The 72089-nt window shown below is 50.6% G+C and overlaps 1 protein-coding gene across 1 annotated transcript; it reads left to right on the forward strand.

Moving 5' to 3' along the window:
* Window positions 1-9494: 9494 nt before the first annotated feature.
* Window positions 9495-57976, forward strand: LOC306982600 (uncharacterized protein; the record flags this gene model as incomplete). Its single annotated transcript, XM_079583068.1, has 5 exons — window positions 9495-9583; window positions 16430-16821; window positions 18460-18973; window positions 55297-55764; window positions 57682-57976. Exons 1-5 carry the CDS (start codon window positions 9546-9548, stop codon window positions 57974-57976), a joined length of 1707 nt encoding a protein of 568 aa, XP_079439194.1. The 5' UTR covers window positions 9495-9545.
* Between the last annotated feature and the right edge of the window lie 14113 nt (window positions 57977-72089).

Here is a 72089-nt window from a genome sequence, read left to right on the forward strand (position 1 = left end):
GAGCTTTATCTGCGTCTGTAAAGGCTTTGGGGCCGTTTGCAGCAGCGTTAGCATCGTTAGCATCGTTAGCATCACAGGGGTCCTCCGCGCGAACCGACTCCGCCTGATCAGAAACACGTTTATTTATGTAGATTTGTAATTCTCTTTATTGGGGATGTTTTATTACGATATGAAGAGGTGAAAATAACAATGTGCTCGTTTATATCGTTTATAATCTAAATCTAAACATGTAAATCTCATTAAACCGTCACGTGACTCTTGTGTTGGTTCATGTTTCAGCTAAAATCAAAGCTTTAATGCGGTGTTTCTGAACAGGCAGCTGCCCGGACCCCGCGAGGACCCCAGTGTTGTTGTTGTTAGCATCGTTAGCTCCGGCGCTAACAGGCTAACAGGCTAACAGGCTAACAGGCTAACGGACAGAGCGCTGTTTCCTGAAGCTCAAAGATGAAACATGTCGCTGCGCCGGAGCGACTCACAGTGAGTTCATTCACTCTGTTTATTCACCCGAGACACAAAAACAATAATAATAATAATAATAATAATAATAATAATAATAATAATAATAATAATAATATAATAACACGTGAATCTGAGCCTGATGTAAATGTTGATCCTCTTTAACCACGTGCAGCTTTGTTTACCTGTAGAAACGACGTCATCAGCTTTTAAACCATGACTTTGGTTCTTGTTAAATCAATAAATGAATAAAAACTGATTTAAATGTAGGAGTTATTTCAACACAGTAGAAACAGCACCGATATATAAACTATAAGAGCTCGAGCTTCAGGTCCCGGGTTCGATTCCTGGGCCTTTCTGTGGAGTTCTCCCACTAAAACATGTACAATAGACTTCCCTCAGTGGGACCTTCCTGCTTAAATACATGTTATTCGTGATAATATAATGTTCAGTTTCTGAGATGAGAGAAACCGCCTGAAACATCTCCTCTTCTCAGAGTCTCCTCACGCTCCCTCTGGCCGACATTCTGTAAACGTTTAGATTTGGGTAAAGCTGAACTGGAGAAAATGCTCTTGGTTAAAGGACCAGGCCGGTGTTTTTCCACACTGAGATATGTTCTTACCTGAGCTGAGACGAGTTCTTTAGGACCTGTCTGATCTTCAGTCACGTAAACACAGCGCAGTAATCTTCACTTTACTGCGCGGACGCTGAACTACTCCTGGTATTATTACGCCTTACAATATAGTTCCCCCTTTTATCCGCTTAGAAAATCCACATTGTTTAATTGTGTGTAATTATACTTTGTAGTGGAACACTTCACGTAACCATATTTAAATAGGGGAAACGTGGAAGAGCTTGGTAGCTTCTATCTTGACCTGTTTTGGAGCTATAGAGGAGAGAGGGAGAGGCTAAATGCTAACGCCGTCTGCGCTGTGTTTACGTGACTGAAGATCAGACAGGTCCTAAAGAACTCGTCACAGCTCAGGTAAGAACATATCTCAGTGTGGAAAAACGCTGGCCTGTTCCTTTAAGGCTGTGGTTTCTTTTACAGAGAGGAGGGTTTCAGCGTCAAACAGGAGGAGCTGCAGGAGCTGCAGGAGCTGCAGGAGGAGCAGGAGCTGCAGGAGGAGCAGGAGCTGCAGGAGGAGCAGGAGCTGCAGGAGGAGCAGGAGCTGCAGGAGGAGCAGGAGCTGCAGGAGGAGCAGGAGCTGCAGGAGGAGCAGGAGGAGCAGGAGCTGCAGGAGGAGCAGGAGGAGCAGGAGGAGCAGGAGCTGCAGGAGGAGCAGGAGGAGCAGGAGCTGCAGGAGGAGCAGGAGCTGCAGGAGGAGCAGGAGCCGCTCTGTGTGAAAGCTGAAGCTGAAGCAGATGAAGCTCCCGCACAGCCTGAAGCAGAGGTGGGCGGCGCCTGCTCCGTCTGTGTGAAAGGCTTTAAAAACGTGAGTCACCTGAACCAGCACCAGGTGATCCACCACAGCCTGAAGCCTCACCGCTGCTGTCAGTGTGGGCGGAGCTTCAGCCGCGGGAAGACTCTGAGGGACCACCTGAGGACGCACTCGCAGGGCCCGCCCCCCTCGTCCCCCTCGCAGGGCCCGCCCCCCTCGTCCCCCTCGCAGGCCCCACCCCCCTCGCAGGCCCCGCCCTCCTCGCAGGGCCCGCCCCCCTCGTCCCCCTCGCAGGCACCGCCCCCCTTGCAGGGCTCGCAGGGCCCGTCCCCCTCGCAGGGCCCGTCCCCCTCGCAGGCCCCGCCCCCCTCGCAGGCCCCGCCCCCCTCGCCCCCCGGCCACTCAGGCCACAGCCCGGACCGTAAGCCCCACCTCTGCTCCGTCTGTGGGAAGCGTTTCCAGCGGGGGGCGGAGCTGCGCAGCCACGCCCTCACTCACGTTCCTCTGCCCCGTGTGTCACCGCGCCTTCAGAGGCCACGCCCTCCGGCACCTGCGCACGCACACGGGCGAGAAGCCTTTCAGCTGCTCCGTGTGCAAGAGCCGCTTCATCTCCAAGGGCGGGTTACAGAAACACGTGAGGACGCACACGGGAGAGCGGCCACACGCGTGTGGGCTGTGTGACAAGCGCTTCAGCGAGAGGCCGCTGCTGCGAGCGCACGAGCTGCTGCACCGCGGCCAGAGGCCCTTCCCCTGCAAACTGTGCACCAAGAGCTACACGGACAGAGGCTCGCTGAGGAAGCACCGGAGGAAGCACCACCGGGAGGAAACGCCTGAGGAAGCACCACCGGGAGGACACGCCTGAGGAAGCACCACCGGGAGGAAACGCCTGAGGAAGCACCACCGGGAGGAAACGCCTGAGGAAGCACCACCGGGAGGACACGCCTGAGGAAGCACCACCGGGAGGAAACGCCTGAGGAAGCACCACCGGGAGGAAACGCCTGAGGAAGCACCACCGGGAGGAAACGCCTGAGGAAGCACCACCGGGAGGACACGCCTGAGGAAGCACCACCGGGAGGACACGCCTGAGGAAGCACCACCGGGAGGAAACGCCTGAGGAAGCACCACCGGGAGGACACGCCTGAGGAAGCACCACCGGGAGGAAACACCTGAGGAAGCACCACCGGGAGGACACGCCGGGGGAAACACCTGAGGAAGCACCTGAGGAAGCACCGGAGGAAGCACCGGAGGAAGCACCACCGGGAGGAAACGCCTGAGGAAACACCTGAGGAAGCACCGGAGGAAGCACCGGAGGAAGCACCACCGGGAGGAAGCACCACCGGGAGGAAGCACCGGAGGACACGCCGGGGGACACGCCTGAGGAAGCACCACCGGGAGGAAGCACCGGGGGGGCCGCAAATTGAGTCTGCAGTAAACACTACACCCTTAAACTGAAACGGGGCCACAGTCACAGATCGGGCTCGAGTAGAAGAACGACCATGTTTGGTTTGGTCGTCAAAGCTCAAAGTGATATTTAAAGGGGGGGTATTCTGCGAAATAGACTTTTTCCAGCTTTCCATCCTGTTATTCTGTCACTCCCTCATTAAAAACATGGCTGAAGTGTTGCCTTGGCACATTCACGTATTTCTGAGTAATCTGTAAAAACTCTGATGGCGGCCATTTTAGGGATAGGTTTGCCTGAGTCCTCCTAGGAACGCCCCCACCTCCTGGAGACGCCTCCGAGCTTTGGTCACCAGCCGAGTAACCAACCACTGCTCCTCAGCAGAACCCCCTCCCCACTGATGCCACAGACAGCGTGTGGAGGGGGCGTGTCTAAAGGCTCAGAGGTTCTTAAAGAGACAGAGGCCTATTTCAAGACATTCACTACAGCCATTTTGAGAGAGACATTTTATACAAGGCAGTTATTCTAATTTACTGCATTTACAGACCGACAGAAGGTTTGTCATCATTGTAGTGAGATATAGACTGGTGCTATGGGACTGACAAAAGCAGAACACCCCCTCTTTAAAGCAGAACACCCCCTCTTTAAAGCAGAACACCCCCTCTTTAAAGCAGAACACCCCCTCTTTAAAGCAGAACACCCCCTCTTTAAAGCAGAACACCCCCTCTTTAAAGCAGAACACCCCCTCTTTAAAGCAGAACACCCCCTCTTTAAAGCAGAACACCCCCTCTTTAAAGCAGAACACGCCCTCTTTAAAGCAGAACACCCCCTCTTTAAAGCAGAACACCCCCTCTTTAAGGCAGAACACCCCCTCTTTAAAGCAGAACACCCCCTCTTTAAGGCAGAACACCCCCTCTTTAAAGCAGAACACCCCCTCTTTAAAGCAGAACACCCCCTCTTTAAAGCAGAACACCCCCTCTTTAAAGCAGAACACCCCCTCTTTAAAGCAGAACACCCCCTCTTTAAGGCAGAACACGCCCTCTTTAAAGCAGAACACCCCCTCTTTAAAGCAGAACACCCCCTCTTTAAAGCAGAACACCCCCTCTTTAAAGCAGAACACCCCCTCTTTAAAGCAGAACACCCCCTCTTTAAAGCAGAACACCCCCTCTTTAAAGCAGAACACCCCCTCTTTAAAGCAGAACACCCCCTCTTTAAAGCAGAACACCCCCTCTTTAAAGCAGAACACCCCCTCTTTAAAGCAGAACACCCCCTCTTTAAAGCAGAACACCCCCTCTTTAAAGCAGAACACCCCCTCTTTAAGGCAGAACACCCCCTCTTTAAAGCAGAACACCCCCTCTTTAAAGCAGAACACCCCCTCTTTAAGGCAGAACACGCCCTCTTTAAAGCAGAACACCCCCTCTTTAAAGCAGAACACCCCCTCTTTAAAGCAGAACACCCCCTCTTTAAAGCAGAACACCCCCTCTTTAAAGCAGGACACCCCCTCTTTAAAGCAGAACACCCCCTCTTTAAAGCAGAACACCCCCTCTTTAAGGCAGAACACCCCCTCTTTAAAGCAGAACACCCCCTCTTTAAAGCAGAACACCCCCTCTTTAAGGCAGAACACGCCCTCTTTAAAGCAGAACACCCCCTCTTTAAGGCAGAACACGCCCTCTTTAAAGCAGAACACCCCCTCTTTAAAGCAGAACACCCCCTCTTTAAAGCAGAACACCCCCTCTTTAAAGCAGAACACCCCCTCTTTAGAGCAGAACACCCCCTCTTTAAAGCAGAACACCCCCTCTTTAAAGCAGAACACCCCCTCTTTAAAGCAGAACACCCCCTCTTTAAAGCAGAACACCCCCTCTTTAAGGCAGAACACCCCCTCTTTAAAGCAGAACACCCCCTCTTTAAAGCAGAACACGCCCTCTTTAAAGCAGAACACCCCCTCTTTAAAGCAGAACACCCCCTCTTTAAGGCAGAACACCCCCTCTTTAAAGCAGAACACCCCCTCTTTAAGGCAGAACACCCCCTCTTTAAAGCAGAACACCCCCTCTTTAAAGCAGAACACCCCCTCTTTAAAGCAGAACACCCCCTCTTTAAAGCAGAACACCCCCTCTTTAAAGAACTGAGTGCCCAAAATGCTATAATGTCAGAATGAATCATCACATCCTTCACCTCCTGGTTTTCACGTGTGAGATGTTCCTGATGTTTCTCTGAGGGTCTGGGTGTTTCTCTGGGTGTTTCTCTGAGGGCCTGGGTGTTTCTCTGAGGGTCTGGGTGTTTCTCTGAGGGGTGTTTCTCTGAGGGCCTGGGTGTTTCTCTGAGGGTCTGGGTGTTTCTCTGAGGGGTGTTTCTCTGAGGGTCTGGGTGTTTCTCTGAGGGTCTGGGTGTTTCTCTGAGGGCCTGGGTGTTTCTCTGAGGGTCTGGGTGTTTCTCTGAGGGCCTGGGTGTTTCTCTGAGGGTCTGGGTGTTTCTCTGAGGGGTGTTTCTCTGAGGGCCTGGGTGTTTCTCTGAGGGCCTGGGTGTTTCTCTGAGGGTCTGGTGTTTCTCTGAGGGTCTGGGTGTTTCTCTGAGGGTCTGGGTGTTTCTCTGAGGGCCTGGGTGTTTCTCTGAGGGCCTGGGTGTTTCTCTGAGGGCCTGGTGTTTCTCTGAGGGTCTGGGTGTTTCTCTGAGGGTCTGGGTGTTTCTCTGAGGGCCTGGGTGTTTCTCTGAGGGTCTGGGTGTTTCTCTGAGGGTCTGGGTGTTTCTCTGAGGGTCTGGGTGTTTCTCTGAGGGCCTGGGTGTTTCTCTGGGTGTTTCTCTGAGGGCCTGGGTGTTTCTCTGAGGGTCTGGGTGTTTCTCTGAGGGCCTGGGTGTTTCTCTGAGGGTCTGGGTGTTTCTCTGAGGGCCTGGGTGTTTCTCTGAGGGTCTGGGTGTTTCTCTGAGGGTCTGGGTGTTTCTCTGAGGGCCTGGGTGTTTCTCTGGGTGTTTCTCTGAGGGCCTGGGTGTTTCTCTGAGGGTCTGGGTGTTTCTCTGAGGGCCTGGGTGTTTCTCTGAGGGTCTGGGTGTTTCTCTGAGGGTCTGGGTGTTTCTCTGAGGGTCTGGGTGTTTCTCTGAGGGTCTGGGTGTTTCTCTGAGGGCCTGGGTGTTTCTCTGAGGGGTGTTTCTCTGAGGGCCTGGTGTTTCTCTGGGTGTTTCTCTGAGGGGTGTTTCTCTGAGGGCCTGGGTGTTTCTCTGAGGGCCTGGTGTTTCTCTGGGTGTTTCTCTGAGGGCCTGGTGTTTCTCTGAGAGCCTGGTGTTTCTCTGAGGGCCTGGGTGTTTCTCTGAGGGCCTGGGTGTTTCTCTGGGTGTTTCTCTGAGGGGTGTTTCTCTGAGGGCCTGGGTGTTTCTCTGAGGGCCTGGGTGTTTCTCTGGGTGTTTCTCTGAGGGGTGTTTCTCTGAGGGCCTGGTGTTTCTCTGGGTGTTTCTCTGAGGGTCTGGGTGTTTCTCTGAGAGCCTGGTGTTTCTCTGGGTGTTTCTCTGAGGGTCTGGGTGTTTCTCTGAGAGCCTGGTGTTTCTCTGGGTGTTTCTCTGAGGGGTGTTTCTCTGAGGGCCTGGTGTTTCTCTGGGTGTTTCTCTGAGGGCCTGGGTGTTTCTCTGAGAGCCTGGTGTTTCTCTGAGGGCCTGGGTGTTTCTCTGAGGGCCTGGGTGTTTCTCTGGGTGTTTCTCTGAGGGTCTGGGTGTTTCTCTGAGAGCCTGGTGTTTCTCTGGGTGTTTCTCTGAGGGCCTGGGTGTTTCTCTGAGGGCCTGGGTGTTTCTCTGAGGGCCTGGGTGTTTCTCTGGGTGTTTCTCTGAGGGCCTGGGTGTTTCTCTGGGTGTTTCTCTGAGGGCCTGGGTGTTTCTCTGGGTGTTTCTCTGGGTGTTTCTCTGAGGGCCTGGGTGTTTCTCTGGGTGTTTCTCTGAGGGCCTGGGTGTTTCTCTGGGTGTTTCTCTGAGGGCCTGGGTGTTTCTCTGGGTGTTTCTCTGAGGGTCTGGGTGTTTCTCTGAGGGGTGTTTCTCTGAGGGTCTGGGTGTTTCTCTGAGGGGTGTTTCTCTGAGGGCCTGGGTGTTTCTCTGAGGGTCTGGGTGTTTCTCTGAGGGGTGTTTCTCTGAGGGTCTGGGTGTTTCTCTGAGGGGTGTTTCTCTGAGGGCCTGGGTGTTTCTCTGAGGGTCTGGGTGTTTCTCTGAGGGCCTGGGTGTTTCTCTGAGGGTCTGGTGTTTCTCTGAGGGCCTGGGTGTTTCTCTGAGGGTCTGGGTGTTTCTCTGAGGGGTGTTTCTCTGAGGGTCTGGGTGTTTCTCTGAGGGTCTGGGTGTTTCTCTGAGGGCCTGGGTGTTTCTCTGAGGGTCTGGTGTTTCTCTGAGGGTCTGGGTGTTTCTCTGAGGGTCTGGTGTTTCTCTGAGGGTCTGGGTGTTTCTCTGAGGGTCTGGGTGTTTCTCTGGGTGTTTCTCTGAGGGCCTGGGTGTTTCTCTGGGTGTTTCTCTGAGGGCCTGGGTGTTTCTCTGGGGGTCTGGGTGTTTCTCTGAGGGTCTGGGTGTTTCTCTGAGGGTCTGGGTGTTTCTCTGAGGGTCTGGGTGTTTCTCTGAGGGGTGTTTCTCTGAGGGCCTGGGTGTTTCTCTGAGGGCCTGGGTGTTTCTCTGAGGGCCTGGGTGTTTCTCTGAGGGCCTGGGTGTTTCTCTGAGGGTCTGGGTGTTTCTCTGAGGGTCTGGTGTTTCTCTGAGGGTCTGGGTGTTTCTCTGAGGGTCTGGTGTTTCTCTGAGGGCCTGGGTGTTTCTCTGAGGGTCTGGTGTTTCTCTGAGGGTCTGGGTGTTTCTCTGAGGGCCTGGGTGTTTCTCTGAGGGTCTGGGTGTTTCTCTGAGGGTCTGGGTGTTTCTCTGAGGGTCTGGGTGTTTCTCTGAGGGGTGTTTCTCTGAGGGCCTGGGTGTTTCTCTGAGGGTCTGGGTGTTTCTCTGAGGGTCTGGATTTCCTCCTGGCGTTTGTGACGGGGTTAAAGCATCAGATCAAACCTCTCTCTTAGATTGAGGTAAAGCAGAAACTGTATTAAAGGGATTAAAGTGTGATGTTGTCACGGCTCTGCATGTTTGAACATGAGGCTCCGTGAGACGACGACTGTCCCGGGGACTTTCTGACGCCTGCTTTACTGTTGTCCCGTCTGCATGACTTTGGTCTAATGAGGAAAGTCCTGCCGTTTCTACATGACCTTCAAAATAAAGGTCAGAAAAACCTCATTTATGATCGACTTTTACTCATTACTCGAGTAGTTCTTTGTTATTTGGGTCAGTGCTTTTACTCGAGTAAACAGAAGTATTTAGTATTTCAACACGTGAAGAAGAACAGACTCTGACACAAGAGAAGAAGAACAGACTCTGACACAAGAGAAGAAGAACAGACTCTGACACAAGAGAAGAAGAACATACAATAATCCTCATGTAAACTTCTTTATCAGCACTTTCTCATCAGCCTCGTCCATGTTTTTTATTACAATTGAATAAAAACTGTTTTTTTACCGACTGAATAAACTTTACTCCGTGTTTAAAACAAAGAAACTGAAGCTCCTTTAACTGTTTAATGTGTAAAGTCATTAAAGTCTCTTCTCACGGTTTGTTCTGTGGTTTCTGTGATAAATACAGATGTTTGAGTCACAGTGAGTGACGGGTGAATCAGCCAATCACAGTGAAGCATGACAGAAACATCACTGTGATCTGAAACACTGCCTGATTATAGAGAAGCTTCAGGAGGTGACGTCACTCAGTACAGACGAAGACTCGAGAACCTTCACTGAACAGCGAGTCCACACAGACGTCTCCAGATGTTTCAGTCTGATATTTCTGACTTCCTGCTGGGCTTTTGCTTTTGAACATGGCAGAAGCAGAAACGGCTTCCGTATAACTACGAGATCATCCATTTAGGAAATAAATACATTTGGAAAACAGATTTTAATGACTACAACACTCCTTTGTATTTATTTATCTAATTCATATAATTCATTTGTTAATTTTAATCAAGTGTTTATTATTATCATTATTATTATTATTATTATTATTATTATTTATTTATTTATCTTTTTCCCCCCACTAATTTATTCATCTTTATGTATGTATTTATGTATTTATTTATTCATCTGAGTCCGTGAGTCCGTTTAGACTGCAGTCTGCCCCCTGGCGGCGGAGTTTAACACAGGCAGCTGTGAGGACACCTCAGTGCAGAGGACCCCGTGTGATGCTAATGAAGCTAACGGCGGCTAACCGAAGCTAAAGCAGCTAAAGCTAACAACAACAACAACACACGGAGCTCCGTCCCGAGGCTTCAGTGGAACATGGCGGAGCTGAAGCGGGAGATTCCGGAGCCTCTCAGGTCAGACTCAGGGTTTATTCAGGGTTTGTTTAAGGGTTTATTTAAGGGTTTGTTTTAGGGTTTGTTTAGGGGTTTATTCAGGGTTTGTTTAGGGGTTTGTTTTAGGGTTTATTCTGCTTCAGGCTCGTGAGGATGAAGCTGAGGATGTGTTAAAATCCTGTTAAAATCTCTCCAGTCGAATCTTAATGACATTATTCAAATGTTCAGCCGGTGAAAAGAACATCGTGTCTCTGATACATAATAACAACATAATAATAACATGATAATGAGACACAGAACAGAGAAACTGATGAAATATGAAATATAATATTCACATACTATATCATGAACTATAATAAAAAAAACATAATCTCATCCAACCAAGAACCACTTCTCACTGGACTTTGTTTACAAACTGTTCCAGACTCATTATAGTTTAGTTTCTTATAGTAAGACAGAAGGTTTAGTTTTACCTGCTTGACTAGTTTCGATCACTTCCTGTGATCTTCCTCAGAAGCGCCCCCTGGTGGTGGAGGTGTCGTGTCGTAGCAGCTTACATGGGTTCTGTTTCGTATGGGCTTTGCCCTCTACGGGCTTCGCTATTGGTTATAACCCGAGGCATCGCCTCGCGCCTGAGAGATTAAAACATCTACCCGCTCCAATCATACCAAGGTGATGGCACACCCACCTGGGGTATATAAACCCCCTCTGCCCACCGCTCATCTCCTTTTTTAACTCAGCGTTTGAGAGAGCAAGTTCTTATTAGAACTCACTTCTACGAGCACGTTCTTCTCAGAACGATACTTCGACTTACTTCAGGATCTTCTTGCCGCTTCTCCGCTCTAAGATGTCTTCACCTGCCGGTGTCGAGCTCCGTAGATGCGGCAAGTGTCCCTCCATCCTCCTCCCTGAAGACCAGCACGAGCTGTGCTTCCGCTGCCTCGGTTGGCGCCATACAGCGGAGGATGCTGACTGCCGGGCGTGCTTGGCGCTCTCCAGGGAAGAGCGCGAAAGCCGCTGCGGCTTCATGGGTCCAGGTTCACCGGGACGGCCAGCTCAGGACGCTGTGCCGTCGGATCAGGATCTGGCGCCTTCAACAGGCCCCGGGAGGAAGGATTGGAGTGAATATGATGAGGAAGATGATTGCCGCTGTTACGAGGAAGACGCTAACTCCATCTTCTCCGAGACGCCGTCAGAGGGTCAGGGGGATCGTTATCCTTTGGATTATCTCCCTGCGTTGTTTGCGTCTGCCGCGGACCGTATGCAGATTCCACTGCCCCCGTCTCAGTCTGCTGCTCCGGTGGAGGATTTCACGGAAGGCTTGGCTAGTCGTTCCCGCCGAAAACCTCGCCCTGTCGTGGTGTGCCCGGCTATGCCGCCTATCATGCACTTTGCTCAGCGCAAATGGGTTCATCCGCTCACGGCGAAACATCCTGCGCTGGGGTACGGGCCGTATTCCACGGTGCAGGATTGGACGTGGCGGTCCGGGGTCCCGCCGATTGATGACGGGGTCAGGATGTCCCTCCTTCCGTCCTCATCCCCTTGGCTGGGGGGTAAATCGTTGCTTCCCTCTGACAAGGACAAGCTAACGATGGCTGTCTTGGACCGCTGCTATGCTAACGCCGCTCAGGTAGTGGCGTTAGCATAGCAACATGGCTTTTCTGGCGGGCTCGCTGGATAAGCTCGTCCACGGGCGCACTGAGCTGGCCCTGGAGGAGCTTGAGGAGGTTCAGACTACAGTGGCGGCCTTCCTCCGCATGTCCCAGGCGTTCGCCATTGACGGTGGCCGGTCAATGGCAGCGGCTCAGGTGGGATCTCGTCACTTGTGGCTGGGGCTTTCCTCGTTGAAGGAGCAGGATAAGCGACAGCTACTGGATCTCCCTGTTTCCACGGCCTCGCTGTTTGGGCCCGACATCCAGGCGATGGTCGAGCGCCTCGATGCTGCTTCCAAAGCTTCCCAGCAGCTGGGTCCTCATCTCCGTCCCCAGTGGGACCGCCAGCGCTCTGAACAACGGCGGAGGTCTCAACGGCGCGAGCGCCACTTTCAGCCTCCGTCACCTCCGCGGAGACGCGACGCTCCGGGCTCATCCCAGACGACTCAGGCGCGCTCTCCGAGGCGGGACCAGCGGAGGGACCGTGGACCTGGACCAGCGCGTGGACGTCCGGGCGCTGTCACCAAGGGGGGGAAGCAGGGGCGGTTTGCTTTCAATAAAGGCCATGCTTCGGCCCGTTACATTGTAAAAGAGCATGCTTCGCCTCTTATTCCCAGCGGAGACGCGCTGAGAGCGTCTACTGGTTGTATGTCTTCTACACCTTTTGCTGCTTTTCGCAGCGCGCCACGTAAACGTATTCTCCTACCAGACCGTACGGAGGATGCGTCACGGCGGCCGGCACCTATGACCCATCCGCGGGGCGGCGGTGCGGCCTCGGTTAAAGAGTACAGCGCTTCACGGTCTGCCTCGAAACCCCCTATTGGCAATAGGCGGGACGGCTCCCGGGCTGTGCGGGGAGATGAGACGGGTCAGTCTAAGAGGCATAGGTCTTCTCTAGGCTGCACGCTTTCCTTGCCCGCAGCGGCGCCGTTGTCCGGGGACCCGGGTTTGGGACCCCCGCGGCCCTTTTCGGCAGGGCCCCCCGCGTCCTCCCCCGCAGGCCGGGGTGGAGGTGGGCGGGCCCGCTCCGTTTCTACTCTCCGGGCCGGTGAGGCCCGTGACAGAGTTTTACCACGAGTGGAGAAGCCTGGGGCTTCTCTCCACTCCCTGGTTAGACAGGACGCCTCGCAGGGGCTACGTGTTGCAGTTCGCTCGAAGACCGCCGCCTTTCAACGGGATCCTCAGGACGAGGCTCCAGGGTCAGGCGGAGGCCGCGGTCATCGAAGAGGAAGTAGTCTCGCTGCTGCGGCGCGGGGCTATAGCAGAGGTGGCTTCAGACGCGGTGGGAAAGGGATTGTACTCCCCATATTTCCTAGTCCCCAAGAAGAGCGGAGGTGTGCGTCCGATTTTGGACCTGCGCGTCCTGAACCACTGTATCGCGGAACGGCCTTTTCACATGCTGACAGTCAGGCAGCTCCTGGAGTGCGTCAGACCAGGCGACTGGATGACATCTGTGGACCTCACAGACGCATACTTCCATGTTCCTATTGTGTCGGAACACAGGAAGTTTCTGCGCTTTGCAGTGGGGGAGAAGTGCTACGAATATCACCGCCTCCCCTTCGGTTATTCACTGGCCCCGCGCACGTTCTCCAAGTGTGTGGAGGCAGCACTGGAGCCGCTCCGTCGTCAGGGTATCCGAGTTCTTACTTACATCGACGACTGGCTCATCCTGGCCTCCTCTCGGCAGGAGGCGCAGACTCACACAATGGCTCTGTTGGAACACATCTCGACTGGGCTTTGTGGTCAACCTGGAGAAGAGTGTGCTGTACCCCATCCAGCGTGTGACGTATCTGGGCCTACAGCTGGACTCCAGGAGCATGCGCGCCTCCCTCTCGGCCGCGAGGATGGAGGCGCTGTGGACGCTGGGGAGGGCGGTCTTGGACGAGCTACGGGTACCGTCCCAGTCCATTCGCTCCCTATTGGGCATGATGGCTGCCGCTCACCCTGTGGTTCAGTTGGGTCTACTCCACATGAGGGGCCTCCAGCGGTGGTTTGGTCGCCTCAGGCTGCACCCAGTGCGGGACAGGAGGAAGGTTGTGGTAGTCCCTCCGTCCGCGCGGAACGATGTGGAATACTGGCTGGCTCCAGACCGTCTCTTCCTGGGGGTTCGGCTGGGGTGCGTTCCTCATTACACAGAGGTGTTCACGGACGCGTCTCTGACCGGTTGGGGCGGAGTACTTGGACGGTGCTCCACCGGGGGGACGTGGGAGTCACCTTTGGGGCATAACAATCTCTTGGAGATGGAGAGATGCAGAGAACGCACAGTGCCCACTTTGGTTCTCGCTCAGGTGGGCAGACGCCCCTCCACTCGGGGTGGACGCCTTGGCCCATCGGCCGTGGCCCACGGGTCTCTTGTATGCGTTTCCGCCGGTTCGCCTCATACCTCCTCTGCTGCACAGGGTGAGGACGGAGGGGTTGGTCATTCTGATTGTGGCCCCAGACAGTCCGAGCGCCAGGTGGTACCCGGACCTGGTGGGGATGGTGGTGGACGGCCCCTGGCCTCTACCGGACAGAGTGGACACGTTGGTTCAGGTGGAGGGGGCTCTGCACTCCCGCCCAGTGTTGGGACACAGGCTCTTGGTTTGGAAGCTGAGAGGGGGAAGTTGTTGCGTTTAGGCCTTCCCTCTCCGGTGGTGGCCACCATTCAGGGTGCGCGTGCGCCGTCCACAACGCGAGCATACAGCGCTCGCTGGCGGCTCTTCGAGGAATGGTGTTCAGACAGGGCACTTGATCCCACTTCTTGCCCAATACGGGGAATATTGGAATTCCTGCAGTTCCTCTTGGATAGAGGGCGTGCTGCCGCCACTCTGGGGGTGTTTGCGGCAGCCATTACGACCGGCCACGTGGGGTTTGGCCACCTCACGGCGAGGAGCCATCCCCTGGTCAAGCGTTTTTTGCGCGGTGCACGGAGGCTGAGACCGCCTGTGCGATGTACTTCGCCCTCATGGGACCTTCAGGTGGTTTTGGAGGGTTTGTCTGGCCCTCCTTTTGAGCCCCTGGACAGGTCAGACCTTAGTTGTCTATCGTTTAAGACGGCGCTTCTCTTGGCTCTGGTCTCTGCCAAGAGGGCGGGGGACCTGACTGCGTTGTCGGTGCATCCTTCCTGCATGTCCTTCAGTGAGGATGGGGGCCTGCTGGAGATGTGGCCTAATCCGGCTTTTCAGCCCAAGATCGTCACTTCTTCTTTCAGGTCTAGGGTTATCAGGATTAGGCCCTTCTCCCCCCCCCCCACATGCGTCTGTGGAGGATGAGAGGCGGCACCTGCTGTGCCCGATTCGGGCCCTGCGTTGCTATTTGGACCGTTCAGCGACGTTCAGGCGATCGGACCAGGTATTTGTGGGTTTTGGAGCCAAGTGCAAGGGTGCCCCACTTTCCACCCAACGGTTGGCTCATTGGGTCTGTCATGCCATTCGTATGGCATACGAGGCTCGAGGCCGTCCTGTTCCTAGCGTCGTCAGGGCCCACTCTACACGAGGGGTGGCTGCCTCTACGGCGTTGTTCAGAGGGGTGTCGGAAGAGGATGTTTGCCTGGCGGCTTCTTGGTCATCCTCGTCAACCTTCGCCCGCTCGTACTTAATGGACGTCGCTTCTGGGTCGCTCGCTCATTCGGTTTTGAGCGGTGGCCGTGTTTAGTGTGTAGTTTGCTGCCCAGTACAGGTGCTCTTGGGAGAGGCTGCCTGTTGGGCGTGGAGGTGCGGGCGCTCTTGGGAGAGGCGGCCTGTGCACCTTCACCATCTTCTTGTCGGTTGTGAGTACGTGTGTGCTCTTGGGAGAGGCGGCACACGTACTCTGCGTTGTTGTGGTGGCATAGGCGCTCTTGGGAGAGGCAGCCGTTATGCTTCCTTCTATATATAGGGCTTTAGGTGCCTTGGTGCTCTGGAGGAGCAGCTCGAGGCCCTTGCTCTTATTGCCCATGGGTGCGTCTAGTTAGTGACACTGACTTCATGACGTTGTCCTGGGTGCGCTCCAATCATGGGCCGTTTGTGCCTGCTGGGAGTACATTCATCCCTACGACCTTCGCGCAGGTTTTTAACCAATAGCGAAGCCCGTAGAGGGCGAAGCCTGTAGAGGGCGAAGCCCATACGAAACAGAAATGACAGTTACTAAACGTAACTATAGTTCTGTGAGTATGGGCGTAGCCCTCTACCTGCACGCCCAGCAGGCCCATCCTGTCTCCTATGGCTGAGTTTCAAAGGAGATGAGCGGTGGGCAGAGGGGGTTTATATACCCCAGGTGGGTGTGCCATCACCTTGGTATGATTGGAGCGGGTAGATGTTTTAATCTCTCAGGCGCGAGGCGATGCCTCGGGTTATAACCAATAGCGAAGCCCGTAGAGGGCTACGCCCATACTCACAGAACTATAGTTACGTTTAGTAACTGTCATTTTTCCAGTCAGTAGGGAGAGCTTGCGCCCCCTACTGACTGGCGCCTTCTCCAGGACGGTCCCAGGTGTGTGATAAGGTGTAGCTCCCTCGTCCCGGTTCATAGATGTTGATGTTTCCTGATCTCGATGCTTATCTGATCTGATGGAAAATATATGTAAGCTGCTACGACACGACACCTCCACCACCAGGGGGCGCTTCTGAGGAAGATCACAGGAAGTGATCGAAACTAGTCAAGCAGGTAAAACTAAACCTTTCTGTCTTACTATAAGAAACTAAACCATAATAGCCTTAACCTAAGACAGTATGAACCTTCTACAAAGAGTTCCAGACCCAGGACACTCTGAGGGTCATGTCTCTGTGTCCTGGTCTCTCTGAGGGACATGTCTCTGTGCCTCATTATCAGCTGTCAGGACCTGGTTCTATCACGTGAGAACAGTTATTTGGAAATCGCCAAAGCAGACACTGGAGATAGAAGTCGTCTCAAAGATAAGGCTTTTATTGCCATTGTTCCAGTTACAAAGCAGGAGAACCAGCTGGTGCTTCAGAGAAAGAGAAGAAGTGAAGTCCAGACCTCTGTTCACAGTCTCTTTTATCCTAGTCTTGCACTTCTCTGCACAGAGAGGGTGAGGCCTATCAGTGAGTCAGTTGTTTGTGTCTATGTGTTTGTATATTATCTGTACTTCTTGTTATGTTCAGAGTGATTACGGTGTGGACCATCAGCTGATCTCAGAGACATGGTCTTCTTGTTCTGTCGCGTGTGAGCACAGCCTGAGTCAGAGGTTCAGGTTTCGTTATAATCCTCACTCAGCTGTGACTCTGTTTCTGTTCAGGTCCGGTGTTAAAGACGAGCCCGAGTCGCCGTCCATCAAAGACGAGCCGGAGTTTCATTTCCACCTGGTCACGGTGAAAACAGAGGACGAGGAGGACGAGCGAGAGCCGGAGGAGAGACATGCAGCAGCAGGAGCGAGCCGACCTTCCAGCTGCTCAGGTCCACACTCACACAGAGAGCGAGAGCCGGAGGAGAGACATGCAGCAGCGGGAGCGAGCCGACCCTTCAGCTGCTCAGGTCCACACTCACACAGAGAGCGAGAGCCGGAGGAGAGACATGCAGCAGCGGGAGCGAGCCGACCTTCCAGCTGCTCAGGTCCACACTCACACAGAGAGCGAGAGCCGGAGGAGAGACATGCAGCAGCGGGAGCGAGCCGACCCTTCAGCTGCTCAGGTCCACTCACACACAGAGAGCGAGAGCCGGAGGAGAGACATGCAGCAGCGGGAGCGAGCCGACCCTTCAGCTGCTCAGGTCCACTCACACACAGAGAGCGAGAGCCGGAGGAGAGACATGCAGCAGCGGGAGCGGATCCACTCACACACAGAGAGGATCCGGCCGACCACAGGTGGGGACGTCACGAGTTTATGAAGGGAGACTTTTCAGGCTCACGTTCACAGAAAAGCTGCAAAAATGACCTGAAAGTTCATGAAGTTGATACAAATGTTTTATAGTTTGTTTTTCCCACAAGCGTTCGACTTAAAACATCCTAAAGGATAAAATAGCTTCATTCCATTTCTTGAAGTAAAATCAGGTGTAGCTCCTTTAAAGAGACTAGAGGCAAGTTGGCCATTTTATACTCACTGCTGCCACCTCAGGTCATACGTGTAACTGGATTTCAGAGGCAGATGTGGTGAACAGGTCTGAGCTCAGTCGACACACGAGGACATGGAGGAACATGCGGGGGGGGGGGGGGGGGGGGGTACTTCGTCTTAAAGGGGGGTATTCTGCAAACTGGACTTTTTCCAGCTTTCTATCCTGTTATTCTGTCACTCCCTCATTAAAAACATGGCTGAAGTGTTGCCTTGGCACATTCACGTATTTCTGAGTAATCTGTACAAACTCTGATGGCGGCCATTTTAGGGATAGGTTTTTGTCACATTTTTGTAGAATTTTTGTCATTTTTTTGTCATTTTTTTGTCATTTTTTTGTCATTTTTTTGTCTATTTTTGTCATTTTTTGTCACTTTTTTGTCACTTTTTTGTTGATTTTTTGTTGATTTTTTGTTGAATTTTTGTCATTTTTTTTGTTGATTTTTTGTCATTTTTTTGTCATTTTTTTGTCACATTTTTGTTGAATTTTTGGCTGATGGCGGCCATTTTAGGGATAGGTTTGCCTGAGTCCTCCTAGGAACGCCCCCACCTCCTGGAGACGCCTCCGAGCTTTGGTCACCAGCCGAGTAACCAACCACTGCTCCTCAGCAGAACCCCCTCCCCACTGATGCCACAGACAGCGTGTGGAGGGGGCGTGTCTAAAGGCTCAGAGGTTCTTAAAGAGACAGAGGCCTATTTCAAGACATTCACTACAGCCATTTTGAGAGAGACATTTTATACAAGGCAGTTATTCTAATTTACTGCATTTACAGACCAACAGAAGGTTTGTCATCATTGTAGTGTGATATAGACTGGTGCTATGGGACTGACAAAAGCAGAACACCCCCTCTTTAAAGCAGAACACCCCCTCTTTAAAGCAGAACACGCCCTCTTTAAAGCAGAACACCCCCTCTTTAAAGCAGAACACCCCCTCTTTAAAGCAGAACACGCCCTCTTTAAAGCAGAACACCCCCTCTTTAAAGCAGAACACCCCCTCTTTAAAGCAGAACACCCCCTCTTTAAAGGTGTATTGGTTTATTTGGGTCAGAGCGTGTAAATGAACACGCCACACCAGATTTCAGCCTTGGGTTCATTTCCATCCGTCGTCCTCCATGTGCACTCTCAAACACACTGTCATTCCTCCTGCCCTGTTGTACATGTTTTAGTGTTGATGACGGCTCTAACCTTGTCATCCTTGACCACAGGCCTTTCAGCTGCTCAGGTCCACACTCAGACAGAGAGGATCAGACTGACGGCCCTGGGGCTCCTCCCCCTGACGGCCCTGAGGCTCCTCCCCCTGGCGGCCCTGAGGCTCCTCCCCCTGACCACAGGCCTTTCAGCTGCTCCGCCTGTGGGAAGTGGTTCCGCTGTAACGCAGACCTGCAGCGCCACCTGCCTGTGCACACGGGCGCTCGTCCTCACGGCTGCTCCGTCTGCGAGCGCAGCTTCAAACACAAGTCCGACCTGAGCCGCCACTGCCGCCTGGTGCACGGCTCGCCTGCGCAGACGCCCGACTGCGCAGACGCCTTCAGCTGCTCCGTCTGCGACAAGACGTTCAAGCAGCGCTCGGACCTGACGCGGCACCAGCGCGGGAAACACCACCTGTGCCCCGTCTGCGAGCGAGGCTTCAAGAGGAAGCTGAGGCTGAAGGAACATCTGCAGCTGCACGTGGAGGACGGAGACATGGACCAGGAGGAGCTGAGGAGGACGGTCAACGCGGAGACCAACGCCAAGAGGTTAGAGACCAGAGACCAAGAGGTTAGAGACCAACGCCAAGAGGTTAGAGACCAGAGACCAAGAGGTTAGAGACCAACGCCAAGAGGTTAGAGACCAGAGACCAAGAGGTTAGAGACCAACGCCAAGAGGTTAGACCAACACCAAGAGGTTAGAGACAAACACCAAGAGGTTAGACCAACGCCAAGAGGTTAGAGACCAACACCAAGAGGTTAGAGACCAACACCAAGAGGTTAGAGACCAGAGACCAAGAGGTTAGAGACCAACGCCAAGAGGTTAGACCAACACCAAGAGGTTAGAGACCAACACCAAGAGGTTAGAGACCAACACCAAGAGGTTAGAGACCAACACCAAGAGGTTAGAGACCAACACCAAGAGGTTAGACCAACACCAAGAGGTTAGAGACAAACACCAAGAGGTTAGACCAACGCCAAGAGGTTAGAGACAAACACCAAGAGGTTAGAGACCAACACCAAGAGGTTAGAGACCAACGCCAAGAGGTTAGAGACCAACACCAAGAGGTTAGAGACAAACACCAAGAGGTTAGACCAACGCCAAGAGGTTAGAGACAAACACCAAGAGGTTAGAGACAAACACCAAGAGGTTAGAGACCAACGCCAAGAGGTTAGAGACCAACACCAAGAGGTTAGAGACCAACACCAAGAGGTTAGACCAACACCAAGAGGTTAGAGACAAACACCAAGAGGTTAGACCAACGCCAAGAGGTTAGACCAACACCAAGAGGTTAGAGACAAACACCAAGAGGTTAGACCAACACCAAGAGGTTAGACCAACACCAAGAGGTTAGAGACAAACACCAAGAGGTTAGAGACCAACGCCAAGAGGTTAGACCAACACCAAGAGGTTAGACCAACACCAAGAGGTTAGACCAACACCAAGAGGTTAGACCAACACCAAGAGGTTAGAGACCAACGCCAAGAGGTTAGAGACCAACACCAAGAGGTTAGAGACGAACGCCAAGAGGTTAGACCAACACCAAGAGGTTAGACCAACACCAAGAGGTTAGAGACCAACACCAAGAGGTTAGAGACCAACGCCAAGAGGTTAGAGACCAACACCCAGAGGTTAGAGACCAGAGACCAAGAGGTTAGACCAACACCAAGAGGTTAGAGACCAACGCCGAGAGGTTAGAGACGAACGCCAAGAGGTTAGACCAACAGCAAGAGGTTAGACCAACACCAAGAGGTTAGAGACCAACACCAAGAGGTTAGAGACCAACACCAAGAGGTTAGAGACCAACACCAAGAGGTTAGACCAACACCAAGAGGTTAGAGACCGACACCAAGAGGTTAGACCAACACCAAGAGGTTAGACCAACACCAAGAGGTTAGACCAACACCAAGAGGTTAGACCAACACCAAGAGGTTAGACCAACACCAAGAGGTTAGAGACCAACACCAAGAGGTTAGAGACCAACACCAAGAGGTTAGACCAACACCAAGAGGTTAGAGACCAACACCAAGAGGTTAGACCAACACCAAGAGGTTAGACCAACACCAAGAGGTTAGAGACCAACACCAAGAGGTTAGAGACCAACACCAAGAGGTTAGAGACCAGAGACCAAGAGGTTAGACCAACACCAAGAGGTTAGACCAACACCAAGAGGTTAGAGACCAACACCAAGAGGTTAGAGACCAACACCAAGAGGTTAGACCAACAGCAAGAGGTTAGACCAACACCAAGAGGTTAGAGACCAACACCAAGAGGTTAGACCAACAGCAAGAGGTTAGACCAACACCAAGAGGTTAGAGACCAACACCAAGAGGTTAGACCAACACCAAGAGGTTAGAGACCAACGCCAAGAGGTTAGAGACCAACACCAAGAGGTTAGACCAACAGCAAGAGGTTAGAGACCAACACCAAGAGGTTAGACCAACACCAAGAGGTTAGACCAACACCAAGAGGTTAGACCAACACCAAGAGGTTAGACCAACACCAAGAGGTTAGAGACCAACACCAAGAGGTTAGAGACCAACACCAAGAGGTTAGAGACCAACGCCAAGAGGTTAGACCAACACCAAGAGGTTAGACCAACACCAAGAGGTTAGACCAACACCAAGAGGTTAGAGACCAACGCCAAGAGGTTAGAGACCAACACCCAGAGGTTAGAGACCAACACCAAGAGGTTAGAGACCAACACCAAGAGGTTAGACCAACACCAAGAGGTTAGACCAACACCAAGAGGTTAGACCAACACCAAGAGGTTAGACCAACACCAAGAGGTTAGACCAACACCAAGAGGTTAGAGACCAACACCAAGAGGTTAGACCAACACCAAGAGGTTAGACCAACACCAAGAGGTTAGACCAACACCAAGAGGTTAGACCAACACCAAGAGGTTAGAGACCAACACCAAGAGGTTAGACCAACACCAAGAGGTTAGAGACCAGAGACCAAGAGGTTAGAGACCAACACCAAGAGGTTAGACCAACACCAAGAGGTTAGACCAACACCAAGAGGTTAGACCAACACCAAGAGGTTAGACCAACACCAAGAGGTCAGAGACCAACACCAAGAGGTTAGAGACCAACACCAAGAGGTTAGACCAACGCCAAGAGGTTAGAGACCAACACCAAGAGGTTAGAGACCAACACCAAGAGGTTAGAGACCAACACCAAGAGGTTAGACCAACGCCAAGAGGTTAGACCAACACCAAGAGGTTAGAGACCAACACCAAGAGGTTAGAGACCAACACCAAGAGGTTAGAGACCAACACCAAGAGGTTAGAGACCAACACCAAGAGGTTAGAGACCAACACCAAGAGGTTAGACCAACACCAAGAGGTTAGACCAACGCCAAGAGGTTAGAGACCAACACCAAGAGGTTAGACCAACGCCAAGAGGTTAGAGACCAACACCAAGAGGTTAGAGACCAACACCAAGAGGTTAGAGACCAACACCAAGAGGTTAGAGACCAACACCAAGAGGTTAGAGACCAACACCAAGAGGTTAGACCAACACCAAGAGGTTAGAGACCAACACCAAGAGGTTAGACCAACGCCAAGAGGTTAGAGACCAACACCAAGAGGTTAGACCAACGCCAAGAGGTTAGACCAACACCAAGAGGTTAGAGACCAACACCAAGAGGTTAGAGACCAACACCAAGAGGTTAGAGACCAACACCAAGAGGTTAGAGACCAACACCAAGAGGTTAGAGACCAACACCAAGAGGTTAGAGACCAACACCAAGAGGTTAGACCAACACCAAGAGGTTAGACCAACGCCAAGAGGTTAGAGACCAACACCAAGAGGTTAGACCAACACCAAGAGGTTAGAGACCAACACCAAGAGGTTAGACCAACGCCAAGAGGTTAGACCAACACCAAGAGGTTAGAGACCAACACCAAGAGGTTAGAGACCAACACCAAGAGGTTAGAGACCAACACCAAGAGGTTAGACCAACACCAAGAGGTTAGACCAACACCAAGAGGTTAGAGACCAACACCAAGAGGTTAGAGACCAACACCAAGAGGTTAGACCAACACCAAGAGGTTAGACCAACACCAAGAGGTCAGAGACCAACACCAAGAGGTTAGACCAACACCAAGAGGTTAGACCAACACCAAGAGGTTAGAGACCAACACCAAGAGGTTAGACCAACACCAAGAGGTTAGACTAACACCAAGAGGTTAGACCAACACCAAGAGGTTAGACCAACACCAAGAGGTTAGAGACCAACACCAAGAGGTTAGAGACCAACACCAAGAGGTTAGACCAACACCAAGAGGTTAGAGACCAACACCAAGAGGTTAGAGACCAACACCAAGAGGTTAGACCAACACCAAGAGGTTAGACCAACACCAAGAGGTTAGAGACCAACACCAAGAGGTTAGACCAACACCAAGAGGTTAGACTAACACCAAGAGGTTAGACCAACACCAAGAGGTTAGACCAACACCAAGAGGTTAGAGACCAACACCAAGAGGTTAGAGACCAACACCAAGAGGTTAGACCAACACCAAGAGGTTAGACCAACACCAAGAGGTTAGACCAACACCAAGAGGTTAGACCAACACCAAGAGGTTAGAGACCAACACCAAGAGGTTAGAGACCAACACCAAGAGGTTAGACCAACACCAAGAGGTTAGACCAACACCAAGAGGTTAGAGACCAACACCAAGAGGTTAGACCAACACCAAGAGGTTAGACCAACACCAAGAGGTTAGACCAACACCAAGAGGTTAGAGACCAACACCAAGAGGTTAGACCAACACCAAGAGGTTAGAGACCAACACCAAGAGGTTAGAGACCAACACCAAGAGGTTAGAGACCAACACCAAGAGGTTAGAGACCAACGCCAAGAGGTTAGAGACCAACGCCAAGAGGTTAGACCAACACCAAGAGGTTAGACCAACACCCAGAGGTTAGAGACCAACACCAAGAGGTTAGACCAACACCAAGAGGGTAGAGACCAACACCAAGAGGTTAGAGACCAACACCAAGAGGTTAGACCAACACCAAGAGGTTAGAGACCAACACCAAGAGGTTAGAGACCAACGCCAAGAGGTTAGACCAACACCAAGAGGTTAGAGACCAACACCAAGAGGTTAGACCAACACCAAGAGGTTAGAGACCAACACCAAGAGGTTAGAGACCAACACCAAGAGGTTAGACCAACACCAAGAGGTTAGAGACCAACACCAAGAGGTTAGAGACCAACGCCAAGAGGTTAGACCAACACCAAGAGGTTAGACCAACACCAAGAGGTTAGACCAACACCAAGAGGTTAGAGACCAACACCAAGAGGTTAGACCAACACCAAGAGGTTAGACCAACACCAAGAGGTTAGACCAACACCAAGAGGTTAGAGACCAACACCAAGAGGTTAGAGACCAACACCAAGAGGTTAGACCAACACCAAGAGGTTAGAGACCAACACCAAGAGGTTAGAGACCAACACCAAGAGATTAGACCAACACCAAGAGGTTAGACCAACACCAAGAGGTTAGAGACCAACACCAAGAGGTTAGAGACCAACGCCAAGAGGTTAGACCAACACCAAGAGGTTAGACCAACACCAAGAGGTTAGACCAACACCAAGAGGTTAGAGACCAACACCAAGAGGTTAGAGACCAACGCCAAGAGGTTAGAGACCAACACCAAGAGGTTAGAGACCAACACCAAGAGGTTAGACCAACACCAAGAGGTTAGAGACCAACACCAAGAGGTTAGACCAACACCAAGAGGTTAGACCAACACCAAGAGGTTAGACCAACACCAAGAGGTTAGACCAACACCAAGAGGTTAGAGACCAACACCAAGAGGTTAGACCAACACCAAGAGGTTAGAGACCAACACCAAGAGGTTAGACCAACACCAAGAGGTTAGACCAACACCAAGAGGTTAGAGACCAACACCAAGAGGTTAGAGACCAACACCAAGAGGTTAGAGACCAACACCAAGAGGTTAGACCAACACCAAGAGGTTAGACCAACACCAAGAGGTTAGAGACCAACACCAAGAGGTTAGAGACCAACACCAAGAGGTTAGAGACCAACACCAAGAGGTTAGAGACCAACACCAAGAGGTTAGACCAACACCAAGAGGTTAGACCAACACCAAGAGGTTAGAGACCAACACCAAGAGGTTAGAGACCAACACCAAGAGGTTAGACCAACACCAAGAGGTTAGAGACCAACACCAAGAGGTTAGACCAACACCAAGAGGTTAGACCAACACCAAGAGGTTAGACCAACACCAAGAGGTTAGAGACCAACACCAAGAGGTTAGACCAACACCAAGAGGTTAGACCAACACCAAGAGGTTAGACCAACGCCAAGAGGTTAGACCAACACCAAGAGGTTAGACCAACACCAAGAGGTTAGACCAACACCAAGAGGTTAGAGACCAACACCAAGAGGTTAGAGACCAGAGACCAAGAGGTTAGAGACCAACACCAAGAGGTTAGACCAACACCAAGAGGTTAGACCAACACCAAGAGGTTAGACCAACACCAAGAGGTTAGACCAACACCAAGAGGTTAGAGACTAACACCAAGAGGTTAGACCAACACCAAGAGGTTAGACCAACACAAAGAGGTTAGACCAACACCAAGAGGTTAGACCAACACCAAGAGGTTAGAGACCAACACCAAGAGGTTAGAGACCAACACCAAGAGGTTAGACCAACACCAAGAGGTTAGAGACCAACGCCAAGAGGTTAGAGACCAACGCCAAGAGGTTAGAGACCAACACCAAGAGGTTAGACCAACACCAAGAGGTTAGAGACCAACACCAAGAGGTTAGAGACCAACACCAAGAGGTTAGACCAACACCAAGAGGTTAGAGACCAACGCCAAGAGGTTAGACCAACACCAAGAGGTTAGAGACCAGAGACTAAGAGGTTAGAGACCAACACCAAGAGGTTAGAGACCAACGCCAAGAGGTTAGAGACCAACACCAAGAGGTTAGAGACCAACGCCAAGAGGTTAGAGACCAACACCAAGAGGTTAGAGACCAACACCAAGAGGTTAGAGACCAGAGACTAAGAGGTTAGAGACCAACACCAAGAGGTTAGAGACCAACGCCAAGAGGTTAGACCAACACCAAGAGGTTAGACCAACACCAAGAGGTTAGACCAACACCAAGAGGTTAGAGACCAACACCAAGAGGTTAGAGACCAACACCAAGAGGTTAGAGACCAACGCCAAGAGGTTAGACCAACACCAAGAGGTTAGAGACCAACACCAAGAGGTTAGAGACCAACACCAAGAGGTTAGAGACCAACGCCAAGAGGTTAGACCAACACCAAGAGGTTAGAGACCAACACCAAGAGGTTAGACCAACACCAAGAGGTTAGAGACCAACGCCAAGAGGTTAGAGACTAACACCAAGAGGTTAGAGACCAACACCAAGAGGTTAGAGACTAACACCAAGAGGTTAGAGACCAACACCAAGAGGTTAGAGACCAACACCAAGAGGTTAGAGACTAACACCAAGAGGTTAGAGACCAACACCAAGAGGTTAGACCAACACCAAGAGGTTAGAGACCAGAGACTAAGAGGTTAGAGACCAACACCAAGAGGTTAGAGACCAACGCCAAGAGGTTAGAGACCAACACCAAGAGGTTAGAGACCAACGCCAAGAGGTTAGAGACTAACACCAAGAGGTTAGAGACCAGAGACTAAGAGGTTAGAGACCAACACCAAGAGGTTAGAGACCAACACCAAGAGGTTAGAGACCAACACCAAGAGGTTAGAGACCAACACCAAGAGGTTAGAGACCAACACCAAGAGGTTAGAGACCAACACCAAGAGGTTAGAGACCAACACCAAGAGGTTAGAGACCAACACCAAGAGGTTAGAGACCAACACCAAGAGGTTAGAGACCAACACCAAGAGGTTAGAGACCAACGCCAAGAGGTTAGAGACCAACACCAAGAGGTTAGAGACCAGAGACTAAGAGGTTAGAGACCAACACCAAGAGGTTAGAGACCAACACCAAGAGGTTAGAGACCAACACCAAGAGGTTAGACCAACACCAAGAGGTTAGACCAACACCAAGAGGTTAGAGACCAACACCAAGAGGTTAGAGACCAACGCCAAGAGGTTAGACCAACACCAAGAGGTTAGAGACTAACACCAAGAGGTTAGAGACCAACACCAAGAGGTTAGAGACCAACACCAAGAGGTTAGACCAACACCAAGAGGTTAGAGACCAACACCAAGAGGTTAGAGACCAACGCCAAGAGGTTAGACCAACACCAAGAGGTTAGAGACTAACACCAAGAGGTTAGAGACCAACACCAAGAGGTTAGAGACCAACACCAAGAGGTTAGACCAACACCAAGAGGTTAGACCAACACCAAGAGGTTAGACCAACGCCAAGAGGTTAGACCAACACCAAGAGGTTAGAGACCAACACCAAGAGGTTAGACCAACACCAAGAGGTTAGACCAACACCAAGAGGTTAGACCAACACCAAGAGGTTAGAGACCAACGCCAAGAGGTTAGACCAACACCAAGAGGTTAGAGACTAACACCAAGAGGTTAGAGACCAACACCAAGAGGTTAGAGACCAACACCAAGAGGTTAGAGACCAACACCAAGAGGTTAGAGACCAACGCCAAGAGGTTAGACCAACACCAAGAGGTTAGAGACCAACACCAAGAGGTTAGACCAACACCAAGAGGTTAGACCAACACCAAGAGGTTAGAGACCAACACCAAGAGGTTAGACCAACACCAAGAGGTTAGACCAACGCCAAGAGGTTAGACCAACACCAAGAGGTTAGACCAACACCAAGAGGTTAGACCAACGCCAAGAGGTTAGAGACCAACACCAAGAGGTTAGACCAACACCAAGAGGTTAGACCAACACCAAGAGGTTAGACCAACACCAAGAGGTTAGAGACCAACACCAAGAGGTTAGAGACCAACACCAAGAGGTTAGACCAACACCAAGACGTTAGACCAACGCCAAGAGGTTAGAGACCAACACCAAGAGGTTAGACCAACACCAAGAGGTTAGAGACCAGAGACCAAGAGGTTAGAGACTAACACCAAGAGGTTAGACCAACACCAAGAGGTTAGAGACCAACACCAAGAGGTTAGAGACCAACACCAAGAGGTTAGAGACTAACACCAAGAGGTTAGAGACCAACGCCAAGAGGTTAGACCAACACCAAGAGGTTAGAGACCAACACCAAGAGGTTAGAGACCAACACCAAGAGGTTAGACCAACACCAAGAGGTTAGAGACCAACACCAAGAGGTTAGAGACCAACACCAAGAGGTTAGACCAACACCAAGAGGTTAGAGACCAACGCCAAGAGGTTAGAGACCAACACCAAGAGGTTAGAGACCAACACCAAGAGGTTAGACCAACACCAAGAGGTTAGAGACCAGAGACTAAGAGGTTAGAGACCAACACCAAGAGGTTAGAGACCAACACCAAGAGGTTAGAGACCAACACCAAGAGGTTAGAGACCAACACCAAGAGGTTAGAGACCAACGCCAAGAGGTTAGAGACCAACACCAAGAGGTTAGAGACCAACACCAAGAGGTTAGACCAACACCAAGAGGTTAGAGACCAGAGACTAAGAGGTTAGAGACCAACACCAAGAGGTTAGAGACCAACACCAAGAGGTTAGAGACCAACACCAAGAGGTTAGAGACTAACACCAAGAGGTTAGAGACCAACGCCAAGAGGTTAGAGACCAACACCAAGAGGTTAGACCAACACCAAGAGGTTAGAGACCAACACCAAGAGGTTAGAGACCAACACCAAGAGGTTAGAGACCAACACCAAGAGGTTAGAGACCAACGCCAAGAGGTTAGACCAACACCAAGAGGTTAGAGACCAACACCAAGAGGTTAGAGACCAACACCAAGAGGTTAGAGACCAACACCAGGAGGTTAGAGACCAACGCCAAGAGGTTAGACCAACACCAAGAGGTTAGAGACCAACACCAAGAGGTTAGACCAACACCAAGAGGTTAGACCAACACCAAGAGGTTAGAGACCAGCACCAAGAGGTTAGAGACCAACACCAAGAGGTTAGAGACCAACACCAAGAGGTTAGACCAACACCAAGAGGTTAGAGACCAACGCCAAGAGGTTAGACCAACACCAAGAGGTTAGAGACCAACACCAAGAGGTTAGACCAACACCAAGAGGTTAGACCAACACCAAGAGGTTAGAGACCAGCACCAAGAGGTTAGAGACCAACACCAAGAGGTTAGACCAACACCAAGAGGTTAGAGACCAACGCCAAGAGGTTAGACCAACACCAAGAGGTTAGAGACCAACACCAAGAGGTTAGACCAACACCAAGAGGTTAGACCAACACCAAGAGGTTAGAGACCAACACCAAGAGGTTAGACCAACACCAAGAGGTTAGAGACCAGAGACCAAGAGGTTAGAGACCAACACCAAGAGGTTAGACCAACAGCAAGAGGTTAGACCAACACCAAGAGGTTAGAGACCAGAGACCAAGAGGTTAGACCAACACCAAGAGGTTAGAGACCAGCACCAAGAGGTTAGACCAACACCAAGAGGTTAGAGACCAGCACCAAGAGGTTAGACCAACACCAAGAGGTTAGAGACCAGAGACCAAGAGGTTAGAGACTAACACCAAGAGGTTAGACCAACACCAAGAGGTTAGAGACCAACACCAAGAGGTTAGACCAACACCAAGAGGTTAGAGACCAGAGACTAAGAGGTTAGAGACCAACACCAAGAGGTTAGAGACCAGAGACCAAGAGGTTAGACCAACACCAAGAGGTTAGACAAACACCAAGAGGTTAGAGACCAACACCAAGAGGTTAGAGACCAACACCAAGAGGTTAGACCAACACCAAGAGGTTAGAGACCAGAGACTAAGAGGTTAGAGACCAACACCAAGAGGTTAGAGACCAACACCAAGAGGTTAGAGACCAACACCAAGAGGTTAGAGACTAACACCAAGAGGTTAGAGACCAACGCCAAGAGGTTAGAGACCAACACCAAGAGGTTAGACCAACACCAAGAGGTTAGAGACCAACACCAAGAGGTTAGAGACCAACACCAGGAGGTTAGAGACCAACGCCAAGAGGTTAGACCAACACCAAGAGGTTAGAGACCAACACCAAGAGGTTAGACCAACACCAAGAGGTTAGACCAACGCCAAGAGGTTAGAGACCAACACCAAGAGGTTAGACCAACACCAAGAGGTTAGACCAACACCAAGAGGTTAGAGACCAACGCCAAGAGGTTAGAGACCAGAGACCAAGAGGTTAGAGACCAACACCAAGAGGTTAGACCAACAGCAAGAGGTTAGACCAACACCAAGAGGTTAGAGACCAGAGACCAAGAGGTTAGACCAACACCAAGAGGTTAGACCAACACCAAGAGGTTAGAGACCAGCACCAAGAGGTTAGACCAACACCAAGAGGTTAGAGACCAGAGACCAAGAGGTTAGAGACTAACACCAAGAGGTTAGACCAACACCAAGAGGTTAGACCAACACCAAGAGGTTAGAGACCAACACCAAGAGGTTAGACCAACGCCAAGAGGTTAGACCAACACCAAGAGGTTAGAGACCAGAGACCAAGAGGTTAGAGACCAACACCAAGAGGTTAGACCAACACCAAGAGGTTAGAGACCAGAGACCAAGAGGGTAGACCAACACCAAGAGGTTAGAGACCAACACCAAGAGGTTAGACCAACGCCAAGAGGTTAGACCAACACCAAGAGGTTAGACCAACACCAAGAGGTTAGAGACCAACACCAAGAGGTTAGAGACCAACACCAAGAGGTTAGAGACCAACACCAAGAGGTTAGAGACGAACACCAAGAGGTTAGACCAACACCAAGAGGTTAGAGACCAACACCAAGAGGTTAGAGACCAACACCAAGAGGTTAGACCAACACCAAGAGGTTAGAGACCAACACCAAGAGGTTAGACCAACACCAAGAGGTTAGAGACCAACACCAAGAGGTTAGAGACCAACACCAAGAGGTTAGAGACGAACACCAAGAGGTTAGACCAACACCAAGAGGTTAGAGACCAACACCAAGAGGTTAGAGACCAACACCAAGAGGTTAGACCAACACCAAGAGGTTAGAGACCAACACCAAGAGGTTAGACCAACACCAAGAGGTTAGAGACCAACGCCAAGAGGTTAGACCAACACCAAGAGGTTTGACCAACACCAAGAGGTTAGACCAACACCAAGAGGTTAGAGACCAACACCAAGAGGTTAGACCAACACCAAGAGGTTAGAGACCAGAGACCAAGAGGTTAGAGACCAACACCAAGAGGTTAGAGACCAACACCAAGAGGTTAGACCAACACCAAGAGGTTAGACCAACACCAAGAGGTTAGACCAACACCAAGAGGTTAGAGACCAACACCAAGAGGTTAGACCAACACCAAGAGGTTAGAGACAAACGCCAAGAGGTTAGAGACCAACACCAAGAGGTTAGACCAACACCAAGAGGTTAGAGACCAACACCAAGAGGTTAGACCAACACCAAGAGGTTAGAGACCAACACCAAGAGGTTAGACCAACACCAAGAGGTTAGACCAACACCAAGAGGTTAGACCAACACCAAGAGGTTAGACCAACACCAAGAGGTTAGACCAACACCAAGAGGTTAGACCAACACCAAGAGGTTAGACCAACACCAAGAGGTTAGACCAACACCAAGAGGTTAGAGACCAACACCAAGAGGTTAGACCAACACCAAGAGGTTAGAGACCAACACCAAGAGGTTAGAGACAAACGCCAAGAGGTTAGAGACCAACACCAAGAGGTTAGACCAACACCAAGAGGTTAGAGACCAACACCAAGAGGTTAGACCAACACCAAGAGGTTAGAGACCAACACCAAGAGGTTAGACCAACACCAAGAGGTTAGAGACCAACACCAAGAGGTTAGACCAACACCAAGAGGTTAGACCAACGCCAAGAGGTTAGACCAACACCAAGAGGTTAGACCAACGCCAAGAGGTTAGACCAACACCAAGAGGTTAGACCAACACCAAGAGGTTAGAGACCAACACCAAGAGGTTAGAGACCAACGCCAAGAGGTTAGACCAACACCAAGAGGTTAGACCAACACCAAGAGGTTAGACCAACACCAAGAGGTTAGAGACCAACACCAAGAGGTTAGACCAACACCAAGAGGTTAGACCAACACCAAGAGGTTAGAGACCAACACCAAGAGGTTAGACCAACGCCAAGAGGTTAGACCAACACCAAGAGGTTAGACCAACACCAAGAGGTTAGAGACCAACACCAAGAGGTTAGACCAACACCAAGAGGTTAGACCAACACCAAGAGGTTAGAGACCAACACCAAGAGGTCAGACCAACACCAAGAGGTTAGACCAACACCAAGAGGTTAGAGACCAACACCAAGAGGTTAGACCAACACCAAGAGGTTAGACCAACACCAAGAGGTCAGACCAACACCAAGAGGTTAGAGACCAACACCAAGAGGTTAGACCAACACCAAGAGGTTAGAGACCAACACCAAGAGGTTAGACCAACACCAAGAGGTTAGACCAACACCAAGAGGTTAGAGACCAACGCCAAGAGGTTAGACCAACACCAAGAGGTTAGAGACCAACACCAAGAGGTTAGACCAACACCAAGAGGTTAGAGACCAACACCAAGAGGTTAGAGACCAACACCAAGAGGTTAGACCAACACCAAGAGGTTAGACCAACACCAAGAGGTTAGAGACCAACACCAAGAGGTTAGACCAACACCAAGAGGTTAGAGACCAACACCAAGAGGTTAGACCAACACCAAGAGGTTAGAGACCAACACCAAGAGGTTAGAGACCAACACCAAGAGGTTAGACCAACACCAAGAGGTTAGACCAACACCAAGAGGTTAGACCAACACCAAGAGGTTAGAGACCAACGCCAAGAGGTTAGACCAACACCAAGAGGTTAGAGACCAACACCAAGAGGTTAGAGACCAACACCAAGAGGTTAGAGACCAACGCCAAGAGGTTAGAGACCAACACCAAGAGGTTAGAGACCAACACCAAGAGGTTAGACCAACACCAAGAGGTTAGAGACCAACACCAAGAGGTTAGAGACCAACACCAAGAGGTTAGACCAACACCAAGAGGTTAGAGACCAACACCAAGAGGTTAGAGACCAACACCAAGAGGTTAGAGACCAACACCAAGAGGTTAGAGACCAACACCAAGAGGTTAGACCAACACCAAGAGGTTAGAGACCAACACCAAGAGGTTAGACCAACACCAAGAGGTTAGACCAACACCAAGAGGTTAGAGACCAACACCAAGAGGTTAGAGACCAACACCAAGAGGTTAGAGACCAACACCAAGAGGTTAGATTCCAACACCAAGAGGTTAGACCAACACCAAGAGGTTAGACCAACACCAAGAGGTTAGACCAACACCAAGAGGTTAGACCAACGCCAAGAGGTTAGAGACCAACACCAAGAGGTTAGAGACCAACACCAAGAGGTTAGACCAACACCAAGAGGTTAGAGACCAACACCAAGAGGTTAGAGACCAACACCAAGAGGTTAGAGACCAACACCAAGAGGTTAGAGACCAACACCAAGAGGTTAGACCAACACCAAGAGGTTAGATACCAACACCAAGAGGTTAGAGACCAACACCAAGAGGTTAGACCAACACCAAGAGGTTAGAGACCAACACCAAGAGGTTAGACCAACGCCAAGAGGTTAGACCAACACCAAGAGGTTAGACCAACACCAAGAGGTTAGAGACCAACGCCAAGAGGTTAGACCAACACCAAGAGGTTAGAGACCAACACCAAGAGGTTAGAACAACGCCAAGAGGTTAGAGACCAACACCAAGAGGTTAGAGACCAACACCAAGAGGTTAGAGACCAACACCAAGAGGTTAGAGACCAGAGACCAAGAGGTTAGACCAACACCAAGAGGTTAGACCAACACCAAGAGGTTAGACCAACACCAAGAGGTTAGACCAACACCAAGAGGTTAGACCAACACCAAGAGGTTAGAGACCAACACCAAGAGGTTAGACCAACACCAAGAGGTTAGAGACCAGAGACCAAGAGGTTAGAGACCAACACCAAGAGGTTAGAGACCAACACCAAGAGGTTAGAGACCAACACCAAGAGGTTAGAGACCAACACCAAGAGGTTAGAGACCAACACCAAGAGGTTAGACCAACACCAAGAGGTTAGAGACCAACACCAAGAGGTTAGACCAACACCAAGAGGTTAGACCAACACCAAGAGGTTAGAGACCAACACCCAGAGGTTAGACCAACACCAAGAGGTTAGAGACCAACGCCAAGAGGTTAGACCAACACCAAGAGGTTAGAGACCAACACCAAGAGGTTAGACCAACACCAAGAGGTTAGAGACCAACGCCAAGAGGTTAGAGACCAACACCAAGAGGTTAGACCAACACCAAGAGGTTAGACCAACACCAAGAGGTTAGAGACCAGAGACCAAGAGGTTAGAGACCAACACCAAGAGGTTAGACCAACACCAAGAGGTTAGACCAACACCAAGAGGTTAGAGACCAACGCCAAGAGGTTAGAGACCAACACCAAGAGGTTAGAGACCAACGCCAAGAGGTTAGACCAACACCAAGAGGTTAGAGACCAGAGACCAAGAGGTTAGAGACCAACGCCAAGAGGTTAGAGACCAACACCAAGAGGTTAGAGACCAGAGACCAAGAGGTTAGAGACCAACGCCAAGAGGTTAGACCAACACCAAGAGGTTAGACCAACACCAAGAGGTTAGACCAACACCAAGAGGTTAGAGACCAACGCCAAGAGGTTAGAGACCAACACCAAGAGGTTAGAGACCAGAGACCAAGAGGTTAGAGACCAACACCAAGAGGTTAGAGACCAACGCCAAGAGGTTAGACCAACACCAAGAGGTTAGACCAACACCAAGAGGTTAGACCAACACCAAGAGGTTAGAGACCAACACCAAGAGGTTAGAGACCAGAGACCAAGAGGTTAGAGACCAACACCAAGAGGTTAGAGACCAACGCCAAGAGGTTAGACCAACACCAAGAGGTTAGACCAACACCAAGAGGTTAGACCAACACCAAGAGGTTAGACCAACACCAAGAGGTTAGAGACCAACGCCAAGAGGTTAGAGACCAGAGACCAAGAGGTTAGACCAACACCAAGAGGTTAGAGACCAGAGACCAAGAGGTTAGACCAACACCAAGAGGTTAGACCAACACCAAGAGGTTAGACCAACACCAAGAGGTTAGAGACCAACACCAAGAGGTTAGAGACCAACACCAAGAGGTTAGACCAACACCAAGAGGTTAGACCAACACCAAGAGGTTAGAGACCAACACCAAGAGGTTAGAGACCAACACCAAGAGGTTAGACCAACACCAAGAGGTTAGACCAACACCAAGAGGTTAGAGACCAACACCAAGAGGTTAGACCAACACCAAGAGGTTAGAGAACAACACCAAGAGGTTAGAGACCAACACCAAGAGGTTAGAGACCAACACCAAGAGGTTAGACCAACACCAAGAGGTTAGACCAACACCAAGAGGTTAGAGACCAACACCAAGAGGTTAGACCAACACCAAGAGGTTAGACCAACACCAAGAGGTTAGACCAACACCAAGAGGTTAGACCAACACCAAGAGGTTAGACCAACACCAAGAGGTTAGAGAACAACACCAAGAGGTTAGACCAACACCAAGAGGTTAGACCAACACCAAGAGGTTAGAGACCAACACCAAGAGGTTAGACCAACACCAAGAGGTTAGACCAACACCAAGAGGTTAGACCAACACCAAGAGGTTAGACCAACACCAAGAGGTTAGAGACCAACACCAAGAGGTTAGACCAACACCAAGAGGTTAGACCAACACCAAGAGGTTAGAGAACAACACCAAGAGGTTAGACCAACACCAAGAGGTTAGACCAACACCAAGAGGTTAGAGACCAACACCAAGAGGTTAGACCAACACCAAGAGGTTAGACCAACACCAAGAGGTTAGAGACCAACACCAAGAGGTTAGACCAACACCAAGAGGTTAGACCAACACCAAGAGGTTAGAGACCAACACCAAGAGGTTAGACCAACACCAGGAGGTTAGAGACCAACACCAAGAGGTTAGAGACCAACACCAAGAGGTTAGACCAACACCAAGAGGTTAGACCAACACCAAGAGGTTAGACCAACACCAAGAGGTTAGACCAACACCAAGAGGTTAGAGACCAACACCAAGAGGTTAGACCAACACCAAGAGGTTAGACCAACACCAAGAGGTTAGAGACCAACACCCAGAGGTTAGACCAACACCAAGAGGTTAGACCAACACCAAGAGGTTAGAGACCAACACCAAGAGGTTAGACCAACACCAAGAGGTTAGACCAACACCAAGAGGTTAGAGACCAACACCAAGAGGTTAGACCAACACCAAGAGGTTAGACCAACACCAAGAGGTTAGAGACCAACACCAAGAGGTTAGACCAACACCAAGAGGTTAGAGACCAACACCAAGAGGTTAGACCAACACCAAGAGGTTAGACCAACACCAAGAGGTTAGACCAACACCAAGAGGTTAGACCAACACCAAGAGGTTAGAGACCAACACCAAGAGGTTAGACCAACACCAAGAGGTTAGAGACCAACACCAAGAGGTTAGAGACCAACGCCAAGAGGTTAGAGACCAACACCAAGAGGTTAGACCAACACCAAGAGGTTAGACCAACACCAAGAGGTTAGAGACCAACACCAAGAGGTTAGACCAACACCAAGAGGTTAGAGACCAACACCAAGAGGTTAGACCAACACCAAGAGGTTAGACCAACACCAAGAGGTTAGAGACCAACACCAAGAGGTTAGACCAACACCAGGAGGTTAGAGACCAACACCAAGAGGTTAGAGACCAACACCAAGAGGTTAGACCAACACCAAGAGGTTAGAGACCAACACCAAGAGGTTAGACCAACACCAAGAGGTTAGACCAACACCAAGAGGTTAGAGACCAACACCAAGAGGTTAGACCAACACCAAGAGGTTAGAGACCAACACCAAGAGGTTAGAGACCAACACCAAGAGGTTAGAGACCAACACCAAGAGGTTAGAGACCAACACCAAGAGGTTAGAGACCAACACCAAGAGGTTAGACCAACACCAAGAGGTTAGAGACCAACACCAAGAGGTTAGACCAACACCAAGAGGTTAGAGACCAACACCAAGAGGTTAGAGACCAACACCAAGAGGTTAGAGACCAACACCAAGAGGTTAGACCAACACCAAGAGGTTAGAGACCAACACCAAGAGGTTAGACCAACACCAAGAGGTTAGACCAACACCAAGAGGTTAGAGACCAACACCAAGAGGTTAGAGACCAACACCAAGAGGTTAGACCAACACCAAGAGGTTAGAGACCAACACCAAGAGGTTAGACCAACACCAAGAGGTTAGACCAACACCAAGAGGTTAGAGACCAACGCCAAGAGGTTAGAGACCAACGCCAAGAGGTTAGAGACCAACGCCAAGAGGTTAGAGACCAACACCAAGAGGTTAGAGACCAGAGACCAAGAGGTTAGACCAACACCAAGAGGTTAGAGACCAGAGACCAAGAGGTTAGAGACCAGAGACCAAGAGGTTAGACCAACAGCAAGAGGTTAGAGACCAACACCAAGAGGTTAGACCAACACCAAGAGGTTAGAGACCAACGCCAAGAGGTTAGAGACCAACGCCAAGAGGTTAGAGACCAACACCAAGAGGTTAGAGACCAGAGACCAAGAGGTTAGACCAACACCAAGAGGTTAGAGACCAGAGACCAAGAGGTTAGAGACCAGAGACCAAGAGGTTAGACCAACAGCAAGAGGTTAGAGACCAACACCAAGAGGTTAGAGACCAACACCAAGAGGTTAGAGACCAGAGACCAAGAGGTTAGAGACCAACACCAAGAGGTTAGAGACCAACACCAAGAGGTTAGACCAACACCAAGAGGTTAGAGACCAACGCCAAGAGGTTAGAGACCAGAGACCAAGAGGTTAGAGACCAACACCAAGAGGTTAGAGACCAACACCAAGAGGTTAGAGACCAGAGACCAAGAGGTTAGACCAACAGCAAGAGGTTAGAGACCAACACCAAGAGGTTAGAGACCAACACCAAGAGGTTAGAGACCAACACCAAGAGGTTAGAGACCAACGCCAAGAGGTTAGAGACCAACACCAAGAGGTTCGACCAACACCAAGAGGTTAGACCAACACCAAGAGGTTAGAGACCAACACCAAGAGGTTAGAGACCAACGCCAAGAGGTTAGACCAACACCAAGAGGTTAGAGACCAACACCAAGAGGTTAGAGACCAACGCCAAGAGGTTAGAGACCAACGCCAAGAGGTTAGACCAACACCAAGAGGTTAGAGACCAACACCCAGAGGTTAGACCAACACCAAGAGGTTAGACCAACACCAAGAGGTTAGACCAACGCCAAGAGGTTATACCAACACCAAGAGGTTAGACCAACACCAAGAGGTTAGACCAACACCAAGAGGTTAGAGACCAACACCCAGAGGTTAGACCAACACCAAGAGGTTAGACCAACGCCAAGAGGTTATACCAACACCAAGAGGTTAGACCAACACCAAGAGGTTAGACCAACACCAAGAGGTTAGACCAACACCAAGAGGTTAGACCAACACCAAGAGGTTAGACCAACACCAAGAGGTTAGACCAACACCAAGAGGTTAGACCAACACCAAGAGGTTAGACCAACACCAAGAGGTTAGACCAACACCAAGAGGTTAGACCAACACCAAGAGGTTAGACCAACACCAAGAGGTTAGACCAACACCAAGAGGTTAGACCAACACCAAGAGGTTAGAGACCAACACCAAGAGGTTAGACCAACACCAAGAGGTTAGAGACCAACACCAAGAGGTTAGAGACCAACACCAAGAGGTTAGACCAACGCCAAGAGGTTAGAGACCAACGCCAAGAGGTTAGACCAACACCAAGAGGTTAGACCAACACCAAGAGGTTAGACCAACACCAAGAGGTTAGACCAACACCAAGAGGTTAGACCAACACCAAGAGGTTAGACCAACACCAAGAGGTTAGACCAACACCAAGAGGTTAGACCAACACCAAGAGGTTAGACCAACACCAAGAGGTTAGACCAACGCCAAGAGGTTAGACCAACACCAAGAGGTTAGAGACCAACACCAAGAGGTTAGACCAACACCAAGAGGTTAGACCAACACCAAGAGGTTAGAGACCAACACCAAGAGGTTAGAGACCAACACCAAGAGGTTAGACCAACACCAAGAGGTTAGAGACCAACGCCAAGAGGTTAGACCAACGCCAAGAGGTTAGACCAACACCAAGAGGTTAGACCAACGCCAAGAGGTTAGACCAACACCAAGAGGTTAGAGACCAACACCAAGAGGTTAGACCAACACCAAGAGGTTAGACCAACACCAAGAGGTTAGAGACCAACACCAAGAGGTTAGACCAACACCAAGAGGTTAGACCAACACCAAGAGGTTAGAGACCAACACCAAGAGGTTAGAGACCAACACCAAGAGGTTAGACCAACACCAAGAGGTTAGAGACCAACACCAAGAGGTTAGACCAACACCAAGAGGTTAGACCAACACCAAGAGGTTAGAGACCAACGCCAAGAGGTTAGAGACCAACGCCAAGAGGTTAGAGACCAACGCCAAGAGGTTAGAGACCAACACCAAGAGGTTAGAGACCAGAGACCAAGAGGTTAGACCAACACCAAGAGGTTAGAGACCAGAGACCAAGAGGTTAGAGACCAGAGACCAAGAGGTTAGACCAACAGCAAGAGGTTAGAGACCAACACCAAGAGGTTAGAGACCAGAGACCAAGAGGTTAGACCAACAGCAAGAGGTTAGAGACCAACACCAAGAGGTTAGAGACCAACACCAAGAGGTTAGAGACCAGAGACCAAGAGGTTAGAGACCAACACCAAGAGGTTAGAGACCAGAGACCAAGAGGTTAGACCAACACCAAGAGGTTAGAGACCAACACCAAGAGGTTAGAGACCAGAGACCAAGAGGTTAGACCAACAGCAAGAGGTTAGAGACCAACACCAAGAGGTTAGACCAACACCAAGAGGTTAGAGACGAACACCAAGAGGTTAGAGACCAACGCCAAGAGGTTAGAGACCAACACCAAGAGGTTAGACCAACACCAAGAGGTTAGACCAACACCAAGAGGTTAGACCAACACCAAGAGGTTAGAGACCAACACCAAGAGGTTAGAGACCAACACCAAGAGGTTAGAGACCAACGCCAAGAGGTTAGAGACCAACACCAAGAGGTTAGACCAACACCAAGAGGTTAGACCAACACCAAGAGGTTAGAGACCAACACCAAGAGGTTAGAGACCAACGCCAAGAGGTTAGACCAACACCAAGAGGTTAGAGACCAACACCAAGAGGTTAGAGACCAACGCCAAGAGGTTAGAGACCAACGCCAAGAGGTTAGACCAACACCAAGAGGTTAGAGACCAACACCCAGAGGTTAGACCAACACCAAGAGGTTAGACCAACACCAAGAGGTTAGACCAACACCAAGAGGTTAGACCAACACCAAGAGGTTAGACCAACACCAAGAGGTTAGACCAACACCAAGAGGTTAGACCAACACCAAGAGGTTAGACCAACACCAAGAGGTTAGACCAACACCAAGAGGTTAGACCAACACCAAGAGGTTAGACCAACACCAAGAGGTTAGACCAACAGCAAGAGGTTAGAGACCAACACCAAGAGGTTAGACCAACACCAAGAGGTTAGACCAACACCAAGAGGTTAGACCAACACCAAGAGGTTAGACCAACACCAAGAGGTTAGAGACCAACACCAAGAGGTTAGACCAACACCAAGAGGTTAGAGACCAACACCAAGAGGTTAGACCAACACCAAGAGGTTAGACCAACAGCAAGAGGTTAGACCAACACCAAGAGGTTAGACCAACACCAAGAGGTTAGACCAACACCAAGAGGTTAGACCAACACCAAGAGGTTAGAGACCAACACCAAGAGGTTAGACCAACGCCAAGAGGTTAGACCAACACCAAGAGGTTAGACCAACACCAAGAGGTTAGACCAACACCAAGAGGTTAGACCAACACCAAGAGGTTAGACCAACACCAAGAGGTTAGACCAACACCAAGAGGTTAGACCAACACCAAGAGGTTAGACCAACACCAAGAGGTTAGAGACCAACACCAAGAGGTTAGAGACCAACACCAAGAGGTTAGAGACCAACACCAAGAGGTTAGACCAACACCAAGAGGTTAGACCAACACCAAGAGGTTAGACCAACACCAAGAGGTTAGACCAACACCAAGAGGTTAGAGACCAACACCAAGAGGTTAGACCAACACCAAGAGGTTAGACCAACACCAAGAGGTTAGACCAACACCAAGAGGTTAGAGACCAACACCAAGAGGTTAGACCAACACCAAGAGGTTAGACCAACGCCAAGAGGTTAGACCAACACCAAGAGGTTAGACCAACACCAAGAGGTTAGACCAACACCAAGAGGTTAGAGACCAACACCAAGAGGTTAGAGACCAACACCAAGAGGTTAGAGACCAACACCAAGAGGTTAGACCAACACCAAGAGGTTAGACCAACACCAAGAGGTTAGACCAACACCAAGAGGTTAGACCAACACCAAGAGGTTAGAGACCAACACCAAGAGGTTAGACCAACGCCAAGAGGTTAGACCAACACCAAGAGGTTAGACCAACACCAAGAGGTTAGAGACCAACACCAAGAGGTTAGAGACCAACACCAAGAGGTTAGAGACCAACACCAAGAGGTTAGAGACCAACACCAAGAGGTTAGACCAACACCAAGAGGTTAGAGACCAACACCAAGAGGTTAGAGACCAACACCAAGAGGTTAGACCAACACCAAGAGGTTAGAGACCAACACCAAGAGGTTAGAGACCAACACCAAGAGGTTAGACCAACGCCAAGAGGTTAGACCAACACCAAGAGGTTAGACCAACACCAAGAGGTTAGACCAACACCAAGAGGTTAGAGACCAACACCAAGAGGTTAGAGACCAACACCAGGAGGTTAGACCAACACCAAGAGGTTAGACCAACACCAAGAGGTTAGAGACCAACACCAAGAGGTTAGAGACCAACACCAAGAGGTTAGAGACCAACACCAAGAGGTTAGACCAACACCAAGAGGTTAGAGACCAACACCAAGAGGTTAGACCAACACCAAGAGGTTAGACCAACACCAAGAGGTTAAGACCAACACCCAAGAGGTTAGACCAACACCAAGAGGTTAGAGACCAACACCAAGAGGTTAGACCAACACCAAGAGGTTAGACCAACACCAAGAGGTTAGACCAACACCAAGAGGTTAGACCAACACCAAGAGGTTAGACCAACACCAAGAGGTTAGAGACCAACACCAAGAGGTTAGAGACCAACACCAAGAGGTTAGACCAACACCAAGAGGTTAGAGACCAACACCAAGAGGTTAGACCAACACCAAGAGGTTAGACCAACACCAAGAGGTTAGACCAACACCAAGAGGTTAGACCAACACCAAGAGGTTAGACCAACACCAAGAGGTTAGAGACCAACACCAAGAGGTTAGACCAACACCAAGAGGTTAGACCAACACCAAGAGGTTAGACCAACACCAAGAGGTTAGAGACCAACACCAAGAGGTTAGACCAACACCAAGAGGTTAGACCAACACCAAGAGGTTAGACCAACACCAAGAGGTTAGACCAACACCAAGAGGTTAGACCAACACCAAGAGGTTAGAGACCAACACCAAGAGGTTAGAGACCAACACCAAGAGGTTAGACCAACACCAAGAGGTTAGACCAACACCAAGAGGTTAGACCAACACCAAGAGGTTAGACCAACACCAAGAGGTTAGAGACCAACACCAAGAGGTTAGAGACCAACACCAAGAGGTAGAGACCAACACCAAGAGGTTAGAGACCAACACCAAGAGGTTAGACCAACACCAAGAGGTTAGACCAACACCAAGAGGTTAGACCAACAACCAAGAGGTTAGAGACCAACACCAAGAGGTTAGAGACCAACACCAAGAGGTTAGAGACCAACACCAAGAGGTTAGACCAACACCAAGAGGTTAGACCAACACCAAGAGGTTAGAGACCAACACCAAGACGTTAGAGACCAACACCAAGAGGTTAGAGACCAACACCCAGAGGTTAGACCAACACCAAGAGGTTAGAGACCAACACCAAGAGGTTAGACCAACACCAAGAGGTTAGACCAACACCAAGAGGTTAGAGACCAACACCAAGAGGTTAGAGACCAACACCAAGAGTTTAGACCAACACCAAGAGGTTAGACCAACACCAAGAGGTTAGACCAACACCAAGAGGTTAGACCAACACCAAGAGGTTAGAGACCAACACCAAGAGGTTAGACCAACACCAAGAGGTTAGACCAACACCAAGAGGTTAGACCAACACCAAGAGGTTAGACCAACACCAAGAGGTTAGAGACCAACACCAAGAGGTTAGACCAACACCAAGAGGTTAGAGACCAACGCCAAGAGGTTAGACCAACACCAAGAGGTTAGACCAACACCAAGAGGTTAGAGACCAACACCAAGAGGTTAGACCAACACCAAGAGGTTAGAGACCAACGCCAAGAGGTTAGACCAACACCAAGAGGTTAGACCAACACCAAGAGGTTAGACCAACACCAAGAGGTTAGACCAACACCAAGAGGTCAGACCAACACCAAGAGGTTAGACCAACACCAAGAGGTTAGACCAACACCAAGAGGTTAGACCAACACCAAGAGGTTAGACCAACACCAAGAGGTTAGACCAACACCAAGAGGTTAGACCAACACCAAGAGGTTAGACCAACACCAAGAGGTTAGACCAACACCAAGAGGTTAGAGACCAACACCAAGAGGTTAGACCAACACCAAGAGGTTAGACCAACACCAAGAGGTTAGACCAACACCAAGAGGTTAGAGACCAACACCAAGAGGTTAGACCAACACCAAGAGGTTAGACCAACACCAAGAGGTTAGAGACCAACACCAAGAGGTTAGACCAACACCAAGAGGTTAGAGACCAACACCAAGAGGTTAGACCAACACCAAGAGGTTAGACCAACACCAAGAGGTTAGACCAACACCAAGAGGTTAGACCAACACCAAGAGGTTAGACCAACACCAAGAGGTTAGACCAACACCAAGAGGTTAGACCAACACCAAGAGGTTAGACCAACACCAAGAGGTTAGACCAACACCAAGAGGTTAGACCAACACCAAGAGGTTAGAGACCAACACCAAGAGGTTAAGACCAACACCAAGAGGTTAGACCAACACCAAGAGGTTAGACCAACACCAAGAGGTTAGACCAACACCAAGAGGTTAGAGACCAACACCAAGAGGTTAGAGACCAACGCCAAGAGGTTAGACCAACACCAAGAGGTTAGACCAACACCAAGAGGTTAGACCAACACCAAGAGGTTAGAGACCAACACCAAGAGGTTAGACCAACACCAAGAGGTTAGACCAACACCAAGAGGTTAGACCAACACCAAGAGGTTAGACCAACACCAAGAGATTAGAGACCAGAGACCAAGAGGTTAGAGACCAACACCAAGAGGTTAGAGACCAACGCCAAGAGGTTAGACCAACACCAAGAGGTTAGACCAACACCAAGAGGTTAGACCAACACCAAGAGGTTAGACCAACACCAAGAGGTTAGAGACCAACACCAAGAGATTAGAGACCAGAGACCAAGAGGTTAGAGACCAACACCAAGAGGTTAGAGACCAACACCAAGAGGTTAGACCAACACCAAGAGGTTAGACCAACACCAAGAGGTTAGAGACCAACACCAAGAGGTTAGAGACCAGAGACCAAGAGGTTAGAGACCAACACCAAGAGGTTAGACCAACACCAAGAGGTTAGACCAACACCAAGAGGTTAGAGACCAACACCAAGAGGTTAGAGACCAGAGACCAAGAGGTTAGACCAACACCAAGAGATTAGAGACCAACACCAAGAGGTTAGAGACCAACACCAAGAGGTTAGAGACCAACACCAAGAGGTTAGAGACCAGAGACCAAGAGGTTAGAGACCAACACCAAGAGATTAGAGACCAGAGACCAAGAGGTTAGACCAACACCAAGAGATTAGAGACCAACACCAAGAGGTTAGAGACCAACACCAAGAGGTTAGAGACCAACACCAAGAGGTTAGAGACCAACACCAAGAGGTTAGAGACCAACACCAAGAGGTTAGAGACCAGAGACCAAGAGGTTAGACCAACGCCAAGAGGTTAGAGACCAACACCAAGAGGTTAGAGACCAACACCAAGAGGTTAGAGACCAACGCCAAGAGGTTAGACCAACACCAAGAGGTTAGAGACCAACACCAAGAGGTTAGACCAACACCAAGAGGTTAGACCAACACCAAGAGGTTAGAGACCAACACCAAGAGGTTAGAGACCAACACCAAGAGGTTAGACCAACACCAAGAGGTTAGAGACCAACACCAAGAGATTAGAGACCAACACCAAGAGGTTAGAGACCAACACCAAGAGGTTAGACCAACACCAAGAGGTTAGACCAACACCAAGAGGTTAGACCAACACCAAGAGGTTAGAGACCAACACCAAGAGGTTAGACCAACACCAAGAGGTTAGACCAACGCCAAGAGGTTAGAGACTAACACCAAGAGGTTAGAGACCAACACCAAGAGGTTAGAGACCAACACCAAGAGGTTAGACCAACACCAAGAGGTTAGAGACCAACACCAAGAGGTTAGAGACCAACACCAAGAGGTTAGAGACCAACACCAAGAGGTTAGAGACCAACACCAAGAGGTTAGACCAACACCAAGAGGTTAGAGACCAACACCAAGAGGTTAGACCAACACCAAGAGGTTAGAGACCAACACCAAGAGGTTAGACCAACACCAAGAGGTTAGACCAACACCAAGAGGTTAGACCAACACCAAGAGGTTAGACCAACGCCAAGAGGTTAGAACCAACACCAAGAGGTTAGACCAACACCAAGAGGTTAGACCAACACCAAGAGGTTAGAGACCAACACCAAGAGGTTAGACCAACACCAAGAGGTTAGAGACCAACACCAAGAGGTTAGACCAACGCCAAGAGGTTAGACCAACACCAAGAGGTTAGACCAACACCAAGAGGTTAGACCAACACCAAGAGGTTAGACCAACGCCAAGAGGTTAGACCAACACCAAGAGGTTAGACCAACACCAAGAGGTTAGACCAACCACCAAGAGGTTAGAGACCAACACCAAGAGGTTAGACCAACACCAAGAGGTTAGAGACCAACACCAAGAGGTTAGACCAACACCAAGAGGTTAGAGACCAACACCAAGAGGTTAGACCAACACCAAGAGGTTAGACCAACACCAAGAGGTTAGAGACCAACACCAAGAGGTTAGAGACCAACACCAAGAGGTTAGAGACCAGAGACCAAGAGGTCAGAGACCAACGCCAAGAGGTTAGAGACCAACACCAAGAGGTTAGAGACCAACACCAAGAGGTTAGAGACCAACACCAAGAGGTTAGACCAACACCAGAGGTTAGACCAACACCAAGAGGTTAGAGACCAACACCAAGAGGTTAGAGACCAACACCAAGAGGTTAGAGACCAGAGACCAAGAGGTCAGAGACCAACGCCAAGAGGTTAGAGACCAACACCAAGAGGTTAGAGACCAACACCAAGAGGTTAGACCAACACCAAGAGGTTAGACCAACACCAAGAGGTTAGAGACCAACGCCAAGAGGTTAGAGACCAACACCAAGAGGTTAGAGACTAACACCAAGAGGTTAGACCAACACCAAGAGGTTAGAGACCAACACCAAGAGGTTAGACCAACACCAAGAGGTTAGAGACCAACGCCAAGAGGTTAGACCAACACCAAGAGGTTAGACCAACACCAAGAGGTTAGACCAACACCAAGAGGTTAGACCAACACCAAGAGGTTAGACCAACACCAAGAGGTTAGACCAACACCAAGAGGTTAGACCAACACAAAGAGGTTAGAGACCAACACCAAGAGGTTAGAGACCAACACCAAGAGGTTAGACCAACACCAAGAGGTTAGAGACCAACACCAAGAGGTTAGAGACCAACACCAAGAGGTTAGACCAACACCAAGAGGTTAGACCAACACCAAGAGGTTTGACCAACACCAAGAGGTTAGACCAACGCCAAGAGGTTAGAGACCAACGCCAAGAGGTTAGACCAACGCCAAGAGGTTAGAGACCAACGCCAAGAGGTTAGACCAACGCCAAGAGGTTAGAGACCAACGCCAAGAGGTCAGACCAACACCAAGAGGTTAGACCAACACCAAGAGGTTAGACCAACACCAAGAGGTTAGACCAACACCAAGAGGTTAGACCAACACCAAGAGGTTAGACCAACACCAAGAGGTTAGACCAACACCAAGAGGTTAGACCAACACCAAGAGGTTAGACCAACACCAAGAGGTTAGAGACCAACACCAAGAGGTTAGAGACCAACACCAAGAGGTTAGAGACCAACACCAAGAGGTTAGAGACCAACACCAAGAGGTTAGACCAACACCAAGAGGTTAGACCAACACCAAGAGGTTAGAGACCAACACCAAGAGGTTAGAGACCAACACCAAGAGGTTAGAGACCAGAGACCAAGAGGTCAGAGACCAACGCCAAGAGGTTAGAGACCAACACCAAGAGGTTAGAGACCAACACCAAGAGGTTAGACCAACACCAAGAGGTTAGACCAACACCAAGAGGTTAGAGACCAACGCCAAGAGGTTAGAGACCAACACCAAGAGGTTAGAGACTAACACCAAGAGGTTAGACCAACACCAAGAGGTTAGAAACCAACACCAAGAGGTTAGACCAACACCAAGAGGTTAGAGACCAACGCCAAGAGGTTAGACCAACACCAAGAGGTTAGACCAACACCAAGAGGTTAGACCAACACCAAGAGGTTAGACCAACACCAAGAGGTTAGACCAACACCAAGAGGTTAGACCAACACCAAGAGGTTAGACCAACACAAAGAGGTTAGAGACCAACACCAAGAGGTTAGAGACCAACACCAAGAGGTTAGACCAACACCAAGAGGTTAGAGACCAACACCAAGAGGTTAGAGACCAACACCAAGAGGTTAGACCAACACCAAGAGGTTAGACCAACACCAAGAGGTTAGACCAACACCAAGAGGTTAGACCAACGCCAAGAGGTTAGAGACCAACGCCAAGAGGTTAGACCAACGCCAAGAGGTTAGAGACCAACGCCAAGAGGTTAGACCAACGCCAAGAGGTTAGAGACCAACGCCAAGAGGTCAGACCAACACCAAGAGGTTAGACCAACACCAAGAGGTTAGACCAACACCAAGAGGTTAGACCAACACCAAGAGGTTAGACCAACACCAAGAGGTTAGACCAACACCAAGAGGTTAGAGACCAACACCAAGAGGTTAGAGACCAACACCAAGAGGTTAGAGACCAACACCAAGAGGTTAGAGACCAACACCAAGAGGTTAGAGACCAACACCAAGAGGTTAGACCAACACCAAGAGGTTAGACCAACACCAAGAGGTTAGACCAACACCAAGAGGTTAGACCAACACCAAGAGGTTAGAGACCAACACCAAGAGGTTAGACCAACACCAAGAGGTTAGACCAACACCAAGAGGTTAGACCAACACCAAGAGGTTAGACCAACACCAAGAGGTTAGAGACCAACACCAAGAGGTTAGACCAACGCCAAGAGGTTAGACCAACACCAAGAGGTTAGACCAACACCAAGAGGTTAGACCAACACCAAGAGGTTAGACCAACACCAAGAGGTTAGACCAACACCAAGAGGTTAGAGACCAACACCAAGAGGTTAGAGACCAACGCCAAGAGGTTAGAGACCAACACCAAGAGGTTAGACCAACGCCAAGAGGTTAGAGACCAACACCAAGAGGTTAGAGACCAACGCCAAGAGGTTAGACCAACACCAAGAGGTCAGACCAACACCAAGAGGTTAGAGACCAACACCAAGAGGTTAGAGACCAACACCAAGAGGTTAGACCAACGCCAAGAGGTTAGAGACCAACACCAAGAGGTTAGAGACCAACGCCAAGAGGTTAGACCAACACCAAGAGGTCAGACCAACACCAAGAGGTTAGACCAACACCAAGAGGTTAGACCAACACCAAGAGGTTAGAGACCAACACCAAGAGGTTAGAGACCAACACCAAGAGGTTAGACCAACACCAAGAGGTCAGACCAACACCAAGAGGTTAGAGACCAACACCAAGAGGTTAGACCAACACCAAGAGGTCAGACCAACACCAAGAGGTTAGAGACCAACACCAAGAGGTTAGACCAACACCAAGAGGTTAGAGACCAACACCAAGAGGTTAGACCAACACCAAGAGGTTAGACCAACACCAAGAGGTTAGACCAACACCAAGAGGTTAGACCAACACCAAGAGGTTAGAGACCAACACCAAGAGGTTAGACCAACACCAAGAGGTCAGACCAACACCAAGAGGTTAGAGACCAACACCAAGAGGTTAGACCAACACCAAGAGGTTAGACCAACGCCAAGAGGTTAGACCAACACCAAGAGGTTAGACCAACACCAAGAGGTTAGACCAACACCAAGAGGTTAGAGACCAACACCAAGAGGTTAGACTAACACCAAGAGGTTAGACCAACGCCAAGAGGTTAGACCAACACCAAGAGGTTAGACCAACACCAAGAGGTTAGACCAACACCAAGAGGTTAGACCAACACCAAGAGGTCAGAGACCAACACCAAGAGGTTAGAGACCAACGCCAAGAGGTTAGACCAACACCAAGAGGTTAGAGACCAACGCCAAGAGGTTAGAGACCAACACCAAGAGGTTAGACCAACACCAAGAGGTTAGACCAACACCAAGAGGTTAGAGACCAACACCAAGAGGTTAGACCAACACCAAGAGGTTAGAGACCAACACCAAGAGGTTAGACCAACACCCAGAGGTTAGACCAACGCCAAGAGGTTAGACCAACACCCAGAGGTTAGAGACCAACACCAAGAGGTTAGAGACCAGAGACCAAGAGGTTAGAGACCAACACCAAGAGGTTAGAGACCAACGCCAAGAGGTTAGACCAACACCAAGAGGTTAGAGACCAACACCAAGAGGTTAGAGACCAACACCAAGAGGTTAGACCAACGCCAAGAGGTTAGACCAACACCCAGAGGTTAGAGACCAACACCCAGAGGTTAGAGACCAACACCAAGAGGTTAGAGACCAACACCAAGAGGTCAGAGACCAACACCAAGAGGTTAGACCAACACCAAGAGGTTAGAGACCAACACCAAGAGGTTAGACCAACACCAAGAGGTTAGACCAACGCCAAGAGGTTAGACCAACACCAAGAGGTTAGACCAACACCAAGAGGTTAGACCAACACCAAGAGGTTAGACCAACACCAAGAGGTTAGACCAACACCAAGAGGTTAGAGACCAACACCAAGAGGTTAGAGACCAACACCAAGAGGTTAGAGACCAACACCAAGAGGTTAGACCAACACCAAGAGGTTAGACCAACACCAAGAGGTTAGACCAACACCAAGAGGTTAGACCAACACCAAGAGGTTAGACCAAAACCAAGAGGTTAGACCAACACCAAGAGGTTAGACCAAAACCAAGAGGTTAGACCAAAACCAAGAGGTTAGAGACCAACACCAAGAGGTTAGAGACCAACACCAAGAGGTTAGAGACCAACACCAAGAGGTTAGACCAACACCAAGAGGTTAGAGACCAACACCAAGAGGTTAGAGACCAACACCAGGAGGTTAGACCAACACCAAGAGGTTAGAGACCAACACCAAGAGGTTAGACCAACACCAAGAGGTTAGAGACCAACACCAAGAGGTTAGAGACCAACACCAAGAGGTTAGACCAACACCAAGAGGTTAGAGACCAACACCAAGAGGTTAGACCAACACCAAGAGGTTAGACCAACACCAAGAGGTTAGAGACCAACACCAAGAGGTTAGAGACCAACACCAAGAGGTTAGACCAACACCAAGAGGTTAGACCAACACCAAGAGGTTAGACCAACACCAAGAGGTTAGACCAACACCAAGAGGTTAGACCAACACCAAGAGGTTAGCCCAACACCAAGAGGTTAGAGACCAACACCAAGAGGTTAGACCAACACCAAGAGGTTAGAGACCAACACCAAGAGGTCAGAGACGAACACCAAGAGGTTAGACCAACACCAAGAGGTAAGAGACCAACGCCAAGAGGTTAGAGACCAGAGACCAAGAGGTTAGAGACCAACACCAAGAGGTTAGACCAACACCAAGAGGTTAGACCAACACCAAGAGGTTAGAGACCAACGCCAAGAGGTTAGAGACCAGAGACCAAGAGGTTAGACCAGCACCAAGAGGTTAGACCAACACCAAGAGGTTAGAGACCAGAGACCAAGAGGTTAGAGACCAACACCAAGAGGTTAGACCAACACCAAGAGGTTAGACCAACACCAAGAGGTTAGACCAACACCAAGAGGTTAGACCAACACCAAGAGGTTAGAGACCAACACCAAGAGGTTAGAGACCAGAGACCAAGAGGTTAGAGACCAACACCAAGAGGTTAGACCAACACCAAGAGGTTAGACCAGCACCAAGAGGTTAGACCAACACCAAGAGGTTAGAGACCAGCACCAAGAGGTTAGACCAACGCCAAGAGGTTAGACCAACACCAAGAGTTTAGACCAACACCAAGAGGTTAGACCAACACCAAGAGGTTAGAGACCAACACCAAGAGGTTAGAGACCAACACCCAGAGGTTAGAGACCAGAGACCAAGAGGTTAGAGACCAACACCAAGAGGTTAGACCAACACCAAGAGGTTAGACCAACACCAAGAGGTTAGAGACCAACACCAAGAGGTTAGAGACCAACACCAAGAGGTTAGACCAACACCAAGAGGTTAGAGACCAACACCAAGAGGTTAGACCAACACTAAGAGGTTAGAGACCAACACCAAGAGGTTAGAGACCAACACCAAGAGGTTAGACCAACACCAAGAGGTTAGAGACCAACACCAAGAGGTTAGACCAACACCAAGAGGTTAGACCAACACCAAGAGGTTAGACCAACACCAAGAGGTTAGACCAACGCCAAGAGGTTAGACCAACACCAAGAGGTTAGAGACCAACACCAAGAGGTTAGAGACCAACACCAAGAGGTTAGAGACCAGAGACCAAGAGGTTAGAGACCAACACCAAGAGGTTAGACCAACGCCAAGAGGTTAGACCAACACCAAGAGGTTAGACCAACACCAAGAGGTTAGACCAACACCAAGAGGTTAGACCAACACCAAGAGGTTAGACCAACACCAAGAGGTTAGACCAACACCAAGAGGTTAGACCAACACCAAGAGGTTAGAGACCAACACCAAGAGGTTAGAGACCAGAGACCAAGAGGTTAGAGACCAACACCAAGAGGTTAGACCAACACCAAGAGGTTAGACCAGCACCAAGAGGTTAGACCAACACCAAGAGGTTAGAGACCAGCACCAAGAGGTTAGACCAACGCCAAGAGGTTAGACCAACACCAAGAGTTTAGACCAACACCAAGAGGTTAGACCAACACCAAGAGGTTAGAGACCAACACCAAGAGGTTAGAGACCAACACCCAGAGGTTAGAGACCAGAGACCAAGAGGTTAGAGACCAACACCAAGAGGTTAGACCAACACCAAGAGGTTAGACCAACACCAAGAGGTTAGAGACCAACACCAAGAGGTTAGAGACCAACACCAAGAGGTTAGACCAACACCAAGAGGTTAGAGACCAACACCAAGAGGTTAGACCAACACTAAGAGGTTAGAGACCAACACCAAGAGGTTAGAGACCAACACCAAGAGGTTAGACCAACACCAAGAGGTTAGAGACCAACACCAAGAGGTTAGACCAACACCAAGAGGTTAGACCAACACCAAGAGGTTAGACCAACACCAAGAGGTTAGACCAACGCCAAGAGGTTAGACCAACACCAAGAGGTTAGAGACCAACACCAAGAGGTTAGAGACCAACACCAAGAGGTTAGAGACCAGAGACCAAGAGGTTAGAGACCAACACCAAGAGGTTAGACCAACGCCAAGAGGTTAGACCAACACCAAGAGGTTAGACCAACACCAAGAGGTTAGACCAACACCAAGAGGTTAGAGACCAACACCAAGAGGTTAGAGACCAGAGACCAAGAGGTTAGACCAACACCAAGAGGTTAGACCAACACCAAGAGGTTAGACCAACAGCAAGAGGTTAGACCAACACCAAGAGGTTAGACCAACACCAAGAGGTTAGAGACCAACACCAAGAGGTTAGAGACCAGAGACCAAGAGGTTAGACCAACACCAAGAGGTTAGACCAACACCAAGAGGTTAGAGACCAGAGACCAAGAGGTTAGACCAACACCAAGAGGTTAGACCAACACCAAGAGGTTAGAGACCAGAGACCAAGAGGTTAGACCAACACCAAGAGGTTAGAGACCAGAGACCAAGAGGTTAGAGACTAACGCCAAGAGGTTAGACCAACACCAAGAGGTTAGAGACCAGAGACCAAGAGGTTAGACCAACGCCAAGAGGTTAGAGACCAACACCAAGAGGTTAGAGACCAACGCCAAGAGGTTAGAGACCAACACCAAGAGGTTAGAGACCAACACCAAGAGGTTAGACCAACACCAAGAGGTTAGAGACCAACACCAAGAGGTTAGAGACCAACACCAAGAGGTTAGACCAACACCAAGAGGTTAGAGACCAACACCAAGAGGTTAGAGACCAACACCAAGAGGTTAGACCAACACCAAGAGGTTAGAGACCAACACCAAGAGGTTAGAGACCAACACCAAGAGGTTAGAGACCAACACCAAGAGGTTAGACCAACACCAAGAGGTTAGAGACCAACGCCAAGAGGTTAGAGACCAACGCCAAGAGGTTGGAGACCAACACCAAGAGGTTAGACCAACACCAAGAGGTTAGAGACCAACACCAAGAGGTTAGACCAACACCAAGAGGTTAGACCAACACCAAGAGGTTAGACCAACACCAAGAGGATAGAGACCAACGCCAAGAGGATAGAGACCAACACCAAGAGGTTAGACCAACACCAAGAGGTTAGAGACCAACACCAAGAGGTTAGACCAACACCAAGAGGTTAGACCAACACCAAGAGGTTAGACCAACACCAAGAGGTTAGAGACCAACACCAAGAGGTTAGACCAACACCAAGAGGTTAGAGACCAACACCAAGAGGTTAGACCAACACCAAGAGGTTAGAGACCAACGCCAAGAGGTTAGAGACCAACACCAAGAGGTTAGAGACCAACGCCAAGAGGTTAGAGACCAACGCCAAGAGGTTAGAGACCAACACCAAGAGGTTAGAGACCAACACCAAGAGGTTAGACCAACACCAAGAGGTTAGAGACCAACACCAAGAGGTTAGAGACTAACACCAAGAGGTTAGACCAACACCAAGAGGTCAGACCAACACCAAGAGGTTAGAGACCAACACCAAGAGGTCAGACCAACACCAAGAGGTTAGAGACCAACACCAAGAGGTTAGACCAACGCCAAGAGGTTAGACCAACACCAAGAGGTTAGACCAACACCAAGAGGTTAGACCAACACCAAGAGGTTAGAGACCAACACCAAGAGGTTAGACCAACACCAAGAGGTTAGAGACCAACACCAAGAGGTTAGACCAACACCAAGAGGTTAGACCAACACCAAGAGGTTAGACCAACACCAAGAGGTTAGACCAACACCAAGAGGTTAGAGACCAACACCAAGAGGTTAGAGACCAACACCAAGAGGTTAGACCAACACCAAGAGGTTAGACCAACACCAAGAGGTTAGACCAACACCAAGAGGTTAGAGACCAACACCAAGAGGTTAGACCAACACCAAGAGGTTAGACCAACACCAAGAGGTTAGACCAACACCAAGAGGTTAGAGACCAACACCAAGAGGTTAGACCAACACCAAGAGGTTAGAGACCAACACCAAGAGGTTAGACCAACACCAAGAGGTTAGAGACCAACACTAAGAGGTTAGAGACCAACACTAAGAGGTTAGAGACCAACACTAAGAGGTTAGAGACCAACACCAAGAGGTTAGAGACCAACACCAAGAGGTTAGAGACCAACGCCAAGAGGTTAGACCAACACCAAGAGGTTAGACCAACACCAAGAGGTTAGAGACCAACACCAAGAGGTTAGAGACCAACACCAAGAGGTTAGAGACCAACACCAAGAGGTTAGAGACCAACACCAAGAGGTTAGACCAACACCAAGAGGTTAGAGACCAACACCAAGAGGTTAGACCAACACCAAGAGGTTAGACCAACACCAAGAGGCTTCTGGACTGGAGTCACAGTGACGCCCGGCTCACATTAAATCCGGTTTAGGTACGGTTCGGCCTCCGTGATCCAGAGGACGCTTTTGTGCAGCTCATGTCTCTTTTGTGCGACTGTGTGACTTCACGTTTCCTCTGCTCTTCCTCGCTCTCTCCTGCCCAGCGCTGAGGGAGAGAGAGAGGGGGGATGACTTGTGTGGGCGGGGCCAGGGCGGGTGAGTGCCTGCTCCAAATGTGGGGCAAACCCGGACTGGATCAGGACCGGACCCGGACTGGAGTTAATGTGAGCCGGGGGAAACGCCTCAATGAAAGATAAACTGGTCGTCTTTTCTGTCGTCTTTTTGTGACTGCTTTGACCCTTTTCTCCAGAAGCTTTTAGATTTGGGTAAAGCCGACACGAGCTGGGTTAAGTGAACGGTAAGAGGTGAAATAATGGTTTAAATAACGGTGATTGTTCTGTTTCAGCCCGACGAAGAGGCACAAGTGTCCGACCTGCAGTAAACTCTTCCTGCGCACGGACCACCTGCAGAACCACCTGCTGATCCACTCAGGAGAGAAACCTTACAGCTGTCCCATCTGTCAGAGACACTTCAGACGTGTGCACCAGCTGCAGACACATGTGCGTGTGCATACGGGGGAGAAGCCTTTCAGCTGCTCGCTCTGCCACAAAACCTTCACCAGGAAGTTCTGCCTGGACGAGCACCTGCGCACGCACTCGCGCGACCGCAGCTGCGTCTGCGCAGTCTGCAGCAAAGGCTTCACTCTGCCCAAGGGTTTAAGGGCACACATGCGCACACACTCCGGAGACAAACCCTTCGGCTGCTCAGTCTGTGGGAAAGGCTTCAAGAGCAACGAGAACATGAAGCGGCACAAGAAGACTCACTCGGACACGGAGCCGGAGAGACTCAGAGACGAAGAGGACCGGCCCTACAGGTACAAACCATTACTGAGACTCAGAGACGAGGAGGACCGGCCCTACAGGTACGAACCATTACTGAGACTCAGAGACGAGGAGGACCGGCCTTACAGGTACAAACCATTACTGAGACTCAGAGACGAAGAGGACCGGCCCTACAGGTACGAACCATTACTGAGACTCAGAGACGAAGAGGACCGGCCTTACAGGTACGAACTATTACTGAGACTCAGAGACGAAGAGGACCGGCCCTACAGGTACGAACCATTACTGAGACTCTGAGACGAAGAGGACCGGCCTTACAGGTACAAACCATTACTGAGACTCAGAGACGAAGAGGACCGGCCCTACAGGTACAAACCATTACTGAGACTCAGAGACGAAGAGGACCGGCCCTACAGGTACGAACCATTACTGAGACTCAGAGACGAAGAGGACCGGCCTTACAGGTACAAACCATTACTGAGACTCAGAGACGAAGAGGACCGGCCTTACAGGTACAAACCATTACTGAGACTCAGAGACGAAGAGGACCGGCCCTACAGGTACGAACCATTACTGATACTCAGAGACGAAGAGGACCGGCCTTACAGGTACGAACCATTACTGAGACTCACTCAGAGACGAAGAGGACCGGCCTTACAGGTACAAACCATTACTGAGACTCACTCAGAGACGAGGAGGACCGGCCTTACAGGTACGAACCATTACTGAGACTCAGAGACGAAGAGGACCGGCCCTACAGGTACGAACCATTACTGTGACTCAGAGACGAAGAGGACCGGCCCTACAGGTACAAACCATTACTGAGACTCAGAGACGAGGAGGACCGGCCCTACAGGTACGAACCATTACTGTGACTCAGAGACGAAGAGGACCGGCCCTACAGGTACGAACCATTACTGAGACTCAGAGACGAGGAGGACCGGCCCTACAGGTACGAACCATTACTGAGACTCAGAGACGAAGAGGACCGGCCCTACAGGTACGAACCATTACTGAGACTCAGAGACGAAGAGGACCGGCCCTACAGGTACGAACCATTACTGAGACTCAGAGACGAAGAGGACCGGCCTTACAGGTACAAACCATTACTGAGACTCAGAGACGAGGAGGACCGGCCTTACAGGTACGAACCATTACTGAGACTCAGAGACGAAGAGGACCGGCCTTACAGGTACGAACCATTACTGAGACTCAGAGACGAAGAGGACCGGCCTTACAGGTACGAACCATTACTGAGACTCAGAGACGAAGAGGACCGGCCCTACAGGTACGAACCATTACTGAGACTCAGAGACGAAGAGGACCGGCCCTACAGGTACAAACCATTACTGAGACTCAGAGACGAAGAGGACCAGCCCTACAGGTACGAACCATTACTGAGACTCAGAGACGAAGAGGACCGGCCCTACAGGTACGAACCATTACTGAGACTCAGAGACGAAGAGGACCAGCCCTACAGGTACAAACCATTACTGAGACGAAGAGGACCGGCCCTACAGGTACGAACCATTACTGAGACTCAGAGACGAAGAGGACCGGCCCTACAGGTACAAACCATTACTGAGACTCAGAGACGAAGAGGACCGGCCCTACAGGTACGAACCATTACTGAGACTCAGAGACGAAGAGGACCGGCCCTACAGGTACAAACCATTACTGAGACTCAGAGACGAAGAGGACCGGCCTTACAGGTACGAACCATTACTGAGACTCAGAGACGAAGAGCACCGGCCCTACAGGTACGAACCATTACTGAGACTCAGAGACGAGGAGGACCGGCCTTACAGGTACGAACCATTACTGAGACTCAGAGACGAAGAGGACCGGCCTTACAGGTACGAACCATTACTGAGACTCAGAGACGAGGAGGACCGGCCCTACAGGTACAAACCATTGAAACGGGTTCCTCTTGACGTCTGTTCTTTCAGGTGCTCCGTCTGCCAGAAGGACTTCAGCGAGAAGGTCAACCTGGTCCGACACATGAAGATCACACACGCCGGAGAGAGGCCTTTCAGCTGTCCCTACTGCCACAAAACCTTTGGACAGAGGTCGAACCTGGAGCGACACACGCTGACGCACACCGGAGAGAGACCCTACAGCTGCTCAGTCTGCAACAAGGGCTTCATCCAGAAACACAACCTGAGCATCCACCTGAGGACACACCCTGAAGCTCACCTGAGAGACCTCACAGAGTCTGTAACAAAGACCTCACAGAGTCTGTAACAAAGACCTCACAGAGTCTGTAACAAAGACCTCACAGAGTCTGTAACAAAGGCCTCACAGAGTCTGTAACACAGAGTCTGTAACAAAGACCTCACAGAGTCTGTAACAAAGACCTCACAGAGTCTGTAACAAAGACCTCACAGAGTCTGTAACAAAGACCTCACAGAGTCTGTAACAAAGACCTCACAGAGTCTGTAACAAAGACCTCACAGAGTCTGTAACAAAGGCCTCAGAGTCTGTAACAAAGACCTCACAGAGTCTGTAACAAAGACCTCACAGAGTCTGTAACAAAGGCCTCAGAGTCTGTAACAAAGACCTCACAGAGTCTGTGACAAAGACCTCACAGAGTCTGTAACAAAGACCTCAGAGTCTGTAACAAAGACCTCACAGAGTCTGTAACAAAGACCTCACAGAGTCTGTAACACAGAGTCTGTAACAAAGACCTCACAGAGTCTGTGACAAAGACCTCACAGAGTCTGTAACAAAGACCTCACAGAGTCTGTAACAAAGACCTCACAGAGTCTGTAACAAAGACCTCACAGAGTCTGTAACAAAGGCCTCACAGAGTCTGTGACAAAGACCTCACAGAGTCTGTAACAAAGACCTCACAGAGTCTGTAACACAGAGTCTGTAACAAAGACCTCACAGAGTCTGTAACAAAGACCTCACAGAGTCTGTAACAAAGACCTCACAGAGTCTGTAACAAAGACCTCACAGAGTCTGTGACAAAGACCTCACAGAGTCTGTAACAAAGACCTCACAGAGTCTGTAACAAAGACCTCACAGAGTCTGTGACAAAGACCTCACAGAGTCTGTGACAAAGACCTCACAGAGTCTGTAACAAAGACCTCACAGAGTCTGTAACAAAGACCTCACAGAGTCTGTAACAAAGACCTCACAGAGTCTGTAACAAAGACCTCACAGAGTCTGTAACAAAGGCCTCACAGAGTCTGTAACAAAGACCTCACAGAGTCTGTAACAAAGGCCTCACAGAGTCTGTAACAAAGACCTCACAGAGTCTGTAACAAAGGCCTCACAGAGTCTGTAACAAAGACCTCACAGAGTCTGTAACAAAGACCTCACAGAGTCTGTAACAAAGACCTCAGAGTCTGTAACAAAGACCTCAGAGTCTGTAACAAAGACCTCACAGAGTCTGTAACAAAGACCTCACAGAGTCTGTAACAAAGACCTCACAGAGTCTGTAACAAAGACCTCAGAGTCTGTAACAAAGACCTCAGAGTCTGTAACAAAGACCTCACAGAGTCTGTAACAAAGACCTCACAGAGTCTGTAACAAAGACCTCACAGAGTCTGTAACAAAGACCTCACAGAGTCTGTGACAAAGACCTCACAGAGTCTGTAACAAAGACCTCAGAGTCTGTAACAAAGACCTCACAGAGTCTGTAACAAAGACCTCACAGAGTCTGTAACAAAGACCTCAGAGTCTGTAACAAAGACCTCACAGAGTCTGTGACAAAGACCTCAGAGTCTGTAACAAAGACCTCACAGAGTCTGTAACAAAGACCTCACAGAGTCTGTAACAAAGGCCTCACAGAGTCTGTAACAAAGACCTCACAGAGTCTGTAACACAGAGTCTGTAACAAAGACCTCACAGAGTCTGTGACAAAGACCTCACAGAGTCTGTAACAAAGGCCTCACAGAGTCTGTAACACAGAGTCTGTAACAAAGACCTCACAGAGTCTGTAACACAGAGTCTGTAACAAAGACCTCACAGAGTCTGTAACAAAGACCTCACAGAGTCTGTGACAAAGACCTCACAGAGTCTGTAACAAAGACCTCACAGAGTCTGTAACAAAGGCCTCACAGAGTCTGTAACAAAGACCTCACAGAGTCTGTAACAAAGACCTCACAGAGTCTGTAACAAAGACCTCACAGAGTCTGTGACAAAGACCTCACAGAGTCTGTGACAAAGACCTCACAGAGTCTGTAACAAAGACCTCACAGAGTCTGTAACAAAGACCTCACAGAGTCTGTAACAAAGGCCTCACAGAGTCTGTAACAAAGACCTCACAGAGTCTGTAACAAAGACCTCACAGAGTCTGTAACAAAGGCCTCACAGAGTCTGTAACAAAGACCTCACAGAGTCTGTAACAAAGACCTCACAGAGTCTGTAACAAAGACCTCACAGAGTCTGTAACAAAGACCTCACAGAGTCTGTAACAAAGACCTCACAGAGTCTGTAACAAAGGCCTCACAGAGTCTGTAACAAAGACCTCACAGAGTCTGTAACAAAGGCCTCACAGAGTCTATAACAAAGGCCTCACATAGTCTGTAACAAAGGCCTCACAGAGTCTGTAACAAAGGCCTCACAGAGTCTGTAACAAAGACCTCACAGAGTCTGTAACAAAGACCTCACAGAGTCTGTGACAAAGACCTCACAGAGTCTGTGACAAAGACCTCACAGAGTCTGTAACAAAGACCTCACAGAGTCTGTGACAAAGACCTCACAGAGTCTGTAACAAAGGCCTCACAGAGTCTGTAACAAAGACCTCACAGAGTCTGTAACAAAGACCTCACAGAGTCTGTAACAAAGGCCTCACAGAGTCTGTAACAAAGACCTCACAGAGTCTGTAACAAAGACCTCATCCACCTGAGGACACACTCTCCTGAACAGCTGCAGGAGGCGGGACTGATCAACTGAAAGGATCTGAACATTCGGCTCTTAATGAACTCTCTAGATCAGGGGTCGGCAACCTGCGGCTCCGGAGCCGCATGCGGCTCTTTCATCCTTATACTGCGGCTCTGAGTGGCTTGGGAAAATAAATTAGGCTACAAAAAAAAACAACCTAAATATTTAATTGAAGTGTGTTTTATTTGTGTTAGTTTAATATTTTAGTTCTAAATTGGAAGATTATTGTGTTCTTGACATGTTAGAATAAATATATTTTATTGTTTTTCGTCGCTCAAAATAAACGTCACACTCGCGAAAGCCGGTATACCCGCCAAAACGCCGCCTTTTCCTCCTCCTGCGGTCGTTCCTCCTGATGTTTGGGAGCCAGTCCCTGCCACCCCTATTGCCCCCCCGCTGGAGAACCCCACTGTTATATATTTGTCACGATTTTCCCCGCGTTTGTGGGGAAAAAAGGGACAGTAAGAAGAGCCTTTCCCGCGGTCCCTGAATGCATCTCCCACGCTCGCACCAAAACAACAGCGCGTGGTTCCAGCAGCTACACCACAGATAAGTTAAGGCTTATTTACAACCTTAGACACGTAAAACAAGCGGCGGTGGGCGCGGGGCAGGTGAAGACAGGCCTGTTTTTGTGGATTATAAAGTTTTTTCAAATGGAGCTGAGACTGACCAGACGAGTGAGAATCATTGGATAAAGAGGTTTAAGAGCAGCGAGTTCGACGGATCCCCAGGAGATCGAGTGCACAGTGAGTGTAGTGTTTTTATGTTTATTCTGTGGAGGAAAGTCAGCCCTTAATGTGCGGCTGTTGCACGGACTTATCTGACATGAAACGTGTGCGTTTGTTGATGCGTTTGCCCGTGTTACACGTTGACAGGAGCGGGGTTGAACTGGTGTGACTGTCCCATAGACTGAAAAACTATTGCTATTCTTCAGTATATTGACAGGCCTGAGCTGGTCTATTTGCTTTATGTTTAACCCGATTTGGCGAGAGCTCAACGAGTCAGGGGCGCACGGCGGAGCGAGACGTCCCTGCTCCGCCTCCAGCCCGGTGTGCGCGGCAGCGATCTTGTCCACATTCAGCCAATTCTTGACAGATTTTTGACAGAACGCGACAATCCCCAATAACTCGCAGCAGCACACAACAGCTCGCAACAGCGCGCAACAGCACGCAGCAGTGCGGGACATATATTCGTGACCGTGCGTAATAATTCGTGCCATTAATCGTAACACGCAGTAACAGGTCGCAACAGTTCGTGGCGGCGCGTGAAACCTCTACCCCGAATCACTCACATTCGTGACTTGTCGTCGTTATGTGTAAACCCAGCATTAGATGTCAAAAAGTATTTGCGGCTCCCAGTGTTTTCTTTTCCGTGGAAACCGGATCAAATGGCTCTTTCGGTGTTAAAGGTTGCCGACCCCTGCTCTAGATGAATGAGAGCCTTCACAAACATGTTTTTGAACGGTGGAGGAAACGATCACTGAAAACGCTTGATTGTGTCATTATTATGTTTTTCTGAGATGAGGAACAGAAGAAGAAAAGTGTTAATTACTTTATGAAACAGCACAAATGTTACGTTATCTGTTCTTATGAATCACCACAGCCAGGGGGCGCTGAATGTTTCGTATAAAGTGTTTTTCGACATGTCATTTTAGAACCAGCTGCAGCGACTTCAGGATCATTCACCAGAAAGACACGAATCCTCTGAGACGTCGACTGAACTGAGCTGCTTCATAAACTTTTTTAATCCTGTTTCTGTGGGAAACTAAACCTTTGACCTAAATGTTAATGAGCTGTTACTGTTAGACCTGATACACTACAATAACAATAACCTCTGGCTGCTCTGCTGCAGTACTGCTTAACACCACCAGAGCGAGGATCGACTTTACTGAGCGTCCGCCATCAACTATTTACTATGTGTAATGTCGTTAATGTGACGTCTGTGAAAGAAACGTGTGAATAAAACATTTGTCTCTCGACTCAAGGTGAGATTATAACAGAGGTGACCCTGCAGCTGCTCAGAGGTAACAGAGGTGACCCTGCAGCTGCTCAGGTTTAACAGAAGTGACCCTGCAGCTGATCAGGTGTAACAGCGGTGACCCTGCAGCTGAACAGGTGTAACAGAGGTGACCCTGCAGCTGCACAGGTGTAACAGCGGTGACCCTGCAGCTGATCAGGTGAAACAGAGGTGACCCTGCAGCTGATCAGGTGTAACAGAGGTGACCCTGCAGCTGCACAGGTGTAACAGAGGTGACCCTGCAGCTAATCAGATGTAACAGAGGTGACCCTGCAGCTAATCAGAGGTAACAGAGGTGACCCTGCAGCTGATCAGATGTAACAGAGGTAACCCTGCAGCTGAACGGGTGTAACAGAGGTGACCCTGCAGCTGATCAGGTGTAACAGAGGTGACCCTGCAGCTGCACAGGTGTAACAGAGGTGACCCTGCAGCTGAACGGGTGTAACAGAGGTGACCCTGCAGTTGCTCAGAGGCAACAGAGGTGACCCTGCAGCTGATCAGGTGTAACAGAGGTGACCCTGCAGCTGCACAGGTGTAACAGAGGTGACCCTGCAGCTGAACGGGTGTAACAGAGGTGACCCTGCAGCTGATCAGGTGTGACAGCGGTGACCCTGCAGCTGAACAGGTGTAACAGAAGTGACCCTGCAGTTGCTCAGAGGTAACAGAGGTGACCCTGCAGCTACTCAGGTGTAACAGAGGTGACCCTGCAGCTGCTCAGGTGTAACAGCGGTGACCCTGCAGCTGATCAGATGTAACAGAGGTAACCCTGCAGCTGCTCAGGTGTAACAGCGGTAACTCTGCAGCTGATCAGGTGTAACAGAAGTGACCTTGCAGCTGATCAGATGTAACAGAGGTGACCCTGCAGCTGCTCAGGTGAAACAGAGGCGACCCTGCAGCTGATCAGATGTAACAGAGGTGACCCTGCAGCTGGTCAGAGGTAACAGAGGTGACCCTGCAGCTGCTCAGGTGAAACAGAGGCGACCCTGCAGCTGGTCAGATGTAACAGAGGTGACCCTGCAGCTGATCAGGTGAAACAGAGGTGACCCTGCAGCTGCTCGGGTGTAACAGAGGTGACCCTGCAGCTAATCAGAGGTAACAGAGGTGACCCTGCAGCTGCTCAGGTGAAACAGAGGCGACCCTGCAGCTGGTCAGATGTAACAGAGGTGACCCTGCAGCTGATCAGGTGAAACAGAGGTGACCCTGCAGCTGATCAGGTGAAACAGAGGTGACCCTGCAGCTGCTTAGATGTAACAGAGGTGACCCTGCAGCTGCTCAGGTGAAACAGAGGCGACCCTGCAGCTGCTCAGATGTAACAGAGGTGACCCTGCAGCTGATCAGGTGAAACAGAGGTGACCCTGCAGCTGGTCAGATGTAACAGAGGTGACCCTGCAGCTGATCGGGTGAAACAGAGGTGACCCTGCAGCTGATCAGATGTAACAGAGGTGACCCTGCAGCTGGTCAGGTGTAACAGAGGTGACCCTGCAGCTGATCAGGTGAAACAGAGGTGACCCTGCAGCTGATCAGGTGAAACAGAGGTGACCCTGCAGCTGATCAGATGTAACAGAGGTGACCCTGCAGCTGGTCAGGTGTAACAGAGGTGACCCTGCAGCTGATCAGATGTAACAGAGGTGACCCTGCAGCTGCTCAGATGTAACAGAGGTGACCCTGCAGCTGATCAGATGTAACAGAGGTGACCCTGCAGCTGATCAGATGTAACAGAGGTGACCCTGCAGCTGCTCAGAGGTAACAGAGGTATATATACATAAAATATATGTTCTGTACAAGTCACGCAGCTTCTATTGACGGAAGTGAGCGGGGAAGTCTTTAGGAGTTACTGCGCGGACGCTGTGCTCCTGTATCATTACGCCTCACAATATAGTCCCCCTTTTTATCTGCTTATAAAATCCACACGTTACATTTCTGTGTAAATATACTTGGCATGAAAACACTTCACGTGACTTTATTTAAATAGGGAACACGTGGAAGAGCTTGGTAGCTTCTATCGTGAGCTTTTTCGGAGCTATGTGACATGTGGGAGAGGCTGCGTATGTGTGAGCGCACGGACAAAGACCAGACGGGGATATATTAACTCGACTAAGGTGAGGTAAGAACATATCTCAGTATGTAAAAACGCTGGCCTGTTCCTTTAAATATTATTACACTAAACTAAACGTGTGGATTTTCTCAGTGGATAAAAAGGAACTATATTATGAGGCGTAATAACACCAGGAGTAGTTCAGCCTCCGCACAGTAAAGTGAAGATATCACTGCGCACGTGAAGAGGAGACACAGAAGAACTGGTCTGAGGCCTGGATCTATTATATAAACTAAGGTAAGGTCTGAGGTAAGATCTCAGTAAAACACTGGCCTGTTCCTTTAACTCTAATAAAACCTGATTTTATTTTTATCTGAAATAATATTTTCCCTCAGATTCACGTCAGAGTCAGAGTAAAGTTTGTCTTTGATAAAAACTCCGTTTCTCCTGAAGCTGCAGATGCCGCGCGCCGCCACAGGGGGCGGTGTGACGCAGCCCGGCGTGACACAGACCGGGTACTTCCGGGTTAGCATTAGCGTTAGCATGAGCGTTAGCAGAGCGTAGCTCGTGAGGAATAACATCACAATAACATCGTAATAACAGTTTAAACATGTCCAACACGGAGCTGCTCAGAGCGTTAGTGACGCAGCGTCTGTGCGCATGCGCGGAGGAGATCCTGCTGCTGTTCGAGAGAACCATCGAGGAGCTGCTGCTCACAGGTACCTGCACTAGCTGAAGCGTTAGCCTCATTTATGCTTTACACAGCAGCTCACAGGTTCCTGCACTAGCTGAAGCGTTAGCTTCATTTATGCTTTACACAGCTGCTCACAGGTTCCTGCACTAGCTGAAGCGTTAGCTTCATTTATGCTTTACACAGCTGCTCACAGGTTCCTGCACTAGCTGAAGAATAATAATAATAATAATAATAATAATAATAATAATAATAATAATAATACATTTTATTTGTATAGCGCTTTTCAAGACACTCAAAGACGCTTTACAGAAAACAAGAATAAAATCACACATAAAATGAGCACATTAAAATAGAGGCAGTTACTCGATATTAAAAGCCTTTTTAAAGAGGTGAGTTTTGAGTTCTTTCTTGAAGGTGGGGGGGTCAGAACAGGCACGGAGCGGTGGGGGCAGTGAGTTCCAGAGTGTGGGGGCGGCGATGGAGAAGGCTCGGCTCAGTCTCCCCAGGTTCAGCGCTTGGTCTTCCAGGGGAGGGACAGGAGGTCGGCGTTGGAGGAGCGGAGGGAGCGAGATGGAGTGTGATGGTGGAGCAGGTCGGTGAGGTCTGGAGGGGCCAAGTTATGGAGGGCTTTGAAAGTGATGAGGAGGACCTGGAACTGCTAAGGGACGGGGAGCCAGTGGAGGTTCTGAAGGACAGGGGTGATGTGTTCACGGGAGCGAGTGTGTGTGAGGAGGCGGGCGGCGGAGTTCAGGATGTTCTGGAGTTTATTGAGGGTTCTGGATGGTGAGCCGTAGAGGGCGCTGTTGCAGGAGTCAATTCTAGATGTAATGAAGGCATGAATCAGAGAAAGTGAGGGATGAGCGGAGTCGTGATATGTTTTTGAGATGGAAGAAAGCAGTCCGGGTTATTTGCTTGACGTGGGGTTCGAAGGAAAGAGTGGGGTCAAGGAGAACACCGAGGTTCTGGATGAGCGGGGTCGAGGAGAATCACTGTTTAGTTAAAGAAAGTTGTGTTTCATCCAGGTTTTGATGTCCCTCAGGCAGTGGGTGAGGGTGGAGTGTGTTGATGTCCCTCAGTGGGTGAGGGTGGAGTGTGTTGATGTCCCTCAGTGGGTGAGGGTGGAGTGTGTTGATGTCCCTCAGTGGGTGAGGGTGGAGTGTGTTGATGTCCCTCAGTGGGTGAGGGTGGAGTGTGTTGATGTCCCTCAGTGGGTGAGGTGGAGTGTGTTGATGTCCCTCAGTGGGTGAGGGTGGAGTGTGTTGATGTCCCTCAGTGGGTGAGGTGGAGTGTGTTGATGTCCCTCAGGCAGTGGGTGAGGGTGGAGTGTGTTGATGTCCCTCAGGCAGTGGGTGAGGGTGGAGTGTGTTGATGTCCCTCAGTGGGTGAGGTGGAGTGTGTTGATGTCCCTCAGGCAGTGGGTGAGGGTGGAGTGTGTTGATGTCCCTCAGGCAGTGGGTGAGGTGGAGTGTGTTGATGTCCCTCAGTGGGTGAGGTGGAGTGTGTTGATGTCCCTCAGTGGGTGAGGGTGGAGTGTGTTGATGTCCCTCAGGCAGTGGGTGAGGTGGAGTGTGTTGATGTCCCTCAGTGGGTGAGGGTGGAGTGTGTTGATGTCCCTCAGGCAGTGGGTGAGGGTGGAGTGTGTTGATGTCCCTCAGGCAGTGGGTGAGGGTGGAGTGTGTTGATGTCCCTCAGGCAGTGGGTGAGGGTGGAGTGTGTTGATGTCCCTCAGTGGGTGAGGGTGGAGTGTGTTGATGTCCCTCAGGCAGTGGGTGAGGGTGGAGTGTGTTGATGTCCCTCAGGCAGTGGGTGAGGGTGGAGTGTGTTGATGTCCCTCAGGCAGTGGGTGAGGGTGGAGTGTGTTGACGTCCCTCAGGCAGTGGGTGAGGGTGGAGTGTGTTGATGTCCCTCAGTGGGTGAGGGTGGAGTGTGTTGATGTCCCTCAGTGGGTGAGGGTGGAGTGTGTTGATGTCCCTCAGGCAGTGGGTGAGGTGGAGTGTGTTGATGTCCCTCAGGCAGTGGGTGAGGTGGAGTGTGTTGATGTCCCTCAGGCAGGGGGTGAGGGTGGAGTGTGTTGATGTCCCTCAGGCAGTGGGTGAGGGTGGAGTGTGTTGATGTCCCTCAGTGGGTGAGGGTGGAGTGTGTTGATGTCCCTCAGTGGGTGAGGTGGAGTGTGTTGATGTCCCTCAGTGGGTGAGGGTGGAGTGTGTTGATGTCCCTCAGTGGGTGAGGTGGAGTGTGTTGATGTCCCTCAGGCAGTGGGTGAGGTGGAGTGTGTTGATGTCCCTCAGGCAGTGGGTGAGGGTGGAGTGTGTTGATGTCCCTCAGTGGGTGAGGGTGGAGTGTGTTGATGTCCCTCAGTGGGTGAGGTGGAGTGTGTTGATGTCCCTCAGTGGGTGAGGTGGAGTGTGTTGATGTCCCTCAGGCAGTGGGTGAGGGTGGAGTGTGTTGATGTCCCTCAGTGGGTGAGGGTGGAGTGTGTTGATGTCCCTCAGGCAGTGGGTGAGGGTGGAGTGTGTTGATGTCCCTCAGGCAGTGGGTGAGGGTGGAGTGTGTTGTTGTCCCTCAGGCAGTGGGTGAGGGTGGAGTGTGTTGATGTCCCTCAGTGGGTGAGGGTGGAGTGTGTTGATGTCCCTCAGGCAGTGGGTGAGGGTGGAGTGTGTTGTTGTCCCTCAGTGGGTGAGGGTGGAGTGTGTTGATGTCCCTCAGGCAGTGGGTGAGGGTGGAGTGTGTTGACGTCCCTCAGGCAGTGGGTGAGGGTGGAGTGTGTTGATGTCCCTCAGTGGGTGAGGGTGGAGTGTGTTGATGTCCCTCAGTGGGTGAGGGTGGAGTGTGTTGATGTCCCTCAGTGGGTGAGGTGGAGTGTGTTGTTGTCCCTCAGGCAGTGGGTGAGGGTGGAGTGTGTTGATGTCCCTCAGTGGGTGAGGTGGAGTGTGTTGATGTCCCTCAGGCAGTGGGTGAGGGTGGAGTGTGTTGATGTCCCTCAGTGGGTGAGGTGGAGTGTGTTGATGTCCCTCAGTGGGTGAGGTGGAGTGTGTTGATGTCCCTCAGTGGGTGAGGTGGAGTGTGTTGATGTCCCTCAGGCAGTGGGTGAGGGTGGAGTGTGTTGATGTCCCTCAGGCAGTGGGTGAGGGTGGAGTGTGTTGATGTCCCTCAGTGGGTGAGGGTGGAGTGTGTTGATGTCCCTCAGGCAGTGGGTGAGGGTGGAGTGTGTTGATGTCCCTCAGTGGGTGAGGGTGGAGTGTGTTGACGTCCCTCAGGCTGTGGGTGAGGGTGGAGTGTGTTGATGTCCCTCAGTGGGTGAGGTGGAGTGTGTTGACGTCCCTCAGGCTGTGGGTGAGGGTGGAGTGTGTTGATGTCCCTCAGTGGGTGAGGTGGAGTGTGTTGATGTCCCTCAGGCAGTGGGTGAGGGTGGAGTGTGTTGATGTCCCTCAGTGGGTGAGGTGGAGTGTGTTGATGTCCTTCAGGCAGTGGGTGAGGGTGGAGTGTGTTGATGTCCTTCAGTGGGTGAGGTGGAGTGTGTTGATGTCCCTCAGGCAGTGGGTGAGGGTGGAGTGTGTTGATGTCCCTCAGGCAGTGGGTGAGGGTGGAGTGTGTTGATGTCCCTCAGGCAGTGGGTGAGGGTGGAGTGTGTTGATGTCCCTCAGGCAGTGGGTGAGGGTGGAGTGTGTTGATGTCCCTCAGTGGGTGAGGTGGAGTGTGTTGATGTCCCTCAGGCAGTGGGTGAGGGTGGAGTGTGTTGATGTCCCTCAGGCAGTGGGTGAGGTGGAGTGTGTTGATGTCCCTCAGGCAGTGGGTGAGGGTGGAGTGTGTTGATGTCCCTCAGGCAGTGGGTGAGGGTGGAGTGTGTTGATGTCCCTCAGGCAGGGGGTGAGGGTGGAGTGTGTTGATGTCCCTCAGGCAGTGGGTGAGGGTGGAGTGTGTTGATGTCCCTCAGTGGGTGAGGTGGAGTGTGTTGATGTCCCTCAGGCAGTGGGTGAGGTGGAGTGTGTTGATGTCCCTCAGGCAGGGGGTGAGGGTGGAGTGTGTTGATGTCCCTCAGGCAGGGGGTGAGGTGGAGTGTGTTGATGTCCCTCAGGCAGTGGGTGAGGTGGAGTGTGTTGATGTCCCTCAGGCAGGGGGTGAGGTGGAGTGTGTTGATGTCCCTCAGGCAGTGGGTGAGGTGGAGTGTGTTGATGTCCCTCAGGCAGGGGGTGAGGTGGAGTGTGTTGATGTCCCTCAGGCAGTGGGTGAGGGTGGAGTGTGTTGATGTCCCTCAGGCAGGGGGTGAGGGTGGAGTGTGTTGATGTCCCTCAGGCAGTGGGTGAGGGTGGAGTGTGTTGATGTCCCTCAGTGGGTGAGGTGGAGTGTGTTGATGTCCCTCAGGCAGTGGGTGAGGGTGGAGTGTGTTGATGTCCCTCAGTGGGTGAGGGTGGAGTGTGTTGATGTCCCTCAGTGGGTGAGGTGGAGTGTGTTGATGTCCCTCAGTGGGTGAGGGTGGAGTGTGTTGATGTCCCTCAGGCAGTGGGTGAGGTGGAGTGTGTTGATGTTCCTCAGGCAGTGGGTGAGGGTGGAGTGTGTTGATGTCCCTCAGTGGGTGAGGGTGGAGTGTGTTGATGTCCCTCAGGCAGTGGGTGAGGGTGGAGTGTGTTGATGTCCCTCAGTGGGTGAGGTGGAGTGTGTTGATGTCCCTCAGTGGGTGAGGGTGGAGTGTGTTGATGTCCCTCAGGCAGTGGGTGAGGGTGGAGTGTGTTGATGTCCCTCAGGCAGTGGGTGAGGGTGGAGTGTGTTGATGTCCCTCAGGCAGGGGGTGAGGGTGGAGTGTGTTGATGTCCCTCAGGCAGGGGGTGAGGGTGGAGTGTGTTGATGTCCCTCAGGCAGTGGGTGAGGGTGGAGTGTGTTGATGTCCCTCAGTGGGTGAGGTGGAGTGTGTTGATGTCCCTCAGGCAGTGGGTGAGGTGGAGTGTGTTGATGTCCCTCAGGCAGGGGGTGAGGGTGGAGTGTGTTGATGTCCCTCAGGCAGGGGGTGAGGTGGAGTGTGTTGATGTCCCTCAGGCAGTGGGTGAGGGTGGAGTGTGTTGATGTCCCTCAGGCAGGGGGTGAGGTGGAGTGTGTTGATGTCCCTCAGGCAGTGGGTGAGGTGGAGTGTGTTGATGTCCCTCAGGCAGGGGGTGAGGTGGAGTGTGTTGACGTCCCTCAGGCAGGGGGTGAGGGTGGAGTGTGTTGATGTCCCTCAGGCAGGGGGTGAGGGTGGAGTGTGTTGATGTCCCTCAGGCAGGGGGTGAGGTGGAGTGTGTTGACGTCCCTCAGTGGGTGAGGTGGAGTGTGTTGACGTCCCTCAGGCAGTGGGTGAGGTGGAGTGTGTTGATGTCCCTCAGGCAGTGGGTGAGGGTGGAGTGTGTTGATGTCCCTCAGGCAGTGGGTGAGGGTGGAGTGTGTTGATGTCCCTCAGGCAGGGGGTGAGGGTGGAGTGTGTTGATGTCCCTCAGGCAGTGGGTGAGGGTGGAGTGTGTTGATGTCCCTCAGTGGGTGAGGTGGAGTGTGTTGATGTCCCTCAGTGGGTGAGGGTGGAGTGTGTTGATGTCCCTCAGGCAGTGGGTGAGGGTGGAGTGTGTTGATGTCCCTCAGTGGGTGAGGGTGGAGTGTGTTGATGTCCCTCAGGCAGTGGGTGAGGGTGGAGTGTGTTGATGTCCCTCAGGCAGGGGGTGAGGTGGAGTGTGTTGATGTCCCTCAGGCAGTGGGTGAGGGTGGAGTGTGTTGACGTCCCTCAGGCAGTGGGTGAGGGTGGAGTGTGTTGATGTCCCTCAGTGGGTGAGGTGGAGTGTGTTGATGTCCCTCAGGCAGGGGGTGAGGGTGGAGTGTGTTGACGTCCCTCAGTGGGTGAGGTGGAGTGTGTTGATGTCCCTCAGGCAGGGGGTGAGGGTGGAGTGTGTTGATGTCCCTCAGGCAGTGGGTGAGGGTGGAGTGTGTTGACGTCCCTCAGGCAGTGGGTGAGGGTGGAGTGTGTTGATGTCCCTCAGTGGGTGAGGTGGAGTGTGTTGATGTCCCTCAGTGGGTGAGGGTGGAGTGTGTTGATGTCCCTCAGGCAGTGGGTGAGGGTGGAGTGTGTTGATGTCCCTCAGGCAGTGGGTGAGGGTGGAGTGTGTTGTTGTCCCTCAGGCAGTGGGTGAGGGTGGAGTGTGTTGACGTCCCTCAGGCAGTGGGTGAGGGTGGAGTGTGTTGATGTCCCTCAGTGGGTGAGGGTGGAGTGTGTTGATGTCCCTCAGGCAGTGGGTGAGGGTGGAGTGTGTTGTTGTCCCTCAGTGGGTGAGGGTGGAGTGTGTTGATGTCCCTCAGGCAGTGGGTGAGGGTGGAGTGTGTTGTTGTCCCTCAGTGGGTGAGGGTGGAGTGTGTTGACGTCCCTCAGGCAGTGGGTGAGGGTGGAGTGTGTTGATGTCCCTCAGTGGGTGAGGGTGGAGTGTGTTGATGTCCCTCAGTGGGTGAGGGTGGAGTGTGTTGATGTCCCTCAGTTGGTGAGGTGGAGTGTGTTGATGTCCCTCAGTGGGTGAGGGTGGAGTGTGTTGATGTCCCTCAGTGGGTGAGGTGGAGTGTGTTGATGTCCCTCAGTGGGTGAGGGTGGAGTGTGTTGATGTCCCTCAGGCAGTGGGTGAGGGTGGAGTGTGTTGATGTCCCTCAGGCAGTGGGTGAGGGTGGAGTGTGTTGTTGTCCCTCAGGCAGTGGGTGAGGGTGGAGTGTGTTGACGT

Source organism: Gobius niger (genome assembly GCF_951799975.1).
Source record: "Gobius niger genome assembly, contig: SCAFFOLD_31, whole genome shotgun sequence".
NCBI classification, from domain to species: Eukaryota; Metazoa; Chordata; class Actinopteri; order Gobiiformes; family Gobiidae; genus Gobius; species Gobius niger.